Raw genomic sequence first — 70753 nt, 5'->3', positions numbered from 1 at the left:
CAACTTAGATTCTAAAATTCTCTGTTAACTTTGATTTCAGATTTTAATAACTTGCGTAGATTCAATTCTACTACGTTGAAAGTTGTTCTGCAAGGTTTTTAGTTCAAAAGTGGTTGAGTTATTCACTTAGATTTAATTTCTGCATTTAAGCACACTTCATTTCTCTGCCATTATCTTTGTTAGTTGGCACTTCTTCCTTTATCTAGGATTTAGTTCAAAAACATAGATTTGGATCTAAATCAAGCACTCACTTGCTAGGTTCCTTGAGAAATCGACTTGGGCCCTATGCTATGTCATATCTTTGAGTAGTTGAGGGGTTTCACACATTGAATTAATTTGAAGTTCATTTGTGACACTAGTTATGGACTTACCAAATTTTGGCGTCGTTGCCGGGGAACTTAGTAGAGTTTGTTTGTTTTTAGATTGTGCATAGTTTATCTTTTCTTTGTTTTCACTTTCTTGATTTTATTGTCTATCCACTTTTGTTCTAATAATTGATTTTTGGTGGTATGACCAGGTCTTCATGTGATAAGTTACTTGATATTGATCCGGAAATTGAAAGGACCTTCAGAGCTTTGAGAATTCAGGAGAAAATTTCAGAGGACTCAGGAAGTTTTTTATCATCTTCAGATACCCCCATGGCTGATCATAGTAGGACAATGAAGGAGCTTGCAGCTCCTGATGAGGCTTTCAAGTATTCATGTATCACTTACCCAACTTTAGCTGGTGATTTTGAGCTGAGATCAGGGTTGATTCATTTGCTTCCCAAATATCAAGGATTATCTGGAGAAGACCCAAACAGACATTTGCATGAATTCCATGTGGTTTGTTCAACCATGAAGCCACAAGGGATTTCAGAAGAGGATATCAAGCTAAGGGCTTTTCCATTTTCACTTACGGGAGTAGCAAAAGATTGGTTGTATTATTTGCCACCGGGATTTATTACTTCATGGATTGATATGAAGAAGGCTTTCTTGGAGAAATTCTTTCCAGCCTCAAGGACTGCAACTATTAGGAAAAGCATATGTGGGATTCAGCAAGTGGTGGGAGAGACATTATATGACTATTGGGAGAGATTTAAGAAATTATGTTCAAGTTGTCCTCAACACCAAATCAGTGAGCAGTTACTAGTCCAATACTTCTATGAGGGTTTATTACCTATGGACAGAAGTATGATAGATGCAGCAGCCGGAGGAGCTTTAGTGAACAAAACTCCAGAACAAGCACGGGAGCTAATTTCAAACATGGCTGAAAATTCACAGCAATTTGGAAGTAGAGCACTCACTACTAGAGGAGTTGGTGAAGTTCAAATGGTTTCTAATGAACAAAAGGAGATAAAGAATTCATTGATGGAATTAACGACCTTGGTGAAACAATTAGCTTTGAACAATGCTATTCAACCTTCTGTTGTGCCGAATATGCAATTTCCATGTAAACAAAGCATAGTTTGTAGCATTTGTTCGAGTCAAGATCATCTTTCAGAACTTTGTCCAAATCTCCATCAAGATGAATCTTTGGCAGCATTCTCTAGAGCTCAGTTCCAACAAAAACATGACCCATATTCATCTACATATAATCCGGGTTGGAGAGATCATCCAAATTTGAAGTATGGCAATTCATTCTATCAACATCCATCTTCAAATCAGCATTTCAGCCACAATTCCAGTAATTTCCAGCAACCTCAGCAAGGTTTCCAGCAGCATAATCAGAATTTCCAGCAAGGTTTTCAGCATCATTACCAACCTGCAAATCAATATCAGCAATCGTATCAGCCTTATCAGCAATTTCAGAATCAGAATCAGAATCAGAATCAGCATTATCAATCTCAAAATCAGAATTTCCAGCAAGCAATTCCAGCACTTCCAGCACCTACAAGGATGAGTTTAACTCAAGGAGGTTCTAATAATGCTTCAAATTCAGATCCACAGCAAGCTAGATTGGAGGAATTAATGCAGCAAATTCTTCAGCAGCAACAAAATCAGGAAAGGCAGATTGGGCAATTGGCTTCTAGCATTAATCAGATTCAAGCTCAGGGATCGAGTCAATTGCCATCTCAAACAATTCCGAATCCTAAAGGGAACGTTAGTGCATTAACTTTAAGGAGTGGGAGAAAAATTTCAGAATCTTCAAGAGGAAGAGCTGCTGCTGAAAATTTTTCAGAAATCCAGCCATCCAGTTTCAGCAATGAAGAACTTCCAGAAGTGCAGAATGTGCCAGTTTCAAGTTCTAATCCAATTCACATTGATCCATACGGTTTGGAACATTCACAAGGAGGTGGAAATCTGATGCCAGATTTTTCCAGCAACTCTTGTCCAGCTGAACATTTTCCAGCAGCAACTCCAGAAAGCAGCAAATCTGGAAATGCAGGATTTCAGAATTCAGAGCAGAGCATTCCATTGCCTTTCCCTCAACGCAAAGTTCAACCAAGGAAGAATGTAGAGGAGGAAAAAGCAAAGGAATTCCAAGAGCTTGTGGATTTATTCAGCAAGGTGGAAGTAAATGTTCCGTTACTCACAATGATTAAGCAAATTCCAAAATATGCAAAATTTTTGAAGGATCTTTGTGTGCACAAGAAGAAATTGAAGGGGAATGAGTTAATTAGCATGGGAAAGAATGTGTCTGCACTTCTTCAAACAGTTCCTCAGAAATGCGAAGATCCTGGAGTTTTTACGGTTCCTTGTGAGATTGGGAGTAATCTATTTAAAGATGCCATGCTGGATTTGGGAGCTTCAATTAATGTGATGCCAAAATCAGTTTTTCAAACTTTAGGCATTGGACCATTACAACCTACAGGAGTAGTCATTCAGTTAGTTGACCGCAGTCAGACTCACCCAGCTGGAGTTATTGAAGATGTATTGGTGAAAGTGAGAGAACTTATCTTTCCTGCAGACTTTTATATCCTTGACATGGAGGGAGACTATCTGGCCAGTAGATCTCCACTCATTCTAGGACGACCATTTTTGAAGACTGCAAGGACCAAGATTGATGTTCATGCGGGCACACTTTCTATGGAGATAGGAGACACAGTGGTCCAATTCAGTATTTTTGACGCTATGAAACATCCTAGAGAGGATCATTCAATTCTTAGTTTGGATATTTCAGAGGAGCTAGATATTGGAGATTTCTTTTCAGTGATTGATTCAGATTCAGAAGTTGCAGAGGGTGGTATAGGTGATTTTTTGTTTTCAGAAGAGGAGGATATTTCAGCCTTGGGTGTGGATGATGAGTCTTGTGGAGTATATCCGAGTGAGAGAAATAATTTATGCGCAGGGGATTGCTTAGGAGAAGCTCTATCCCTAGGATCGCCCAGAGAAGAGAAATTATGCGTAGGGGATTGCTTAGGAGAAGCATTACCCCTAGGATCGCTTTCAGTTGACCAGACACAAGATGAGTTGAAGCCATTGCCGCCACACTTGAAGTATGCTTATTTAGGAGAGAACCAGCAGCTACCTGTCATCATTGCTCAGAATCTAGAACCAGAACAAGAAAGCAGATTATTAGAGATTTTGAGGCAGCACAAGAAGGCCATTGGATGGACTTTAGCAGATATTCCTGGTATCAGTCCTTCTATTTGCATGCACAGGATTTATTTGGAGGAGGATGTGAAACCAGTGAGACAGCCCCAGAGGAGACTTAACCCACTGATCCTTGATGTAGTAAAGAAAGAGGTGACTAGACTTCTACAGGCAGGTATCATTTACCCTATTTCTGATAGTAAGTGGGTAAGTCCCATCCATGTGGTTCCAAAGAAATCAGGGGTGACAGTTGTGACTAATGAAGAGAATGAGTTAGTGCCCACCAGAGTGAAAAATTCTTGGAGAGTTTGTGTGGATTATAGGAAGTTGAACCAAGCAAGTAGAAAGGACCACTACCCCCTACCTTTTATTGACCAGATGTTGGAAAGACTAGCGGGGAAATCGCATTATTGCTTCCTAGATGGATACACTGGATATTTTCAGATTTGCATCAACCCAGAGGATCAGGAGAAGACCACCTTCACTTGCCCTTTCGGTACATTTGCCTACAGACGGATGCCATTTGGATTATGCAACGCTCCAGGAACTTTTCAGCGATGCATGGTAAGTATTTTTGGTGATTTATTAGAGCACTGCATGGAGGTTTTCATGGATGATTTTTCTGTATATGGTTCATCATTTGATGCATGTCTAGAAAATTTGTCTAGGGTTTTAGATAGATGCATTGAGACTGACTTGGTACTTAATTTTGAAAAATGTCATTTTATGGTTGAGCATGGTATTGTTTTAGGACACATAGTCTCTAAGAGAGGTATTGAGGTAGATCCTGCTAAAGTTAGCGCTATATCTTCTTTATCTTACCCCGCATGCGTGCGGGATGTTCGAGCTTTTCTTGGCCATGCAGGATTCTACAGGAGATTTATTAGGGACTTCAGTAAGATTGCTCTTCCACTGTCTCAGTTGCTTCAAAAAGATGTGGAGTTTCAGTTTGATCAGAGGTGTAAGGAAGCTTTTCAGAGATTGAAGGAGGCTTTAATTTCTGCACCTATCATTAGACCACCAGATTGGGCTTTACCCTTTGAGCTGATGTGTGATGCTTCGAATTTTGCCATTGGGGCGGTACTTGCACAGAGAGTAGAGAGAGCACCACATGTGATCTGTTATGCATCGAAGACCTTAGATTCGGCTCAAGCAAATTACACCACGACAGAAAAAGAGCTTCTTGCCATTGTTTTTGCTTTAGATAAATTTCGATCATATTTACTTTGTTCTCACGTGGTTGTATTTTCTGATCATGCAGCATTGAAGTTTCTCCTCAAGAAGCCAGATGCTAGCCAGATTGATTAGATGGATGCTTCTCCTCCAGGAGTTTGATTTGGAGATTCGTGATAGGAGTGGGAAGGAGAACTTGGTTGCAGATCATTTGAGCAGAATTGAAGGGGATTTGGACCATACGGCTATTGATGATGACTTTAGAGATGAGCAGCTCTTCAGGGTGCATGGTGAGTCTCCATGGTATGCAGATCTGGTTAATTTTTTAGTAGGTAATGTTTTTCCTGCACAATTTTCAAAAGCTCAAAAGGACAAATTGAAAAGTGATTCAAAATATTATGTGTGGGATGATCCTTATCTGTGGAAATTTTGTAGTGATCAGATTATTAGGAGATGCATACCTGATTTTGAGTTCCAGTCTGTACTGGCATATTGTCATTCATTTGAGTGTGGGGGACATTTCGGACCACAGCGGACTGCAAGAAAAGTTTTGGAGTGTGGATTGTACTGGCCCACCCTTTTTCGTGATGCCTATGTTTTTTGTAGATCATGTGATAAGTGTCAACGAACTGGGAACATAGGACCTAGAAATGAAATGTCTCAACATTTTTTGCTATTTTGTGAGGTCTTTGATGTGTGGGGTATTGATTTCATGGGTCCATTTCCTGTCTCTTTTGGATTTTCATATATTTTGTTGGCAGTTGATTATGTTTCCAAATGGGTGGAGGCTATCCCCACCAGGACTGATGATTCTTCAGTTGTTGTTAGTTTTGTCAGGACACATATTTTCTGCAGATTTGGCGTGCCCAGGGCAATAATCAGTGATCAAGGGTCACATTTTTGTAACAGACGCATGAAGGCTATGTTGAGCAGATATGGAGTTTCACATAGAATTTCTACTCCCTATCATCCCCAAACAAATGGACAAGCAGAAGTATCAAATAGAGAAGTGAAGTCAATTTTCGAGAAAACAGTGAGACCTGACAGGAAAGATTGGAGTAAGAGATTAGATGATGCACTTTGGGCTTACAGGACAGCTTTCAAAACACCCATAGGGATGTCTCCATATAGGATGGTGTATGGTAAAGCTTGTCACCTTCTAGTGGAAATTGAACATAGAGCATTTTGGGCAGTGAAAGCTTGTAATTTTGATGCTAGCACAGCTGGAGAAGAGAGGAAATTACAACTCCAAGAACTTGAAGAAATTAGACTAGAGGCATTTGAGAACTCAAGGATCTACAAAGAAAAGACCAAGAATTTTCATGACAAGCACATTATAGGGAAGGAGTTCAAAATTGGTGACAAAGTGCTTTTGTATAAATCCTGGCATAAATTGATGAAAGGCACATTGAAATCTCGTTGGGAAGGGCCCTTTAGTGTGACTAACATTTTCCCCTATGGAGTCTTGGAGATAAAGGAAGAGTCTACTGATCGGAAATTCAAAGTGAATGGACATAGGCTAAAGATATTTCATGAATGAGCAAATGGGATGGTGATGCAAGAAATGAACAGTACCGAGGCCATCTATCCAATGTGAAAGGGAAGTCTTGTTATTTCTCATTATTTCTTGTCTTCGAAGATATAAATGTCTTTACATATTTACATGAATAATTCACTTGTTCGTTTTAGTAGTCTTTATGTTTTCTAATAATGAATTTGGTCATAGTGAATAAGATATCATCATTTGGTGGCCGGTTTAACTTCTTAGTTTTCTTAGTAGTTTTACTTTCACATATAATAATTCAAATTTTAGGAATCATGTCCCTGTAAAAACCATTGAATCAAATTTGGTAGTTTTGGGTTAATAATTGGTACCCCCCTTACACTTCTTTATATCATTTCAGAGGTTTTAAAATAGAGTTACATTTGAACATGAAGTTTCAAGTCTTTGTTGCATAAATGAATTCTAGGCTTGCGTAAGGTTAACATTTAGTGATGGATTCTAATTGATAATTTGAGATAATAACTTTTGCTTGCCTAGTGAGAATTGAGCCTACTTGTGTGATGCGCTGATGGTTTTTGTCACTCTAGAACTTGCTTGAATCTTTTCAATATTCCACTTGATCAGAGATTAAATCATTTGAATGAAGGTTATTCCAATTCCCCACTAGTTTTCACTAATTGTCTTTTCTTATATCATCATATCATTTATCTTTCCCTTTGTTTTATTTTCTTGGATATGGTTACATGGGATGTTGTGTGATGCTTTTATTTTGACCGAGACGCCAAAAATTTAAGTGTGGGGGAGATATTTAGTCTTTGATTCAGCAGAAGTAATCATTTACAGCAAATGAAGGACCTGTTTTAAGGGAAGAAAGTTATGATTTCAATTTATGGAATAATCAGCATCAAGATTTGGATAAAAAGCATAACTCAGATTCTGGAATTTACCATTTTGTGAAGAAGAAATGAAGTGCTGGTACTTAATATGAAAAACATTCTGCTGATACTGAATTGCTAAAGCTGAAAAATGATGTACAGTTTCTGAAATTTTCAGAAACTGAACCTTAATTCCAAATTGCTGCAGAAGCATAATTCGTGTTCAATCTGTGCAGAATTGGAATGGAATTCTCAAGCAAATTGGAATGGAATGTCAACTGTTTAAGACATCAGATTAGAAAATTGAAAAAAAAAATGGTGGAAATGCAGAAATTGGTAGCTGAATTTTGGATTTGGCCAGCTGCATTCAGTGAAGTTGTAATGCATTGGAAGGAAGTTACAGTAGAATTCTATTTCTGAAATTGAAATCTATGGTTGCAGAATTCAGAAATGGCTTCATTTGGTTTAAACTTATGGTTGTAGAAATCTATAGAAGGTTGCTGCTGTTTGTGTTTGCACATCATGTTTTTCAGTAGTCAGAGGTGATATTGATAGTTTCAGACAGAGCTGGAATTTAGTATCAAGGTGTATCGCAAATCTGATGCAGCATTTCAATGACTGAAACGTTCAAGGGAAGCCTTGCAAGATGCAGAAACGAATGGTATTTCAGATTTGTCATGTCCATTTTGATCTCCAGAAACTGAATACATGTGTGTAGGGAACAGTGGCCAGTTGAGAAATTGGATGAAGGCTAATCTGTGCGGAATCGGATATAAAAAAAATTGATCAAGAGGCAGCAATGCAGAAACAAAAACAGAATTGCAGGAACTGAAAAAAAAAACACAGAAATGTATTCAGTTTTGTGCAGAAACATAAAAATGCAGATTTGTGCAGAGTTGCAAAAGCTGAGAGCTGTTAGCTGAAGTTGAAATATATTCAGTTTAATTGATTCTTAAGTGCTGAGGGAATGAAATGGGACAAATAAGATTAGAGAAAAGAGGGCACAGATATTATTCCTCAGATGGAAACATATGCAAGGACTGTTAATCACAGAAATGTGATGTTATTTGCAGGAATGTGCAAGACTGCATACTGAGTTTTAGACATCAATTAGTTGAGCTTGATTGGATCAAATGAGAAGATAGTCTTTTGAAGGTTCAAGTTCAAACAGTTCGGGAAGGTTAAGAGCAATTAAACAGAAACAGAATGTTCAGAATTTCAGCTAATAGTCATTTCTGTGCCAATTTGGGGATTAAGTTGTAACCATCTAGAATTGTTGAAACTTGTAATTCTGTGAAGTATGCATCAATAGGGATCACAAGAAGCTAAATGAAAAGGAGTTGAGATTTTAGGGAAGCTAAATGATGTGTAGTTGGTACAAAGTCAGGGCTGTAGAGGAAATTTAGAAATACACTAAAATCAGCTACATGTTATCAAGCTACTGGATACCTGAAAAGCATGATGCAGCTGTTGTTTGATTGTGGTGAAATAATGATCTTGTTTCTTTATAATTTGCATGGTTTTTAGACTTTAAAATGGTCACAAAACAGAAACGTGAGCTGAAACTGGGAACTAAGATTTTCAGCAAGGAATGCAGAATTTTCCACACTATCTCTGAGCATAATCTGCAAGCTATCAGGAATTTGTTGTTTTTGATATAGAATGGATGGAATCAACAGCATGTAATGGCTGAATCAAATTACAGCTTAACCAAATGAGTGAAAGAAACTTTGGAGCCACCTGCAGAACCAAATCTGTTTTGGCTGAATCAACAGCATGTAAGTTCTGAAAAATTGTTGAATCTGCAGATTTAAAGAGGGAATGAAGGATATAGCAAGGAAATGTGCCAACTTTCGAATTCAAAGCAGAATGCTGGAAACATATGTGAGACCAACAAGGGAAGTGCTAATTGAAGTATCTGCCATGAGTAAAATCTGCAAAAACATTGATCAAGACTAAGAGTACAGAATTGGAAGCCATGGCTGAAAATTAGTATCACATAGCATCCTAACTCCATGTCTTCCACTTCTACTTCAACCTCTGTTCTTTAACTTGCCTTCCTAATTCTAATGCTTCCATTTGCTTTTGCTTTTGTTTTCCTTTATACTTTCAATGAACCTTCATAAGGATGTATTTTAATATCTGTGATGGAGGTGAGAATTAGATGAAGAGCAAGCATATGGTGGTGCTTTTGCCATAAGTAGCTTGAGTGATCTCTACCATTACATGAATTTGAGAATTAGGATGAGAGCCACTTAAAACTACCATGTGAGGACTAGTTGTGTTATTATTTTCATTTTATTCATGATGGATGAAATCATTGAGTGATTAACCGAAGTAAGAATGGAGTTCATGATTGTTTGAGTTTTTGAAACTTCATGATGTTAGGTGACTTCTTTTTACTATCTTCTGAATATGATTAAGAAAGGTAAGGGGGGTGAAACCTCGATCATTACTTTAGTTTGTTTACTTGCCCGGGACGAGCAGAAAGATTAAGTGTGGGGGAGTTGATATCTAGTATTTTTTTTGTGCATAATTAGGCTCTTGAATTGAGTATTTTGCATCTTCTCATATGATTAATTCTTGTTTTATCTTATATCTTATGAGTTGAGAATTATTTAGAGCCTTGTTGCATTTTCTATATATTTCTTGTGGAATCTTATCTAATAATGGTACTTTATTTGTTTTGAAGGAATAGGCTAATTGGACTACAAGAATTTGGATTGGGCCCGGTCCATTAAATGGAGCTTTCCTCTTGAGCTAACCCATGTCAAACCTTATCATCAAATCCCTAATTTTCCTCCTAAACTAAGCCCTAAACCAAATGCAAATCCCGGTTCAAACCTTGGTATAAAACCCAAAAGAATCGCGGATGAACAGTGGCTGCGTCTACTGTTCATCGTGCCAACGGCGATTTCCTCTCCGTGAGCGCGCGCACAAGCCCCCGATTCCAGTGATAATCTCATCTTGAGTTCCAGATCCATAGAGGAAGATGCAAGGAAGCTGCTGATCTATTTCCTGAAGCTGGAGGCTTGCCAAAGAGGTCTCGACGGCAAGCTTTGCTGCGATTCAAATCTTCATTTCCGCCCCTGTTCGAACGGTGTTGACAGCAGGAGATCATCAGCCATCATCGGGAAGAGTTAGAGAGGTCTCTCTAGTGTTTACCGACTTGATTCCAGCCGCAATCATCGATCCATCAGCAAGCAACAGCTGCTCACAGATTTGAATCACAGATCCAGATTTCAACAATTTCGCACAGATCTGAACTTGTGTTCTTCCAGAGAGGTTTCTTTGGCTAGGATCAGTGGGTTTTGGATCTGAACTCGGATCAACTGCGTTCCCTTTTCTGCTTTTCTGGATTTCGCATTTGAGGTTTCAAGTGAGGACTCTTGTGTGACGACAAGAGTTGTGATTCAAGAATTGGTTGTGATTGGAATTGGTTTAGTTTTAATCCTGCATTTCATTACTGTTTTTAGCTACATCTAGATTTCGTTGATAGCACAGTTTATTGCATAGATTAGTTTCTTTCCAGAATTTTGCTTTCGATCCCTGTTCTGTAATGCAGAAATACCATCAAGTTTCTGATAGTGTAATCAGTTTTCAATCTTTGAATTTGATGCAGTAATTTAAAGAATCTGTTTAGTGTACTGAGTTGCTGATTTTATATTTGTTGCAGATTTTAATCCCTGTTCGTTGCTGCAGAATTTCCAGCATGTTTCTTTTAATGAAAGTAGTTTACAATCCTTGTTTTAGATGCAGTAATTTCAGTAGTTTATGTTGGATTAGTTAGTTTCTATTTGAGTTCGTTGATACAGCAATTTCAACATATTTCTTTTAGTGTAATTAGTTTCTAACTTTGTTTCAAAGAAGAATGTTATCGTTTTATCATTAAAGAGTAGTTGTTGTTTGATTGCAATTGTTTTTGCTTGCTTAGAATTACTTGAATCGTTTCAATTTTGAGTAGTTGACAATTTTAGAGTATTGCTTTGTTTTATTTACTTCTCTTCAGATTTAGTCATTAGAATTCTGCAGTTTACTGTTTTTGCATTTTGTTTCCTTAAGAACTTGATAACGAATTCCTTGTTTCTGCAAATTTGGACTGAGTAGTTATAGTGTTGTTACTCTAGATCTAATTTCTGCAATTCAATTTGGTTTAATTTGTTTCTTTAGCTGAGGATCTGAATTTTTGATTCTGCAACTTTTATTTCTAAAGTTACAATTCAGATTTCGAGTTCTGCAATCTAACTTTGTTTCAGAATTTTTGCATGCTTGTTTTGAAATTAATTCCTGCAAATTTCTGTATTAGCATTCAACTTAGATTCTAAAATTCTCTGTTAACTTTGATTTCAGATTTTAATAACTTGCGTAGATTCAATTCTACTACGTTGAAAGTTGTTCTGCAAGGTTTTTAGTTGAAAAGTGGTTGAGTTATTCACTTAGATTTAATTTCTGCATTTAAGCACACTTCATTTCTCTGCCATTATCTTTGTTAGTTGGCACTTCTTCCTTTATCTAGGATTTAGTTCAAAAACATAGATTTGGATCTAAATCAAGCACTCACTTGCTAGGTTCCTTGAGAAATCGACTTGGGCCCTATGCTATGTCATATCTCTGAGTAGTTGAGGGGTTTCACACATTGAATTAATTTGAAGTTCATTTGTGACACTAGTTATGGACTTACCAAATTTTGGCGTCGTTGCCGGGGAACTTAGTAGAGTTTGTTTGTTTTTAGATTGTGCATAGTTTATCTTTTCTTTGTTTTCACTTTCTTGATTTTATTGTCTATCCACTTTTGTTCTAATAATTGATTTTTGGTGGTATGACCAGGTCTTCATGTGATAAGTTACTTGATATTGATCCGGAAATTGAAAGGACCTTCAGAGCTTTGAGAATTCAGGAGAAAATTTCAGAGGACTCAGGAAGTTCTTTATCATCTTCAGATACCCCCATGGCTGATCATAGTAGGACAATGAAGGAGCTTGCAGCTTCGGCTTCTACCCACTTGGAGAAGTAGTCCACAGCCACCAATAGGAATCGCCTTTGACCGGATGTCATGGGAAAGGGTCCGACGATGTTCATACTCCACTGATCGAAGGGGCATGAGACTATAGATGTTTTTAACATGGAGGTAGGCATATGCGTCAGATTCTGATATTTCTGACAGGACATACAAATGTTCACAAGTTGTTGGGCATCCTTCTGTAGAGTAGGCCAGAAATATTCGGCCAACAACACCTTATGAGCTAGCGTTCGGCCTCCGGCATGGCTACCACAGCATCCCAAATGCATCTCTCGCAAGACCTGATCTGCCTCTTCTATGCTTATACATTTGAGTAAAGGTCTGGAGAACCTCCGCTTGTACAATTGATCTCCTATCATGATGTAGGAATGAGCCTTTTTCCTGACCAGCCGTGCCTGCTCCAGGTCTGTCGGCAAAGCGCCTTGTTGAAGATAGCTAATCATTGGTGCTAGCCAGTCGATAACCCCGTCCATGTTATTCTGCAGGTCTATCTGGGATATGAGAAGGTTTGAGCTGTTGACCTGTCCAATACCCATATGGTCAAGGAGCTGGCCATTTTGTCTAGCTCGTCAGCCCTGTCATTCTCTGCTCTAGGAATCTTGTTGACCGTGACCTCCTTGAACCCTTCTTTCATCTTCTCATAAGTCTCCCGTTATACTTGCAACTTGTCACAGTTGGTCTCAAAGTTACCAATTACTTACTGAGTTACTAATTGGAAATCTGAATAAATAATGACCCTAGCAGCTCCTACATGTCGGGCTACTTGTAGGCCTGCCAATAGAGCTTTGTACTTTACTTCATTATTGGTGGCTCTGAAGTTCAGTCGCACAGTCAGCTGCAAGATATCTTCTTGAGGAGATATCAGGAGAACTCCAACACCACTCCCTTGACGTGTAGCTGACCCATCTACATATACTTTCTAGGTTTCTTCTGAGTCAGTCTGACGAACTTCGGTCAGGAAATCCGCCAAGGCCTGCGCCTTAATAGCTGTCCGAGGTTGATAAGTAATGTTGTACTCTCCCAATTCGGCCGCCCACTTGATAAGCTAGTCGGCGACCTCTATATTGGTAAGAGATTTTCCCATAGTGCTATTAGTCAGGACTGTAATGGGATGCGCCAGAAAGTAAGGTCTTAAGCGTCGAGCCATAAGTACCAACCCATAAACCAATTTTTCCAGAGTTGTGTATCGAGACTCAACTCCTTTTAATAAATGACTGAAAAAATACATTGACCTCTGTATATTGTCTTGTTCTTTTACTAATACTGCCCCCACGACCTCGGGGGTAGCTGACAGGTAGACTCAGAGTGGCTCTTCTGCGACAGGTTTGAACAAAGAAGGCAGGGTCTCCAAGTATGTCTTTAACTCTTCAAAGGCCCACATGCATTCTTCATCCCACTGGAACTTAGAAGCTTTTCGGAGAACTTTGAAGAAGGGCGCTGCTTTGTCTGTCGATCGGGAGATAAAACGGAATAGGGTTGTTATCCTACTGACTAGCTTCTGAGCCTCCTTCAGGTTCTGGGGAGCCTTCATATCTCGGAGTACTCGGACCTTCTCTGGGTTGGCTTCGATTTCTCATTCAGTGATGAGATAACCCAAGAACTTCCCTCCCTTAGCTCCAAATAGGCACTTCAAGGGATTTAATTTCAACCCATACTGTCGCAAGGTGTCGCAAGTCTCCTCTACATCGGCTATCAAATTTTCAGCCAGGGCATACTTGATGAGTATGTCATCCACATAGACCTCCATGTTGCGCCCGGCCTGCTCTCGGAATATTTTATCCATCATACGTTGATAGGTGGTGCCAACATTCCTAAGTCCAAAGGGCATGACAGTATAACAGAATATACCATCAGCTATAATGAAACTGACATTTTCTTGATCTTCATCGGCCAAGGAGATTTGATGATACCCCTGATAAGCGTCCAGCATGCAGATTCTTTCGCAGCCAGCAGTTGAGTCTACCAGTTGATCAATCCTGGGCAGGGGGTAGCAATCTTTAGGGTTGGCTTTATTGAGATCCCGGAAGTCTATGCAGACCCTCCATTTGTTATTGGGTTTTGCTACCAAGATGATATTGGAAAGCCAGGACGGTAATTGTACTTCACGAACATGCCCTGCTTTCCTGAGCTGGTCTACTTTAGCTCTGATAATTTTATTCTGGTCGGCCGAGAAATTCCTCTTCTTCTACTTTACAGGCCGGGAATCTAGCAGGAGATGCAACTTGTGCTCCGCCAATTCAGGCTTGACCCCTGGTAGTTCTTCCGTGGACCACATGAAGACATCTCTGTTACAGATCAAACACTGGATCAGTTCTTTTTTGAGATCAGGAGGTAAGTCGCCCGGCACCCAAGTAAGACTTTCTGGACGTTCGGGATATAGTTGGACTTCCTCCCAAGGAATGAGCTCTTCAGCTATAGGTAGGGGTTCTTCTTGGATGGCGTGTACAACCTCATCCTGAGTCCTATGTGCTTTGCGAGCTTCTACTTTGACCATGTCAATGTAGTATCGTCGAGAGACCCGCTGTTCTCCCCTAACTTCCCCGACCTGATCCTTAACCGGAAACTTGATCTTCTAATGGAACGTGGGCACCGCCGCCCAAAATTCATGTAAGGTCGGTCGGCCCGGAATGACATTGTAAGAGGAGGGCGAGTCAACTACGAGGAAGGTGCTCCTCCTGGTTCTGACCAATGGCTCGCTTCCCAAGGATATGGCCAGCTTGATCTGACCTATGGGCCTTACTTCATTACCAGTAAAGCCATGTAGAGAAGTAGCCACCGGCTGGAGTTCACTAGTGTTAATCTGCATTTCTTCGAAAGCTGACCTGAACAGGACATTCACAGAGCTGCCAGTGTCCACGAAGACTCTGGCCACTCGGCTGTTAGCTATAATAGCTTTGATGATGAGGGCATCATCATGGGGCAGCTCCAGTCCTTCCAGGTCTTGTGGTCCAAAGCTGATGACTGGGCCAATAGCTTGCTCCGGGTTGCACCCTACAGCTTGGATCTCCAATCGGCGCTCATGAGACTTGCGCGCCCGGCCTGAATCTCCATCGGTGGGACCTCCAGAGATTATGCATATATCTCTGATGGTCGCGTTGCCCCGATTTTTGGCTTCACGGACTTCTCTTGGTTCTCCAGTACACCCGTGTTGTTGCATGATTGGCCCTTCTTGTTCAGCCCGGGGTTGGCTAGCTTGGCCCGCTGCATTGCGCCGCTCTTCCATCATCCTCTGGACCTGAGGAGCCAACTCAGGGGGTGGTAAACCCAGCTCCGCAGCGCGCCTAGAATCATGGGCAAATTGGAAGCAGTCGTTGGTGGCGTGCGTGTGGGACCGGTGGTATGTGCAATAACGTGGTCCCCAGGGTCCAGGTCGAGGGACCTGAACTGCAGCTACATGTGGGACCGGTCGAGCATCCTGCCCGGGTTGGAAAGTCGGTCGAGCATCCCGAGCACGTGGGAGAGGTTGAGCAGGCGGTTGAGGTGCTCTTCTCTCCGGTTTTTTAGTAGCTGGAGGTGACTTGTTCGCCTTCCTTCGTGTCGCCTGCACTTTCTCTACGTTGATGTAGCTGGCCGCCTTCTCTAGCATCTCATCGAAATTCTTTACGGGATTTCTAATGAGCTCCTGAAAGAACTCTCCCTAAGTGATTTCATGGGAAAAGGCGCTCATAAGTATTTCGGATGTGGCCAAGGGAACATATTGAGTCACTTGATTGAAGCGCTTGATATAGTTTCTCAATGACTCTATAGACCCTTGCTTAAGAGCAAACAAGCAGTGATTAGTCTTTTGATACTTCCTGCTGCTGGCGAAGTGCCGCAGGAATGCAATCTTGAAGTCAGAGAAACACATGATGGATCCGTGTGACGGTCCATCGAACCATTTCTGGGCAGAGCCCGACAGGGTGTTTAGGAAGACCCGACATTTAATGGCGTCACTGTACTGATGCAGCAGCACTGCGTTCCTGAACTTGCGAAGGTGGTCTTCAGGGTCTTTACTGCCATCATATTCCCCTATAGCAGGGGATCGATATCCCTTCGGTAGCTTTTCCTCCAAGATTTTGGAAGAGAAGGGTACTTTCTCTTCCGGTTCTGACCGGTGCTCTTCGCGGGCAATGATAGATTTCCCTCTCCTGGAATCCTTGGGCAAAGAACTCTCAGCCACTGAAACTTATGGCTGCTCCTTGCGACTATAACATCCAGGGTCCGGTTGATAGTACCCCCGACCTGGCTCTCTATAGAAGGCCGGAGGAAAGTCTAGAGGTTGTTTTCGCTTAGAGCCTTGATCAGAGGCATGAGCAGGTTCTTTAGAAACTTCAGGTAGCTTCTTTAGTGGGGAGGCAGTCGTTTGTTGTTTTTCCGAGGTCGCTCGCTTCTTGGCCTCCTTGAAGAGCTCGTATTCTCCTACAGTCATGGTCACGTTGATTCATCCCGAGTCCTCCATCGTCACATTCCGGAACAGGTTGTTGTGTTCCCATAGATGATGCCAAATTTGATCTCGTCCGGAAGCTGAGTCGGACAGAGGCGGGTTGTGCTGGAGTCGGAGTTGATGGAAAGTCGTTGCGGAGCAGGGTCGATCTGGCACCAGCCGAAAGGGCTCGCACAGGCGGATGACGAGAGATGACGACTCGAGGGCCCTGCACACGCTCAGACAAGCACCTGGGTCGTTAGAGACCAGAAACCAGGGAAAAAGTTCCCGGGTCAGGCCCTTCGATGCTCAAGTCAAGTACTTTTTCCCCAGAAACATAGAGAAAGGACAAAAAGGAAGGACGAGTGTGAAATGACGAGTGAGCGTACCCGCGTAAGGGACAAAGAATCCCTTTTTATATTGCAACGGGTGCTTCTGGAGTCTGGCGGGTGTCAGGGAATGTCAGATGTTAGGCTTTGTCTGACGGTGAATGACACGTGGCCTCCTCCCATAGGCTGGCGGAAGAACCGCAGGGGTAATGAGCCCCCAACCTTTGGCATTTTCCCTGACACTCTGATTATTCTCTGATAGGTTGTTACGATTCCCTTGTTTACTTGTCGTGTAGTGCCTGGTCCCCTCAGTCCATGATCCTTAAGCTGGGTCTTTGTACTCGCCAACCCCGATCTGGTATCGCCTCCAGACCTGTGCCTCTGACCTTGTTCTGCGCATCTCATCTTACAGACTCCCGACCTGCCTTACCTTATATCGCTCCCAGACCTGTGCATCTAGCCTTGTTCTGCGCCTCTCATCTTGGAGATTCTCGACCTGCCTTACCTTGTATCACTTCCAGACCTGTGCATCTGTCCTTGTTCTACGCATCTCATCTTACAGACTTCCGACCCGCCTTACCTTGTATCGCTTCTAGACCTGTGCATCTGGCCTTGTTCTGCGCATCTCATATTGCAGACTCCCGATCATCCTTACCTCTTATTGCACTATGTATCGCGACCTGTATGCCTTAGTTCGGTTCTGCTTATCCCACCTCCAAAGCTATATGTCTGTCTGACTCCGTCTGACCTGACCTGTATGCCTTAGCTTGACTCTCCCTCTCCGAGCCCCGTAGCCGACCAGTACGCTGTTGTCCAGATAGTGTGTCGCAAGGCTATTAGTTCTGACCTGTATCCTTGGTTGGCACATCTCGACCTGTACTCTTTGACTATATGGTATGCCGCAAGGCTATAAGTCCTGACCTATATCCTTGGTTGACACATCCCGACCTGTACGCTTTGACTATATGGTGTGCCGCAAGGCTATAAGTCCTGACCTGTATCCTTGGTTAGCACATCCCGACCTGTACACTTTAATCCCTATATCTTGTGCCCCAAGATTATCAGTCCTGACCTGTATCCTTGGTTGGTACATCCCGACCTGTACACTTTGATCCCTGTATCTTGTGCCCCAAGATTATCAGTCCTGACCTGTATCCTTGGTTGGCACATCCGACCTGTACACTTTGATCCCTATATCTTGTGCCCCAAGATTATCAGTCCTGACCTGTATCCTTGGTTGGCACATTTGACCGGACCTATGTTTTCCGACTGGTCCATCCTGACTAGCTCGAACTCATATCTACCAGGCGGACCCAACTTTGACTGCTGCTTCTATCAACCCTGGGTCATTTTGTAATCTAAACCGGGTCCTCTATCCTCCACCTAAGCAGGGTTTTTGACCACCACATGGGTAGACCATTGACTATGACGTGGGCTTGACTTCTGACCGTCACACAAGCTTGACTTTTGACAGCCTTGTAGGCTTGACCCTTGACCTTCTCGCGGATTTAACCCCTGACCACGTCCGCTAACCGACCCCGCACTCATGCACCGTATCATCAGTCATCTCAAACTCCTTAGTCATTGCTTCTTTGAATTCTCCAAACATACTTGGATTGCTTTCTGTGAAGATCAAGTCATTGATATATAGGCATGCAATTAAAACATCTTTATCCTTACTCTGAATGTATAGTGCATGTTCATAAAGACATTTGATGAAGTCTTTCTCTTGTAAGTACTTGTCTATCTGGCTATTCCATGCCCTTGGTGTCTACTTTAGCCTGTAGAGAGCCTTTTTCAATTTAGAACTTTGTCTTCTTGTCCTTTGACTTTAATTTTAGAACTTCTTCTTCGAGAATTCCATTTAAAAAGTAGATTTTACATCCATTTGATGTATTCTTCACTCATTTTGGGTCGCTAAAGCAATGATTAGTCTGACAGTTTCTAATCGACCAACAAGAGCAAATACCTCATCATAGTTAATGTCAGATCTTTGACTGTAGGCTTTTGCCACAAATCTTACTTTGTATCTTTCAATTTCTTCTTTGGTACTTTTCTTTATTTTATACACTCACTTCACATCAATCGCCTCATGTTCTTTAGGAAGTGGAGCTAGCTCCCATGTACCATTCTTCTTGATCGCATTGATTTCTTCATCCATCGCATCTTTCCACTTTTTACTCTTTATAGCTTCTTAGAAATCTATAGGTTCACAATCGACAAAGTGACAAAACAGAGTAATACTATCTTGATTTTCAGTTACCTCATAAATGTCTCGTAAGCTTCTAAAGTGTGGTGCTCTTTCACTTGAAGTTGATGCAGCTGAATTCTCTTGAGTACTTAATGTTGGTGTTACTAGTGGAGCAGTAGGCTCCTCTTTTGTTTGCTCCACCTTTGGTTTCTCTACATCTTCTTTTTCAAAGTATGGAAAGAATTTGTAATCTTCATTTTGAGATTCCCAATTCCATTATTCTTCTTCATTAAATATGACATCCCGGCTGATGATTGTCTTCCCAGTATCTGGATTATATATCTTATACCCTTTTGAGTTAGTATCATAGCCAATAAAAATAAATTTCTTACTCTTATCATCCAATTTGGTTCTTACTTCATCAGGCACATGAACATGGGCTATACTTCCAAAAACTCTTAGATGAGAAATCCCAGGTTTCCTTCCGCTCCATGCTTCTTGTGGTATCTTGCCCCACACACTCCTTGTTGATGATTAGTTAGATAAGTATACTGCACATGCAACCGCTTCTGCCCAAAGTTCCTTTGGTAGCCTCTTGCTTTTCAGAATGTTCCTTATCATGTCAAGGATGGTTCAATTCTTTCTTTCCACCACTCCATTTTATTGAGGAGATCTTGGAACTCTCAAGGGTCGTTGTATTTCGTTGGCTTCACAAAATTCTTGAAACTCCTTTGAAGCAAATTCTCCTCCTTGATCAAAACGCATAACTTTAATCTCAAGATCGCTTTCCTTTTCTACGATAGCTTTAAATTTCTTAAATATGCCGAAGACCTCTGATTTTTTACTTTAAGAAGTATAGCCAAGTTTTTCGAGAAAAGTCATCTATGTAAAAAATGAAATAATTACTCTTACCAAGTGAACTTAGCTTTATTGAACCGCAAACATCTGTGTGCATAAGTTCAAGCGGCTTTTGAGCTCTTGAACTTGACTCCTTTGGAAAACCTCTTCTAAATTGCTTCCCACGTAGACATGTTTCACATAATTGATCAGGATGTTTGATGTAAGGTAGTTCTCTCATCATCTTCTTCTTTGAAAGCAATTCTGGTCCTTCGAAATTGAGATGCCTAAATTGAAGATGTCATAGCCAAGTGCAATGTCTTTATAGCAAGCTTTAAGTCAATTGACAACATCATTTTGAATATTAAGTAAGGGCATTCTATTTTTTGACATAGACACCTTAACAATTAAGCAACCAATATCATCTTTCAAGATAAGAATATTATCTTTTAGATGAATATCATATCCTTTGTCCAAGAGTTGCCCTAAGCTTAAGATGTTGCTCTCCATATTTGGCACAAAGAAAACATTTGAGATAAATTCATGCTTTCCATTCTTCAAATGGATGAGAATGTTAACTTTTCCTTTCACCTTGATCTTTGATTCATTTCCGAAGGATATATTACCACCAACTAATTCATCAAGTTCTACGAACATGTTTATTTCCCCACACATATGATTGATTGCACTAGTGTTGAGATACCAGATTGTATCTTCGCCTCTTTCATTATCTTTATATGCTAGCAGTAGGGTGTCATCTTCTTCTTTCCTTTCTTCCATATAGTTTGCCCTTTCATATACTTTGTTCTTGGGCGATCTACATTCTTTAGCATAATGCCCAAATTTGTCACAATTGTAATATTTAACTCACTACAAAAAAACACTCATATAGGGGCGGTTTTTTTTTACTTTTAAGAGCAGTTTTCAACCACTCCTACACTTTTACCAACGGTTTAAAAACCGCTCCTCTTGTCGTCGTCCCTATATCCTATCGAAGCGATTTTTGTAACCATTGGTAAAAATTAAAAAATCGCTCCTATTATACTTTATAGGTATGGTTTGAAATCGATCTTACACATTATACATATAACAACGATTTCAAACCACTTCTATATCTATATATTCATGAGTGGTTCAAACCGCTCTAAAACTCTTTAAGTGTTAGAATGGTTTTAAACTGCTCTTACACACCATGGATATAGGTGTGATTTTAAAATGCCTAAATGTCATGATTATCTAATTCTACAGGTAGACTCGACGACCTCGGACTCTTAATCGGGTCAATGGGTCAAGTGCCCGTTGACCCTATTTTTATTTTTATTTTCTTTTAAAGTTGAAAAAGAAATTAGTTGTTACTGGGATTCAAACCTAAGTCTCCTAAATTAGAACCTAATATCCTAACCAACTAAACTACAGCTATTAATATTTTTATGTGTTAGTTAATTATTTAATAACTAGTCAATAATTTCTTTTGTTATATTGTTATTCTTAGTAATTAGGAAAATATTAAGAGACACATTTATTCATTTATTTATTAATTTATAATCGCTTACTGATAGATAATTTTAGAATTTCGGAGATAGATAGAGGAAGATGAAGGTGTGGAGGTTGCGTGTGATGTCGAGAATGAAAATTATGTGTTTAGGGAAAAAATATTAAGGAAAAAAATTTAAGGAAAATACATATAAGAAAAGAAAGAAAATTGGTATATATAAAATTAAGATTTTATAAATTATTTAAAGAATAATTTGTTTGACTAATAAATATTTATATTAAATAAATAAATTTAAATTTGAGATGTACAAAATAAAATTATATTAAGTAAATTGTACACTTTAATTGTTATTAAAAAAAATATTGATCAAATTTAACTTCGATAAGAGTGGTTTATAGAATGGTTGTTAAAAGTGTACTGTTTGATAACTGTTATTAGAAATTAGAGCAATAGAAACAATTAGTAGCAGCATTTAACATAGAACCGCTGCTAAATGTTCCCAATATCAGTAGTTTCAAGAAATCATTAAAAGTGGTTTCAGTAGCAGTTTATTCAAATCGGTGTTAGAACTATTCAACAAGAGCGGTTGCAACATTGTTCTAAAAAGGTAGGACATTAGAAACGATTTAGTTCAAACTGTTTCTATTGTTTGATTTTCAAGAGTGATCTTAAAATCGCTCCTAATAAATCGCTCCTATACGAGTATTTTTTTTATAGTGACTTGAGATTTATCGTACCTCGAATTTGTGTATACCCTCTTCCATGTCCTCTTGTTGAATGTTCTCCTCTTTCATTGTTGTTGTTGGAAACTCATCCTTGCTCATTAGGACAACCTCGACCATATCCACAATCTCTTCCACATTGACTTCTATTGTTACTGAAACTTTCATCTTTCTTTGTTGGTTGAAGAGTCATCTTCAGGAGTTGTTGAGTAATTTCTTCATTTATCTTCTTCTTTTCTCCATAGGCTTGTAGTGAACCCAAGAGTTGCTCTATCATCATGGCTTGTAGATCCTTGGTTTCTTCGATGATGGTTATAATACTATCAAATTTTGAATTCAATAATTGAAGAATTTTCTCAATGATAGTTACTTCTTCTAGTTTCTCACCATTTCTCTTTAATTGATTGGAAATGGTAGAAACTCTAGAAAAATAATTTGATACCAACTCATCTTCTTTCATACGAAGAGCATCAAATTGACTTCTTAATGTCAGAAGTCGTACCTTTTTTTCTCCTTGATATGAGCCTTGGAGATTTTCGCATGTTTGCTAGGCCGAAGTAGCACTTGAGATTTTCTCAAAACCATCAACATATATTTTTTCTATAACCTCCCAAACATCATGAGCTCTAAAAAGCACCTTTATATTAATATTCCAATTATTATAATTACTCACCTTGGGTACTGGAACTTGGAAGGGAACCATACCTCTATTAGACATAGCTCTAATATCACTTTGTTGGAAAAAAGAATTATGGGAGAAAGAGAAAAAAGAATTATGGGAGAAAAATTCACACTACGTGGAAGAGAAGAACAAAACAAAAGAACTTAACTTACTTTATTCATTGGAAAAATGTATATATTTATAGGTTTATTGGATAAGTACTAATCTCAGATACATTGAATTTAAACTTTTTTTATTCTATCTCTACGAAACTCTTATTCTTATCATGATTATCACCTCATCAATTCTATCTCTATCACAAACTCTCATCAAGAATTACCACCTCATCATTTTATCTTTACAAACTCTTATCCTTAGCAACAACTTTTATCTCTATTAATAAAAATAAAGTTTAATTTCCAACACTATCTTATTGCTTCTTCCTTTGTGATCTTGATTGAGATGACAACTGGGGCTTGGATTTGGATCCTGATGGGTGTGTGGATTTGAGTAGCGATAGACTGTGGATGAGAGCTTTGGAGGAGGCGGTGATGGCGGTCGGAAGGCATCTCTTGGGAGAGGGAGGTGAGGTTTGAGATGGAGAACACAGTTCATGGCTTGTTGCAGTGCAACATGTAGGAGGAAGAAGGGGAGAGGTTCGATTAGAAATAGCTCAACTCCAAACACACGAACACCTGCTTCCTCCCAATCGCCGATGAGCCTCCTCCTCCTCCTCCTCCTCCTTCTCCTACTCCTCTCGCTGGCCACCACCCAGCTTCCAAGGTACCTTGTGCCGATGCATCTGCAAATGATAGCTTGCCGGAGGCAAATTAAATTTGCCTGACGGAGGATGCTTGCGGAGAAGAAGGGCGAGCTGCGGATAAAGGTGGTGATGACTTGTGGATGGAAGATGTGTGAGGAACATAGAGAGGACTCCCGATTGAGATCCTAATGGATGTGATGTTGGAGCTCCGGATGGAGGTCGCGCATTCACAGGATGGAGGTCGCAAGATTCCTTCATGAGTTGGGAGAGGACTTCTGGATGGATGCATGCGCCTGTGCGAGGGTTGGTGAACCGGATGAAGCTCATTAAGTTGAGCCGACCTCAAATGAACCCTCCAATTGAACCAATCTAAAATGAACTGACTGTCAAATTAAATTGAATCGGTCTTTAAATTGTGAACCCCTGACCTAAGTTATGAACAGTTAATGGCTTGAAGCGGTAAACTGACCTACAGTAAATGAATCATATCTTCTCAATCCTAGCATTTAGGTTCGATTAGTTTGTTAAGCTCAAGCCAAATCCAACTTTGACTTCTAAATCCATTATTGCATCCATGGATCGATTCATATTTATGATGTACTGTAGATCAATTTCCTCAAGTGAATAAGATAACTTGGAACTTTGGTTGCGAAGCGACGAGCCGGTTGTACTTCCCGATTGAACTTGAACTTTAGTTGTGAAGCGATTAGCCATTTGTACTTCCCGATTTAACTTCATAGCCGATGAAAAATTTTCATAGAGCAGAGCCAATGATCTTCTATATTAATTAGTGGTTTAAAAAAGCTAGATACTTAGATCTAAGAATTTGAGTTGGGAGGGGAGACTTAGTAACTAAATTAAAAACAAAAAAAAATGTTACATAGATCCATCTCTAATCCTAACTTATTTTTGTTATCTTAATACCCTTGTTTTTACTTAACCTATATACCTTTTATGGATTATAGTAGCTATAATATATTATTGATCGGTACCTATGAAAATATTTTAATATATGTTATAATATATAATTGACTATATCATAGACAGGACAGATCCGAGAATTAAAAGTGAGCTTAGGTACGGAAGGAATGAATTAAGCATCAAAATAAAATAAACACAAAAGAAAAAGAAAGAAATAACATATCAATTTTCTTTGGTGCTAAATTGTAGATTATAAAATACGTACCTATCTAATTTTGTTTAGAATTAGGACAATCCTATTTTATATTCATCTCTAATCGTAACTAATACTGTGTAGCAATTATAATTTGTAGCTATTAAAATACGGTGTTGATTAATTTGAATAAACTTTTATTTGTTAAACCTAGGGCGATCGATTCGGTTTCACGGAAGTTTCCCACCGATTATTAGGATAAATCAGAAAGTATTTATGGTGGGTGACCTAAAAGTTCAACATCATATAGTTGCACCTTATCTTACTATCTTAGTATTTTATTAAGAATCTATCTCTTTTACTAACTAACTTTAGTGAAACTTAAAATAAAATTATGTTAATGTCATTTTTTCTATTTACACAAAAAATAATTCTAAGATTTATTAGTAATTTCCATAAATGCATCAGTCAGTGATCTAGAGTTCGAGATTCAGCTACGACGTATTATTGAAAATTTTTCTCATTAATCAACCAGGCATTTAGAGTTCGAGAGATTTTTTTCATTAATCAATTAGAAATGTAAAGTTTGACAATACTGTGAGTAGAGAAGTTTTTATAAATATCTTGAGCTGAAGTTAGAAAACATATTTTTCTCAGCTTTTTGGCTAAGATCAAGTATGATATTAAATTGATTTTTTATAAAGGGGAGTTCGTTATTCTCAAGCCATATTGGCTAAGATTAAATATAGTATTTGTTATTATCAATTTAATATTTGATATAAAAAATTAAATTAATTTTTTTTAAGGAGAGTCGGTTGTCCCTAGACCCGACCCCTGGCAGGGTCTGGCCCGGACCCGGCCCGGGCCCGGTTCATTAGATGTAAAAACCGGCGAACCGCCGGTTAACCGGCGGGTTGAACCGGCGGTTCAACCGCAAAATTTTTTTTTTTTTAAACGGCTTGAACCGCCGGTTAACCGGCGGTTCATAGCCGTTGGAACCGCCGGTTAACCGGCGGTTTGTAGCCGTTGGGAGGGTTTTTTAGGTATTTTTTTTCAACGGTTAGGATCATTTGGCCGTTTTTTGATCAATGGCTATGATTTAGTGTCCGTTACCATCAAAACTCTATAAATAGAGAGCTCATTTCATCATTTTTCACACACATCTTCTCTACTCTTAATCTCATTTTCGTATTCTCTAATCTCTACGCGCTTTCGTTTTCAATTACAATGGAAGGAGGCCGCGGAGGTGCATCATCTCGAGCTCGGAAGGGAAAGCAAATAATGAATCCGCGGGAGGAGGACCCCAACATTCAATCTACCGATGATGAGATCGAGCATCTTCCAAATCCGACACCCGAAACACAAGGAAGTACCGATGCAATTACTTCTAAGGTTCGGGAACTTCCTCCTCTAAAGTCTTCTATTTTTACTAAACATTTTGAAAAGGTCACTCTTCCGTCGGGAGAAATGCATGCAAAATGTAAGCACTGCAATGCTTCCTACAAATTCCAAGTCGGCGGCGGCTATGGGTTGTTGAAACGACATGTAGAAACGAAGCACCCGACGGAATATGGACTCGACCGTTCTCAAACACAATTATCAAGATTTTCTTCAACTAGCGGTAGTACCGATTCCGGTTTATTTTTATATTCGGATAATAAATTAAGAGAATCATTAGCTAAATTTGTTTCCGTAGAACATCTTTCTTTTAGTTTTGGATCTAAATGCACATTTGAAGATTTTTGTAAAGAATCTCTTAATCCATGTGCTAAACGTGTTCCTAGGACTACACTTACTCGTACAATTAAAAAATTAGTAAAACAAGGAAAAAAGAATTTAATTGATGAATTTAGTAAATTAGATAATAAAGTTTCTTTATGTTCCGATATTTGGAGTGATCATTGGCAAACACATTCGTATATGGGTGTGACTTGCTATTGGATCGATAACTCTTGGAACCTCCAAAAAAGATTATTAGCTTATAGAGTTTTTGATGAATCACATAATGCTCATAATATCGCACAATTATTATGTTTAATTTTAGAAGAATATGGTTTAACTCATAAAATATTTTCAATATCATTAGATAATGCTAGTTCTAATACCGCTTGTATAGATGATCTAAAATTTGTTTGTCAACCTATTATTGGAGGTTTATTTTTTCATATTCGTTGTGTATGTCATGTTTTAAATTTATGTGTTCAAGATGGTTTAAAAATTTTAGAAAGTTATATTAAACCAATTAGAATTGCAATTTCTTATTTATGGTCTCATCCATCTATAATGAAACAATGGGGTAGGTTTTGTAAAATTAATGGAATGAGACCTAAAAATTTCACGTGATGTACCAACACGTTGGAATTCAACATACCAATTATTACAAGATTCATTTCAATATAAAAATTATTATGTTCATTTTTTGCACAAAACACTAATACTAATATATATTTATTTTCACAACAATGGAATATTTGTAGTAGTATTTGTGAAATTTTAAAAGTATTTAATGATGCAACCGAACAACTTTCCGGTGTTTATTATCCCACTGCTCAATTAGTTTTAGAAATTTTTTTTAATATAGTATTAGTTTTAAATGAACATATTAATAATGAATCTTTATCTCCTTGCATCTTAGCTATGAAAACTAAATGGGAAAAATATTTTTATTTAATTCCTGAAATTTATTTAATTGCATTTGCTTTAGATCCTAGATTTAAATTAGAAGTTTTACAAGAAATGTTAACTTTATATTATGATGCTTTAATTCCAATTAAAGATTCTTCTTCCCCTGATCCAGCTAATATTATATATAATGTTAGAATCTATTTATATGATATTTATAATCAATATTATGTAAAATATGGAACACAAATTAATATTTCTGAAATTCAACAAACTACTAGTAGTAATTTAAAACTTACAAAAGCACAACTCTTATTAAAAGAACGGACAAAACGTCCACGGGGATCCTCAAGTTCCACACTTGAGATTTTACGACTTCTTTTGATTTTAATGAAGCGGATAGCGAAAACTTGATATCTTAAAGTGGTGGTCATAGAAGGCTCAAAGCTTTCTCGTTCTCTCCGTGATCGCAAAAGAAATTTTAGCTTGTCCGATGTCAACTGTTGCTGTGGAGCAGGCCTGTGGCAACATATTAGATGAACGACGATCAACTTTGTCTCCCGACTCCTTGGAAGCCCAAGCATTACTGGACGATTGGACCAGAGCGGAGAAAAGAATCCAAGGAATGCAACTTTCAGATGACGAAGTTGAAGATTTTGATACTGAAGGAACAAATACGACAGGAACAGGAAATGGAAGTGAATGAAAATGTAAAAGGATAAAAAATGTAAAAGAACTACGTGGACTTTGATTCCCCTAAAGGGATACGTAGGCAACTTAAATAAGTGCAAACCCTTTATTTAATAAATTTTAATTTCTAATTTTTAATGTTTAATGTTTAATTTTTAATTTTTAATTTTTTTAACATATTAATCTTGAACCGTGACGAACCGTGAACCGAACCGTGAACCGGCGGTTCTGAACCGTGACCCGTAACCGTCTTGGGCGGTTAAGGTTAAGGGTCGACCTGCCTGGAACCGTCGAACCGGCGGTTCCGAACCGTCGAACCGTCGGTTCCGAACCGTGGTCAGGTCTAGTTGTCCCACCTCAATTTTTACAAGTACCCTTAGAAGATAGAAAATTAGAAAAATATTACAATCTTACCCTACTAAAAAAATAAAAGTTGGGGGCAATCCTCAAGAATTAAAACTATTTTTATAGGTCAATTCTTCTTCTCTCAAATTTCTCCTTGTATCACCTCGCTTGATATAAGGGGTCTAGCTCATGCAATGCATATGCATGATCGCTAGTTTAAAAGAAAAATCTTTATAAATATGTAACTGAATAGAATTTTATTTGTGTACCTATTATATTAGTTATGAATTAAAAGTATTACAAGATTCTAACTAGCTAACAAAAATAATTTGGATAGCGAATGAGTGAGATATTCTTTTAATAATTAATAAAAGAGTGCTTTTTATTATTTTAATAAAAGAGATGATTAAGCACGGTTCGCTATGACTCATGCCACTTATGGGAAGGGTCATCGACGACCATGAATTTGAAAAGAAAAGGATCAAGGAGGGTGGAAAGGGTTAAAAATAATAATAATAAAAGATAGTGTAGCAAACTTATGGACTTGACAGCCGTGAAGAAGAAGACGACGAAGATAAAGACAATTGATGGCAAATAGACAAGGCATAGCTTTTGATTAACCTAATATACATTTGATGACTCAGTAGAGTTGTCGCATCGATTCATCGAACCATTGGATGGCAAGATATCTACCCCATTGTCAGATTGATTGGTCAGATGATCACGATCACGACCCAATCTTCACCAATAAAGCACGGTAATGATAAGTTACGATCAAATGCTACAGTTAAATGCAAAGATTAAAATAGGCGCCAACGCACCCCAGCCATCGGATCTTAGGTTCTGTCAACAGTAAGGTTGTCAATTCAGGTCAGATTGGGTTGAAAAAAAATAAATTTATAAAAAATCTCAACTCAAACCCCACCCGAAACCGAATACAACTCAAAATCCCTAAACCCGAATCCAAACCTGAACCTAAACCCAACCTGAATAACCTAATTAAAAATTACGTTTTTTTTTACTATTTTCTCTATAATTCTTTAATTTTAGTTCAATACTCCATTATCATACTAACATTGATATTATATATATATATATATAAAATTAAATTCGAGTCAACCCGAACCCGACCCAAAAATCTCCAACTCTAAAATCCTCTAACCCAAACCCAAAACCCCCCAATCTTCTCCATATCTCTTAGAGAAGCTACGAAGCTACGAAGCTCTCCACCAAAAATGCGGCCTGAACACCGAGCTCTACCGCGAGAGCATCAGGCAGTTGACCTCCAACCGCAGCGGCGGCAGCCCGACGGAGTGCAACTACGTGGTGTGGTTGCCACAGCATGGCTTGGGCAACAGGATGATCAGCATAACCTCTACTTTCCTCTACGCTCTCCTCAACGACAAAGTCCTACTGCTCTTCTTCCCTGACTGCATGAACGGCCTCTTCTGCGAGCCGTTCCCCAACACCACTTGGCTTCTACCTTCTGACTTCCCTATCACGCATATGACCTCGATCTTCGATAAAGATCCAAATCGATATGGGAATTTGCTCAGAGATAAGATCCTCCGTAATGACATGAACATCACCAATGCTTCCATTCCGCTGCCAGCTTATCTGTACCTTCACCTCGTACATAACAACAATGACTACGACAGAATGCTCTACTGCGAAGATGCTCAGCTGCTGCTTCGACAGTTCCCATGGTTATTGCTGAGATCGAACCAGTATTTTGTCCCAGCTTTGTTTCTCATACCGATGTTCGAGCAGGAGCTCAGCTTGCTCTTCCCTGAGAGGACGACCGTGTTTCATCTCTTGGGAAGGTATCTCTTCCATCCATCCAACGCAGTTTGGGGCCACGTAACAAGGTACTACCAAGCATACTTAGCAAATGCAGAAGAAATATTGGGCGTCCAGATCAGGACATTTGCAGAAGTAGATCTCCATAGGCACTCGAGTTATATAATGAACTGCGCGATCTCAAAGAACTTGCTGCCCAGTCTCGATGCGAAAGACGCCGCTGCTCTTTCAGACACCATCTGAGTCAAATCGAAAGATGTCCTCGTGACCAGTTTGAAGAGTGAGTACTTCGAGAGGATAAGGGACACGTACTATAGGAATGCGACGGCGACAGGAGAGGTGATCGGCGTCTATCAGCCGAGCCATGAAGAGAAACAATTCACAGAGAAGTTGGATCACAACGTGAAGGCTCTGGCGGAGATTTATCTCTTGAGCTTGAGCGACTCGTTGATTACGAGTCAGTATTCTACGTTTGGGTATGTGGCGCAAGGGCTGGGTGGAATTCGACCGTGGTTGCTCGTGAGGCCCGATGACGAGAACCTTTGCCTACAATCCTCGACGATGGAACCCTGCTTCCACTTCCCTCCCTCGTTTGAGTGCAAGTCGAGAAGTGAAATGGACCTCGGCTCCGTGGTTCCATATTTGAGACACTGTTAAGACAAGGTCGATGGTATCAAATTGTTTTACTAGTAAGTTTTGAGTCGACTTACTACTGAGTTTGAAGACTACTGGTAGCGTATAAAGTTGAGTCAGCTGTGTGCAGAACTATACATGAGGAATTCAAGTGGTGATACTCGTGTTTAGATGACACAATTTGTACTTGTGGTTGTTGATCTCGGTGAGGATTAGAGGTCTGATGTATTGATAAAGTATTTTGATCCTGTCCGAAAGCTGAATCGATGGACGCTGGGCACGTGGTGCTCTCCGAGTCGCTGACGTAGATCTCCAACGGGTGGCACGAACTTCCGGTAAACCTGCACAGAAGTCGGGCCGGGAAGGGCTTCCCGGCGGCGACCCTCCGACGCTCAAGTCAGGCAAGCAAGTAGTGAAAAAAGTGGCTCCAAAGGTGTCCTACGCGTACCTCCGGCGAAGTATGAGGCTCTTTATATAGCGCGGTGAAAGAGCTCCTACACGTCCACCGAGGCGCATACATGTCCGTAGCCCATACCTCAGTATGTGTCTGTCAGAAAGCTTACCTGACGCTATACTGCTACAGTCTCAGCACGTCGTCGATGGGACAACAGAACACCCCGTTGTCAGACTTGTAGTACGGCCTAGCCATAGGGCTTGACAACTGTCATAAGATGTTCTTGTCCCTCTCTACTGATCACAGGCCAGGGCGTCTGGCCAGCCGGCTGGACGGGAAGTCCATCCGGATGGCCCTTATCTTAAGTGCTGGCCGGACAGAGCTCACATCCCGTCCGGCCTGCCGTTGGCATCGATATACTGGGGATATTTTCGGTAGGATGCCATGTAGGGACTGTAGCAGTGTCACCTTCTATTAGGCTTTCCGCTCAGCTCTTTGCTACTGTTTAATTGAGCGTCGGAACCCCGACTTCCATAGGGGTGCCTTTTGCCATCGGCTAAACACCGGGCGGCCACCCGGTCGGTTAGACCCCTTTCTCCGGTCGGCCTAGTTGGTCCGACCTTCTTCGATGAACCACCCGGCTCTTTGACTTCCACGTGGCGTTGACCTGGTCCCCTGTTCTTACCGCCGGATCACTTGCCTCCCCTTCAAGTATAGTCGAAGGAGGCGATTAGTCTGATTGACTGGACTACGAGTCTGGCCGGCGATCAGGTGGCACTTCTGGATAACATCCCCAAGACCCTCTACGATTATATCGAGTAACTTTTGTAATTTGGCCACTCGGCTAGATATAATCCCTTTTGTACTTAGGTCGCCCGGCCTAAAGTTTTAATTTTAATGTAATGCTTTCCTTGTATTTGCTGTCTTTTTCCCTAACCAAAATGTGTGCTTATCCGCTGGCCCATTATTACTTCTCGTGCTTCCCAAAAGGGATTTTAACAAAGTAATCGTCGTGATCTCCCCGCTCGGCGAAATATACCGTGTTCTTTGATGATAGAGCTCGTTTACCAAATGCCAAGTACTTTTGGATACTGGGCCAATCGGAGCGTAGAGACGATCGAACGGTATCGAAATCGCGTGCTTCGGGACATTGGCCGTACTTTTTATTGCATTAATCCGCTCGGATCGTTTATAGACGCCGGCTCGTCACTCGATATTTAACGTCGGAGCTCGACGGTCTTCCGCTCGGATGTTTATAGACGCCGGCTCGTCTCTCGATATTTAACGTCGGAGCTCGACGGTCTTCCGCTCGGGCGTTTATAACGCGGCTCGTCTCGATATTTACGTCGGGCTCGGCGGTCTTCCGCTCGGACGTTTAAAGACGCGGCTCGCCTCTCGATATTTAACGTCGGAGCTCGGCGGTCTTCCGCTTCGGGACGTTTATAGACGTCGGCTCGTCTCGATATTTAACGCCGGGCTCGACGGTCTTCCGCCGACGCTTTATAAACGCGGCTCGTCTCTCGATATTTCGCGTCGTCCGCTCGGGCGTTTATAGACGCCGGCTCGTCTCGATATTTAACGTCGGAGCTCGGCGGTCTTCCGCTTGGACGGTTTATAGGCGTCGGCTCGTCTCGATATTTAACGTCGGAGCTCGGCGGTCTTCCGCTCGGACGTTTATAGACGCCTCGTCTCTCGATATTTAACGTCGGAGCTCGACAATCTTCCGCTCGGACGTTTATAGACGCCGGCTCGTCTCTCGATATTTAACGTCGGAGCTCGACGGTCTTCCGCTCGGTTGTTTATAGATGCCGGCTCGTCTCTCGATATTTAACGTCGGAGCTCGACGGTCTTTCGCTTGGACGTTTATAGACACCGGCTCGTCTCTTGATATTTAACGTCGGAGCTCGACGGTCTTACCTTTCGGACATTTATAACGCGGCTCGTCTCGATATTTGCGTCGGGCTCGGCGGTCTTCGCTCGGGCGTTTATAACGCGGCTCGTCTCTCGATATTTAACGTCCGAGCTCGGCGGTCTTCCGCTCGGGCGTTTATAGACGCCGGCTCGTCTCTCTATATTTAACGTCGGCGCGGTCTTCCGCTCGGAGCGTTTATAGACGCCGGCTCGTCTCTCAATTTTTAACGTCGGAGCTCGACGGTCTTCCGCTCGGAGCGTTTATAGACGCCGGCTCGTCTCTCGATTTTTAACGTCGGAGCTCGACGGCCTTTAAGACTACTTTTAACACAGTCGGTCGGCGAAAATATTTGCCATCTTTATAATTTTGCTTCCTGCATTACAAGGACATAGGCGACCGAAATGTATATAAATTTACATTTAGCGCACCTTTCACCCAGCTCGGATAACGTACTCCAGGCCGAACGGCTCGGGGTCTTCTTCGTCGAGCGCTTGGCTCGGATAACATACTCCCGGCCGAACGGCTTGGGGTCTTCTTCGTCGAGCGCTTGGCTCGGATAACATACTCCCGGCCGAACGGCTCGGGGTCTTCTTTGTCGAGCGCTGGGCTCAGATACTGTACTCCTGGCCGAACGGCGCGGGGTCTTCCTCCTCAAGCGTTTGGCTCGAATATTATACCTCCGGCCGAACGACTCGGGGCCTTCGGCATCGAGCGCTTGGCTCGGATACTATACCTCCGGCCGAACGGCTCGGGGCCTTCATTGTTGAGCCTTTGGCTCGGATACTATACCTCCGGTCGAACGGCTCGGAGCCTTGGTTATCGAGCACTTGGCTCGGATATTATACCTCCGGCCGAACGGCTCGGGGCCTTGGTTATCGAGCACTTGGCTCGGATATTATACCTCCGGCCTAATGGCTCGCGGCCTTCTTCGTCGAGCGCTTGGCTCGGATATTATACCTCCGACCGAATGGCTCGGGGCCTTCTTCGTCGAGCGCTTGGCTCGGCTATTATACCTCCGGCCGAATGGCTCGGGGCCTTCTTCGTCGAGCGCTTGGCTCGGTTATTATACCTCCGGCCGAACGGCTCGGGGCCTTCTTCGTCAAGCGCTTGGCTCGGATATTATACCTCCGGCCGAACGGCTCGGGGCCTTGGTTATCGAGCACTTGGCTCGGATATTATACCTCCGGCCGAATGGCTCGCGGCCTTCTTCGTCGAGCGCTTGGCTCGGATATTATACCTCCGGCCGAATGGCTCGAGGCCTTCTTCGTCGAGCGCTTGGCTCGGTTATTATACCTCCGGCCGAATGGCTCGCGGCCTTCTTCATCGAGCACTTGGCTCGGATATTATACCTCCGGCCGAATGGCTCGGGGCCTTCTTCGTCGAGCGCTTGGCTCGGTTATTATACCGGTTATTATACCTCCGGCCGAATGGCTCGGGGCCTTCTTCGTCGAGCGCTTGGCTCGGTTATTATACCTCCGGCCGAACGGCTCGGGGCCTTCTTCGTCGAGCGCTTGGCTCGGTTATTATACCTCCGGCCGAACAACTCGAGGCCTTCTTCGTCGAGCGCTTGGCTCGGTTATTATACCTCTAGCCGAACGGCTCGGGGCCTTCTTCGTCGAGCATTTGGCTCCGATGATATATGCCCGGCCGATCGGCACGGGCCTTCTTTCGTAAAATTACGATGAATTCTATGTCCGAAAGAAACTATATCTGAAAGACTAACCTGCCGATCAGCATAAAATCTGACTCAATTTCTCAACTCTCGAATACCCGTGGAGTGAGGTGGATACAATGTACTCGTCGAAATTTATCAAGGCCAGGAGGATGGCGAAACTTCCAGGTCGGTCTTCCATGGCCGCTCGGCCCCCCAGAGGTGGAGACGGTCTGCTGCGTTATCCTTTTAATTGAGCCCTCTGCTCCTGTTGCTCCACGAGCCTAGCTACTCTTGCCTCTATCAGAGCGTCGAGTTTCTCCACGGAGAGCATCACCATGTGTGGTCGTCCAGCTTCATCCGTCTCTTCCGATCGGATGCAGGAGCGTTCCCACAGACGACGCCAAATTGATCCTGTCCGAAAGCTGAATCGACGGATGCTGGGCACGTGGCGCTCTCCGAGTCGCTGACGTAGATCTCCGACGGGTCGCACGAACTTCCGGCGAACCTGCACAGAAGTCGGGCCGGGAAGGGGTTCCCGGCGGCGACCCTCCGACGCTCAAGTCAGGCAAGCAAGTAGTGAAAAAAGTGGCTCCAAAGGTGTCCTACGCGTATCTCCGGCGAAGTATGAGGCTCTTTATATAGCGCGGTGAAAGAGCTCCTGCACGTCCACCGAGGCGCATACGTGTCCGTAGCCCATACCTCGGTATGTGTCTGTCAGAAAGCTTACCTGACGCCATACTGCTACAGTCCCAGCACGTCGTCGATGGGACAACAGAACACCCCGTTGTCAGACTTGTAGTATGGCCTAGCCATAGGGCTTGACAACTGTCATAAGATGTTCTTGTCCCTCTCTACTGATCACAGGCCAGGGCGTCTGGCCAGCCGGCTGGACGGGAAGTCCATCCGGACGACCCTTATCTTAAGTGCTGGCCGGACGGAGCTCACATCCCGTCCGGCCTACCGTTGGCATCGATATACTGGGGATATTTTCGGTAGGATGCCATGTAGGGACTATAGCAGTGTCACCTTCTATTAGGCTTTCCGCTTGGCTCTTTACTACTGTTTAATTGAGCGTCGGAACCCCGACTTCCATAGGGGTGCCTTTTGCCATCGGCTAAACACCGGGCGGTCGCCCGGTCGGTTAGACCCCTTTCTCCGGTCGGCCTAGTTGGTCCGACCTTCTTCGATGAACCGCCCGGCTCTTTGACTTCCACGTGGCGTTGACCTGGTCCCCTGTTCTTACCGCCGGATCATATTTAATAGAATAAATTAAAAGATTGAAATTTGAATTTTAATAGTGATGAATATTTTAAAGCTATGTATAAGTTATATTTTGGGATTTACTCCATTGGCTAATTAGAGAAGAAGATTGATCCGGTTTGAGAACGTCAATAAATAAGCCATCGGCACAGCCATTTCGATGTATAAGTCTTCAATAGGGGTGGAAGAAGGAGAATGAAGAATTGTAATTAAGATTTGGATCAATGTGTGGATTTATCTGTGTCCACCGGAGCGAGCAACTTTTCATAGAGTAACGGTTGCGTCTCATGTTCTCCACGTATTCTGAGATTTCCGCTGATATTATCCATGTTTTCTGAAATAAATAAAGATGTTACCGTGAGATTTGAGTTAAAACGGCCGCAGTACTCACATTTTTCACAAGCAACGGCTAGCATTCACTCTCAAGTGGGATCTCTTTGAAGTCGGAAAACCCTATAGGAATCGGGGTCCCTTGGGAGTCGAGAATCCTAAAGGAATCGGAGATCTGTGTGCAGCCAGGCGTAGAATCAAGGGCAATCCGCTTCATGCAATCGGATCGGCCTGCTCGCACTCAGCTTGATCTAATATAGCCACCATATCATGAGTCAAGGCTGAATACTTAAAGCCCCTACCGTTTTTGTTAAGATGGTAAGTTAACGGTAGAATCCGTACTGAAAGTGAAGCGTCAAATCTCAAGATTGACAGGGTATAAATCCTTACATATGGTATAATTCATCTTTCATTCATTTTATCATGATTTATCATTCACAATGTTTCTTCGGGACGGTTTAGTGATTAGCGCATGAGGTGTTGTCATCATAAGGTCTAAAGTTCAAATCTCGGCAAAGCCGAGATAAAATGCCTCCCTTATGCGCTAGTCACTATTCTAAAGGCTAGTAGTCCGGCTAGTAGCCGTCTCTGATTTACCTCCTCCGTGTTAGCCCTGGGACAGGTTGGCAGGGGTGCTGGGGTGAGAACGTATTCTCCTTTTATCACCATGATTTATCTCACTCAATAGTCTTGAGGAGGAGTGACGAGGGCATGGAGGCAACCATATTCGCCTTATGCAGTGTGGCTGAATACTTAAAATAAAAATAAATTAAAAAGTAAAAAATTATCTTGAATATTTTATAGGATGTATTTTTATTTTTTTAAAAAATAAATGACTTGTGTTTGACCAACTTAAATACAATTTAGCTCTGCACACCACAAAAATAGGTCAACTGGGTGTCAACTGTCCCTCAAATTTGTTAAGAGCATGAGAAGAATAAAAGATGTTAAATGCAAATTTTTATTTTTAATTTATTTCTGTTAATTTTCTATGTCTAGTTTTAGATTCTAAACTGTAATTTTGAATGAAACATTTGAATTTATAATCAAGTAGAATATTAAAAAATGATGCCACAATATCATTATTTTTCAAAACAATTATTTTGGCAAGTTATACATTGAGACGGCAGGTGATGATACCAACCTTCCGTTGAATCGAGTTGGATGCATACTGTGAGGTCAACTTCTGGAATGCCAATCCAAAATTTCAGATATTATTTTATTTAATGAGTTTTACTGCTACATCAAATTTTCCTTTCCGAAACTGCAACTGCAGACTAAATCACAAAAGCTAACATAATATTTAATGGACAAACTAGCAGAAACAGATCTCTTCTCAAGCACAACTGTCTCTCTATTATCATGATCCTGTCAAGCAAAGCTACAGAAAAACTAAACTTGATCTTTGTCCTTTTGAATCTGAATTACCAGTTGCGCCGACAAACACTTATTAACTGTGGTGATTAAAATCAGAACCCTACTGTCTGAACAGTAGGAAATGTATCAGAAAGATGAAAGACCAGAGATTTGCCGAAGCTTTTCGTAAGACACCCAGAAAACAAACTGCCAAGGCCCTAGCCTTGCCCATGTAGGGAAAAAGCCCTTCCAAAGGGCACTAAGACCTTCGTGCTTGACCGTCTTGTACAAACAATCAAAAGAATTTCTGTATAAAGCTTCCTCTCTACCAGAACCCTGATTCATCAGTCTTGTTTTAACAACATCCGGTGGGCAGCTTAGAAAGGTCGAACAAAGGCCTGAGGCAACTGAAGCCAATGTATGAGCATATGTATTATCGTCACAAAGACCTTTGCGGATGATGAAATGCTTTGCTTGATCATAGCATGTCAGTTCTCCCATATTGACCAAAAATGCTCGTTGAGCGTTAGGAACCACTCCAGTCCAAAGCCCTCGAAAGCCTTCCTTCTGGACAATCTTTCTCAATGCATCGAACCCTCCGGCATACCTTGGTTGCCTAGAGGTGTTTAGAAGTCGCCCATCTGCTTGCATTCTTACCTTGATAAGATCAGCAGGACTTGCCAGAATCTGCAAGTGAACCATAAAGTTAAACATACTGATTATCTCCAACATAAAGCATAAGTCAATGCATATATTAGACAATCCATTGCTATATTCAAGTACATTGTGCATTGTGTTTGCTATTATCCAATGAAACCAGAATAAAATTGCCCACATTGAGATTACAACAGTCTAAACAAGTGTATCTTAATCCAAAACGTTAGCTTTTGTTGTGCACTTCCTAGTCCTACTGTTAGTTTGACTTTGGTTTGATGCGATGGGGGTGGAACAGACGTCTGATCTAGAGAAAGTACAAAATTCAGATTATCTAGGTTGCCCACAAAAGATCATGAAGGTAAGTGAGTAAAAAAAAAACTATATTTACTTTATTCTCGGAGTAGTCAAGATAACAAATAATGAAGATGTTTTGTGATTTCGTGTTTCATCACAAATCAGAATCATTTTGAGTGGGATAGTATAACAGCAGTGAAAATACATACACAATGGAGAATCTAAGCCAGTCTAACTATTAAACTACCAAATATTGCTTCAAGTTACCCCCAGTTGTAGCGAAGTGTCTACAAAGGGAGATCAACTTGAAAACTTGTTCATAAATATTAATTGGTCCTTTTATTTGTTAACTTCGGCACATATAACTTCCAAAGTAGATTAATTTTAAAAAAAAGTGAGAATATGTTTAAGAGTGGATAAGTTGAAAAAATATGAATTAACTCGGCCTTGTCCATACTAGATAGATGTTCAAAATATTTCTTGTTGGAAGCACCATCACCAAGTTGATTTCTCATGCTTAAGATAACTGCAGACTGAGAATAACCAATTTGGATCGTTAGTTATAGGCCATCAAAGTTGGGACAAAAAGGCTTCATGGAACTGATGATAGCCATCAAGAACAAGAAGGCAGCCAGTTTTCTTCAAGAAACACATTTTTTTGAACTATTGGAGTACACAAAAACAGCAAGCAAATAGAGTCTACCAATACCCTCCTGTTATGTCATCAACTATCATGCATTAAAGATAATCTAAAGTTTACAAGTTTCGTTTGATGTCATCAACTATCATGCATTAAAGATAATCTAAAGTTTACAAGTTTAGTTTGATAAGTGCATACTTGTACCAAATAGTTAATTACCTTGAAATGCATCATAAACTCACTTTCTCTCTCACAATCTTGGTTCCAAAAAAATGTAGCACTACAAGAGCTAAGTTAGTTACCTATGAATTGTGAATTAGGAGAGACTAAACGAACTAGACCAACTAATATAACAGGAGTGCTGATGTGATCTATAAATAAGTAAAATAGAGCTTATGCAAATCAGTAACTACAAGTGTACTGATGAGGCAGCAGAATTGAGATTCTGCAGACTACGTATAACTTCACACAGAAACTGAACTAGAAAGCCAACAGATTTGGAAAACAATAGCAATTGCATGATCTTTTCCCCGCATTTGATATGCAAGAAAAAACATTATTTCACAAAATATACGGAAGCATAGTTACACATTTCTCGATCGCTAACTTGGGAAATCTTGCGATTTCTAGCAATAAAAAAATTGCAACGCGTAAAGAAACGATCTTGTTTAGCAAACGAGAGGCTGTGAAATGAATCTTACCTGAGCGATAGCGCCAGAGATCCCTCCTGCGAGCGCCTTTCCAAAGAGAGATCCGTCGAAGGCGGCAGCGCCCCGGAGGTACTCGTACCCGATGATCCTCAGAGGGCTGTAAAAGAGGTGACGGAAGAGGGCAGGGGTAAGGCCGCTGTAGAAGCCCAACACGCCTCCCTTCCTCCAGATCTCGGCCGCAACACTGAAGGAGTTCCCAACTATCGAACGAGGGAGGGAAGTGGGGCGAGGGGACTCGCCGCGGAGCTGAAGGCGCGTCTTTATGATGTCGATAGGAAAGGTGGAGGACTCCGCCGCTGCGGCGGAGACCGAGGCCAGCACGATCTTGGAGGCTGTTCGGAGCTCCGGAGCTTCTTTATGGCCGTCTCCGCCTCCGGCCATTTTGGGGCACAACTCCAAGAGGGGGAATCAAGAAGGAAAAAATTTGAGTTGATGTTTATTTAGTCCCACATCGAAAGAACCGACGGTCGGCGCCAAGCATTGCCCTTATAAAATAAAACCAGATCGAACGCATACAATTATCTTTGCGCTTGGGGCAATGTCGCAGCTAGTGAGGTTATAACCGAGGCGCGACAATTGCTGGTTGAAAACTATTTCCAAACCCCCTCCTTGGCCTGGGTTACGCCCAGAGCTATCGAGAATTTCTGGAAGGGTTCCCTCTAACAAAGGGAAAAGCCCTACAATTTGGTTTTTTAAATATTCTCTAGACATGGAGCTAATTCATTAAACATAAGCTGCGACTACTCAACCGGTTAATACTTATTATAAAAAAGTTATCTCGAGTTTGACAGCGATACAACCTCTTGTTTTCTTTAAAAACAAATAAACTGAAGCACATTAATTGGCGGAAAATAGTGCCACCAAAGAATAGATCTACAACATAACATAAGAAACGGTTTAGTGAAATCATTTTTGACCAACTCCATGCCAATATACACAAATACCCTACAAGCTAAAGTATGACATATACTGATACAATTTTCAGCGGAATACCATGTTCTACCATGGACCTGTTTGTGTCCTCCTCAAGCAGCGTTTCTTTGGTTCATTTTGCTGGTTCATCATCTGCAATATCTGTTATGACGAAATAAATTAGTACACCTGTACAAAAGAGCTAATGCAAACTTTGATGCGCATAACAATGAGTCTCAGTAACGCACTCTAGTTTCTTATGCAAATTTATCATTTCATTATGTTAAATTATAAATTTTTGTTTTACTTCTACTCATACAACTTTGATTCTAATTGCTTACAATGTCAACATGTCAGTAATATTAAAGGATGGAAACATAGATCGGAATAATAAGAAGGATTTACCTGGTTCTTCTGTATCTCCATCATCTCAGCCTGAAAAGGAAGAAAAAACGACAAAACTTAAATAATATCCAATAATCATCTCAAAGGTACATCAGTGCTACAAAATCTGACTTGTGTAAGACGCAATTTTCCACATGCTAAACCCAAATAGGCACTACATCAGTGCCTATGTATATGTGCAATGCAGCACAGCTAAAACAGACGATACAGTTGCCTATCCCCATCAATGTTGGTACGTATTAAGTTATCAGGCTCAATGGGCTATTTATTTCACAAATCTCACCTCAGTTTCACTTTGACTGATAAATGACAAAGATAATAGACATCAACCAGCTAAATTTTCTAGTTTTGCAATCACTAATGAAGATTACATCAAAACAGTATTCAATTTGAGCACCACAATGACCTCAGCAATTCAGATAGTTGCATAAAACTTGTAAATAAGGTTGGGTAAACACACATTTGACAGACAAACGACAAGGGCAATGCTGTTGAAAATTTGAGAACATAGAAGAGAAAATCGTGATAAAAGACAGGAAGAAATGTAAGTCTTGAAGTGGTTCCGTGAAATGCACCTGTTTTTCCTGCAATTCTTGGTTTTGCTCTTTCAGTTTTGCTATTTCTGCTTCCAATTCCATAGTATAAGCCTTAATCCAAAACATAAAGATTAATAAGAATTCGGACGAGAAAATTTAGAGTCAAGCTAAATAAGGGCAACAAATATAAAGAAGAAAGAATATCCAGAGCTTCATTTTTGTTCTCCATTTTTTCAATGGAAAACTGTTGTTGCAGTCCACAAAAGGGCAGATAGCACAAAGCTCTTTAAACACGCTGACAACATGTTCATGATATCAACATAAAAATGTAAAAACTATGAAAAACACGTGTTCTAGATTTACTTTCCTTACCAAAGACCATAGCTGTTGACTAACTTACCAAAAAATTTCTGGAGTACTTCCTACTAAAAGGACTTTCAGTCTCCTCAAGGTATGTGATTAGACATTTTGTTTTTCTACTTTATACTATTGATTATCAAATTGATCTTGATTATCAAATTGATCTTTTTTTTTATTTTTAAAAGGAGATCCTGCGATGTTAAGTATCTATTAATGTATATTGATGCTGCGATGGAGGAAGGCTCACCTGGTACAGGGTCAACTATCAAGGTGGAGATCAAAAATCAAGGTGGTCAACGTTTAGGTGTCAAAGGGCCGAACGAAGGACAATTACAATGACCGGTCGGGTAGTCAGGGCTCGACCGGCGGAAGACATGTCCGAGCATACCTTCAGTCTAGCTCGGAATGATACGTAAGGCAGCCGACGCTCAATACAAAATAGTAAGACGCCGAGGGAGATCGGATAACTTGTCCGAACAGGGGAGGATAAGTTACTACACAGTCATCGCACGAAAGAGCAACTGAGGTCACCAGATCGGAGGGCTCCTGGCCGAGCGGCTACCCCGCTCGACCAAGCAACGGGACATGCCTGTGGACTGAGCGGAGTCACGGCCAAGCGTTTACCCTGCTCGGCCAAGCAACAGGACCACTGTAGTATTGCTCGACATCCTTTTGGGAGATAGTGTCGCTGATACGAAACATGGTTAACAGACGGATCGTACAGCGGAAGCTTCTACTGTCTTGTCAAGGATATGCATGTCTTGTTAAGGTATGTTGTCAGAGGTACTTTCCTGATAAGTCTTTTCGTAGGACATATTGGAGAGCCTGACCATATTTCGAGAAGCACGCACATCGCTCACCAGGGCTCTATATAAAGGGGGGGTCCATTACCAGCGGAGGCACGCGCGATTACTGTGTAGTGCTAGTTCTACTGTTGCTCCTCTACTTCTACAAGTTCCGGTGACTAACTTGAGCGTCGGAGGACCAGCGCCGGGACCCCTTCCCTGGCTTGGCACTGACGTTACTTGTTTTGCAGAACGGAGCGAGGTCCACATCCGATTAGCAAAGCCGCCAAATCCCCAGCTTTCTACCTTCCCGCTTTCGGATATGATCACTTTGGCGCTGCATGTGAGAACGTATCCTGCATCCAAACAAGAAGATGGAGAACGCTGGACGATTCACCACGATGACGCTGAGACAATAGGAGCTCGACATACTGGTACAAGCTGAGCGACCAAGATAGTAGAGCAGCAACAACAAGCGCGGGCCGAACGCCAAGCGCAAGAGCCCACATCATCAGCCGCTGGTTGGCCGGTTGAACACGGTGACCGAGCAAACCATATTCGCTCGGAGTAATAGCAAGAAGCCGGCTGACACGTATAGGAAAGCACCCAATGCCCCTATCCCCTTCCACTGAGCACTGTTCAGGACCCCATCGGAGGAACGGGACCGAGCGGACAAGAACTGAGGGTCTTCTTCAAATGATGCGCCCGTTCGAGACGCGAGGAAAGGGAAGGCACCCAAAGAGAATGATTCACCCGAGCGGATCAATCAGCAATTTTCACAAGAGATTCTAAACGACCCTCTGCCAAGGCACTACACGCCGTTAGCGGTCGGAGAATATAACGGAACTATCGACCTAGACGACCATTTGACCAAATTCGACAACGCGGCCACACTTCATGAGTACACCGATAGAGTGAAGTGTATGGTCTTTCTCATCACTATCTCTGGGTCAGCACAACACTGGTTCAAGAGGTTGCCGGACGGATCAATCCACAACTTCAAGGACTTCCGAGCGACATTCCTACACCACTTGCCAGCAGCTGTCGCCATCAGAAGACGAGCATGCATTTATTCTCGCTGAAGCAGGGCCCAGGGAAGTATTGATGGCCTACATCCAGCGCTTCAATCAAGTGGCTATGGACATCCCAGCGGTCTCTTCAAACGCACCTAGGGGCTCACCGAGGACGAGTTCTTCCGATCGCTCATTCGAAAGCCGCCAAGGGACTTCGGCCACCTACAAAAGAAGGCTACCGAATATATCAACGTGGAAGAAGCCCAGGCGGCGAGGAGGGAAACGCCCGCCGAGTCCGCAGGAGCATTTAAACGGTAGCAGTCGAGCAACCATCAACCCCCTAAGAGGCCTCGACCGGGAGGAGCCCAGCCACACCATGACCCTAGGGCACAGGTCGTGCAGCATGTGGCAGCTGGTCACCCAAAGACTGCAAAAGGCAAAGTATGGATGTTGATATTTTGTTCCTTCCATCAGTCGGTGACACACAACACACAGGACTGTTACGACCTGATGGCAATAGCTAGCCGGCTGGCTCCGCGGGGATATCACCATCGATCCCCATCTTCTGATCGACGATCAGCAGGTCGAAGGGAGGAAGAAAGGACGACAGCTGAGCTGCACCCTCATCAATCTTAGAGGAGGGACAACCAGAGTCCAGCCCGAGCCTCTGTCGAGCGAAGTAGACCTTCGGCTCGAGAGGAGGAGAACCAGAGTAATGCCATCCCGGGAGAGATAGAAATGATTACTGGTGGGCCGACCGGCAGTGATTCCAACCGGGCGAGGAAGTCGCATGCTCGGCGACTCGAGATCCATGTTGTGGGTTGCAGCAAGAAGAAGGCCAAGGGACCCCATATCAACTTCGACCCGAGGGACTTAAAGGGAGTGGAGATCCCTCATGACGCCGCGCTGATCATCCGAGCGGTAATCGCTAACTACGTTATTCACCGAACCTTTGTTGACATAGGGAGCTCGGTGAATATCATATATAAGAAAGCATTATCAGTTGCAAATCGACCGGAGTGATTTGCTACCCATGACTAGGGATGTAAATGAACCAAACGGTTCGCGAACTATTCGGAGCTCGATTTGGTAAAAAGCTTGTTCGAGTTCGTTCATTTATCTTATCGAGCCGAGCTCGAGCTCGATTTCGAGCTCGACAGTTTTATCGAGCCAAGCTCGAGCTTATGAATATTCGGCTCGTGAGCTATCAAACATGTTCGTTTATAGGCTCGCGAGCCAAAAAAAAAATGAGCCTTAAAACGAGCCTTAAACCGAGTAAAAAAACGAACTCTAAAACGAGCAAAAAAAACGAGCTCTAAAACGAGCCTTAAAATGAGCCAAAAAACGAACGAACTCTAAACGAGTTCGAAAACGAGCCCGAGCTCGCTTAACGAGTTAGGCTCGTTAATTTTGATAATCGAACTAATAACGACCCGAGCTCGAACTATTCGCGAGCTTGATAATTCTAAAACGAACCGAGCTCAAACCTCGTGATAAAAGCTCGATTCGGGCTCGAGCTCTCACAAGGCTCGATTCGAGCTCGAGCCCGAATATAACTTAAATGAGCCGAGCTCGAGCCTAATACTGTTCGGCTCGGTTCGGCTCGTTTACATCCCTACCCATGACGACTTCACTCTACTGATTTATAGGCAACGAAGTGTTGTCGATTGGCCAAGTCCACCTGGCCGTCTCGCTCGGGGAGGAGCCGCTAAAGAGGATAAGGACGTCGGCGCCACCTACCAAGGCTAATGATTAAAGTGTTCCGTCGACAAATCGATCGTAGCATGGGGGTATATGTCGATGACATATTAATAAAATCCCTCCGAGCTGCTGATCTTTTGCAGATATCGAAGAAGCATGCTAAACCTTAAGGGCATATGGGATAAACCTAAACCCAAGCAAATATCTGTTCGACGTGAAGAGTGGCCGCTTCCTCGGATACATCATCACCGAATGGGGCATCGAGGCGAATCCAAGCAAGGTTAAGGTGCTACAAGACATGCCCCTCCCCGCAGTTTGAAGGAGGCCCAACAGTTGACCGGACGGATCACCGCGCTATCAAGGTTCATCTCCAAGTCGTCCGACCGGAGTCCTCCGTTCTTCGAGGTGCTGCGCTGAGCGACGAAATTCCAATAAGACACAAATGTGACAAGACGCTGAAAGAGCTTAAGAAATATCTCAACTCCTTGCTTGTATTGGCCAAGCTGAGCACTGGCGAGCCGCTCTGGATCTATCTGTCATCCACCGAGTATGCGGTTGGCTTAACATTGGCAAAGCAGAACCACCACGAACAACCTATGTATTTTTTGAATCATATATTGAAAGACGCAGAGTCCTACTACACTGGTCTTGAAAAATTAGCGTACGCCTTGGTGCTAGCAGCTCAAAGACTCCGCCCATACTTCTTAGTGCACCCGATCGTCGTGATGACCAACAACGCCCAAAGAAGAGTCCTTCTAAACCCTGAGACGTCCGGACATCAAGTGGACGACCGAACTCAGTGAGTTCGACATTCAATACTAGCCTTGAACGACGATTAAAGCCCATTGCTGATTTCGTCACAGAGGTCCTGAACACAGAGCCAGATGCAATTTGAAAGATATACATCGACGGCTCGTCCACTCGGTAAGACAGCGAGATCGACATTCTGTTGATTTCACCTCGGGAGGACCGGATGTAACTGTCCGTTTGGTTGGATTATCAAGCGACAAATAATGAAGCCGAATACGAAGTCTTAATAATTGGTTTACAGGCAGCTTAACACGTCGGAGCTACAAAAATCCTTATCCACTCGGACTCCCAGTTAGCCGCTCAACAGTTATCGGGAACGTTCGAAATAAGTAGTTCCCTACTCGAGCTGTACGCAGAAACCTTCGAAAAGCTCAAGGCTAATTTCCAAGAAGTCAATATACAGAAGATTCCCTGATTAGACAACCAGGCAGCAGGCGACTGACTAAGTTAGTTAGTTCATTATCCCCCGTCGTTAAAAGCCAGCTGATCGAGCAGGTCTCACTGGTGGCACATATCAACTGGATGGAAGGAATTTCCTTTCCAAACGACTAGAGGACGCCGTTGGTCGAATTCCTCCGATCAGGAAGCATACCGTCTGATCAGGAAGCAGCTCGTCTATTGAAAAAGAGGGTTAAACGATTTACGTTGATCGGGGACCAGCTTTATAAGCGGGCTTTCTCGAGGCCACTGCTCAAATGTGTGGGATCAGAAGATACATAGTACATTTTTCAAGAGGTACATGAAGGCTCTTGCGGAAGTCACTCGGGCGACCACTCGCTAGCCCGAAAGATCTTTCTGATCGGATATTTTTAGCCCACAGGACGCCACTTGAACAATACCTACCTACCTGTCCTGCCAAAAATATCAAAGTATACTGTACTGACCGACCGAGAAAATGAAGGCGTCCACGGTATCTTGCTTGTTCGACCAATGGGGCATGGATATCATTGGGTCATTTCCAATGGCGACCGCTCAGCGAAGATTTCTGCTCGTCGTCGTTGATTATTTTTTAAAATGGGTGGAAGTCGAGCCGTTAGCAAAAATAACTGAGCATATGGTCATCAAATTCGTCTGGCAGAATATCTTATGCCAGTTCGGTATCCCCGCTGGCTCGTCTCAGACAATGGGAAGCAGTTCGCCGGTCGAAGGCTCAGGGAGTAGTATGAAGGCTATGACATTTAATAAACTTTCACCTCAGTACCTTACCCACAAAGCAAAGGCCAAGCGGAAATCACCAATCGGGAGATCTTTAGAGGTCTACGAGCTTGACTCGACCACGCAGGAGGCAGCTAGGTCAACGAGCTCCCCAACGTCCTGTGGGCTCTTCGCACAACTCTAAAGGAGGCGACTGACATAACACAATTTCATCTGTATGACGCTGAAGCGTTAGTCTCTGTGGAAGTCGGTGTAGAATCCGATTGAGTGCAGCTCTTCGATAAGGGAAACGTCGAGCGACGACTTATGGAGCTCGATTTGGTGGACGAAGCGCGGGATAAGGCAATCGTTCGGCTGATGGCATACCGACAGCGGATGAAACAGAACTACAACCAGAGGGTGATCCTGAGCTCCTTCCCAGTCGACGATCTGGTGTGGAAAAGAATAAAATCGATCAACGACATCACCAAATTTGAAACCCTATATGTGGGACCCTAAGAGGTCGTGCAGAAGCTTCGCTCGGGAGCCTATTATCTGGAGGATGAAAACGGAAGATAGCTCGAGCGATCGTGGAACGCGAACCATCTCCAACCCTACAGGGTCGAGTGAGAAGTGCGTGAATAAATATAAATGCCTGTATAAGTGCATGTATGACTTCTGAATACAGGACAAATATAAATAAAATTACAAGTGTTCCAGACTCTTAAGTCAATCGACCAAGTTAAAAATCGAACGACGACTATAAACCCTAGACTTCACCGATGGTTGAGCAGTGAACTTAAACTCTCGTTTATGTCAACGATCGAGCGACGACCTTAAACTCTCGTCTACGTCAACGGTTGAGCGGTGATATTAAACTCTCGTCGTCATCAACGGTCGAGCGGCGATCTTAAACCCTCGTCTACGTCAATGGTCGATCGACGACTTATACCCTCGTCTACCTCAACAATTGAGCGATGACCTTAAACCCTAGTTATCATTAACGGTCGAGCGACGACCTTAAACCCTCGTCTACGTTAGCGGTCAAGGGAAGACCTTAAACCCTTGTCTACGTCAATGGTCGAGGGTCGATCTTAAACCCTCATCGTCATTAACGGTCAAACGACAACCTTAAACCCTCGTCTACGTAAGCGGTCGAGTGACGACCTTAAAACCTTCGTCTACGTCAACGGTCGAGCAACGACCTTAAACTCGTGTCTACGCATTTCAACTAGCGAGCAGTGATGTTAAGCCCCGATCTTCATCAACAGTCAAGCGGTGACTCTAAACCCGAGGCTACAACGAAGAACGGCTAATTGATCGCTCTAAAGCTAAGCCTGCTATATATTAAGATGATCGACGAATATAAAGTCGCCGCTCGAAGGGGCGATCTTCCATTAACACTTAGAAAAATTCTGAGTCATACAAAAAGAGGTCGAAGGAGCAATACAGAAAAAGGACTGACACCGCAAGAGCGGGCTCACTCAAGGTAATCCAGCACATCGTCGGGCAGCGAGTCGGTCATCTTGTCCCGACCGATGACCTTGTTTATCAGAGTGGTCAGGATATAGCCGCTGTCCCTCAGTTGGTCGAGTGTTCTGTCGATGGCAAGGTTGAAAAGACGGAGCGCCCGGTCGGTAAGCTGGTCATTGAAGACGTCCGAGCGGAGGTAGTCCCTCTTTATGAGCTCGAACCGGCTGGGCTCTCCACCCTGATAAACTTTGAGGGCCGCTCAGGATGCTTCCAAGTCCGCCTTCAATTTGGCCAGCTCCTCATCCTTTGCATTGAACTGAGCCCTCGCTGCAGACCGCTTGGCCGACCGACCCTCTCGCTCGTCATTCAAGGAGGCCCCCACTTCCTTCAAGTTCTGTGTCAATACCCGAAACTCTTTGTTCTTGATTTCCAGATCCTCTACAGCTCGGAGCTTCCTAGTGTTGGTCGAGTGGGCCTTTGCTTTGAAGGAGGAAGCTTGCTTGTTGAGCCTCGCAAGCTGCGTTGCATGCTCGACACTCTTCCCCTTCTCTGCCTCCAGCAGCTCGGAACTTCCCTGTAGGTTGGCCCTTAATTGGGCCGCTTCAGCACTCATCTGCTCCAAGCGCGCCTGTGAAGTAGACGATTGGCCACTCGGAACAAGCAGCTGCTGGACTTCGTGATCCAAATAGGCGAGTCTATGACACGTGGCCAGATTCTTTACTCAGAACTACAACAACAGGAAAATGATAATCGCCGAACGAATAAAAAGTAAATACAAAAGCAGCGTACATACCCTAGTAGACATCTGGGTGTGACTGTTGGCAAGCTCCCACGGAAAGATGACCACCACACGGGCTCGGACATCGGCGCATATTTGTGCGAGCGACCCTTGGATCCTTATCTTCTGGTGCTCAGGAGTAAGGGACGTTGGGTCGTCTGCACTACGATACTCATCTGTTGGCAAATGGATGATTGTCGTTATTTGCCTCTACTGCTCGGACCAGAGGGGTCTAAAGTCGCCCTGCCCGAAGACCGGGATGTCGGGACTGGTCAGATTCTGGACACTTGTGTCGCCGATAAGGATGGTGGCATGAAGGCGACCAGCGACGCGCAATTATTCCCTGAGGCAACACGGACAACGAGGGTGTCCGATCGGAGGACATGGAAGCCGGAAGCTCTGCGACTCCCTGTTCAAGAGGAGGAATGGAGGTCTCGCCCTGCTCGGAGGAGGGTCGAGAGACGGCCGGTGTTGGTGTCTGCAAGGCAGAAGTCGCAGAACGGGAGGATGATTCCGCAAGGCGTCTCTTGCACTGTCGCAGAGGTTCGCCAGAAGTAGGTGACTCCGAAACGACCGTGATCGGAATCATCAACAACCGTTCGGGCGGAAGGTCCACTGAAGTTGCCGCTCCGCTAGCAGTCATCTGGCTGGCTCCCCCTCTGCTCCCAGCTCTTGTGTTCCCTCCTCATCGTCGAGCGGATCCATATAGGAGCTGATCGGCTACAGGCCACGCCCCTCTAGCTCGGCCACGACCGCAGCGTTGATCTCTGCATCCGCAAACTTGCACTTGCTGGCCAATGTGCTCGCAACATGATTCGAGCTGTAGAATAAGAGGAAAAATCAGTTAGATTCAAAGATTGGGGAAAGGAAGGGCATACTTAGGCTGGACGGAAGCTTCGTGCGGATCAGACTCAAGCCGAACACGTAGAGGACGCCCTTCAGCAACAACTTATGGATATGGGACTTCTGATCGGACAAGCTTGAAGCTGCCTAGAGACAGTCCGATCGACTTTTATAATTCTTGAGTGGTGGTGGGCTCGCCACTTCTAGTTACCAGCTGGTCAGAAACTCTGGCCAATCGGGAAGGCGAATGAAGAAGTAGTGGTCTCTCCAGTGTTAGAGGACGACATCTTATCAAAGAAGACCAAGCCCACTCGGGCTTGGAACAGAAAAATCTCTAGCTCAGACAGTTTCAGATAATAGAAATAATGGAAGAGTCAAGGAGTCAAAGGAATACCGTGCAGGCAGAACAGGTCTACTACCCCGCACAGCAGCTGAAAGGAGTTCGACACTCATTAATTAAGGGAAATACGAAAATATTTATAGACTGCGAAGAAAAAAGGGTGAACAGGGAACCGCAAACCGGTGGTAAACTAGTCCCCAAAGAAACATAAAAAATCCAGTGGTGGTTCATGTGGTCGGTCAAAGGCAGAAGGAATGGCAATTTGGTAGCTAGGGGGAAATTCACAAGCGGATTCAAACTCTCAGCGTTGTCCCAGTCGAACTCGATAGAAGTATACTAGAGTCTATGGACAGAGACGGGGGTTTGCGAGGAACCGACTATCGAAAACAAACTCAGCAAAAAACAACGGACATATTGGAATAATAAAAAAAGAGGGAGCTTACAGGAAAGATTACTGGAGAAGAGAAGGTGAATCATCGCGGAGGAGCTCGAAGACGAAGGCACTCGAAATGAAGAAGATTGCGACGCACGCGAGGTTTATTAACCTCGCGTCCAATCGACCTGAGCCATCCGATCCAGGGTTATGAAAAATTAGGAGAAAATCAAGCCATTGAATTCGAAAAGGCGTCTGTCACGTCAAACGTGCGCGCAGCAGAAATGAGGACATGTGACGCTTAATCACTGGGAGTCATTAATGAGACTTAATTAGATATAGCCGCGTGCTCGGCTATAATGATCAGAGATTTACATAGTCTTTAAGAAATCTGAATGACGTTAGGACATTCAGCCGAAGAGGCGTAAGGAAAGGAGAAAGTTCGCCAAGTGTCGTTGATCATCGTCCCGACCGGGCACAGATAAGGGATTATCACACTACCGAACGGTCGAGGCACAATTTGCTTTCAAAGACGTGGTCCGAGTGGCAGATATGGTCCTAGCCTAGCGACACGAGCCGAACGACGAAACCGTGGGAGCCGCCAGAGACTCTACTGGTCCAACCAGTCGGACTTGCAGCTTCTTTCGACTAGACTTAGGGGGGAAGCTTGTGATGCGACGATGGAGGGAGGCTTACCTGGCACAGGGCCAACTGCCAAGGTGGAGATCAAAGTCAAGGTAGTCAACACCTAGGTGTCAAAGGGATGAACGGATGACAATTGCAATGGCCGGTCGGATAGTTAGGGCCCAACCGGTGGAAGATATGCCCGAGCAAACCTCTAGTCCAGCTCAGGATGATACGTAAGACAGCCGACGCTCAATACGGAATAGTAGGACATCGAGGGAGATCAAATAGCTGGTCCCAACGAGGGAGGATAGGTTACTACAAGTCACCGCACGGAAGAGCAACTAAAGTTGCCAGAGCGGAGGGCTCCTGGCTAAGCGGCTACCTCACTCGGCCGAGCAGCGGGACCTGCCCGTGGACTGAGCGGAGTCCCGTTAGAACGACTATCCCGCTCGGCTAAGCAACGAGACCACTGTAGTATCTCTCGACATCCTTTTGGAAGATAATGTTCCTGACACGAGGCATGGTCGACAGACAAATCATATGACAAAAGCTTCTACTGTCTCGTTATGGATATACATGCCTTGTTAAGATATATTGTTGAGGTACTTTCTTGGCAGGTCCTTTCATGGGACATATTGGAGAGCGTGTCCCTGCCTCAAGAAACACGTACGTCACCCAACATGGCTCTATATAAAGGGGGGTCCATCACCAGCGAAGGTACAGGCGATTATTGTTTAGTGTTAGTTCTATTGTTGCTCCTCTTCTTCTACAAGTTCCGATGACTGACTTGAGCATCAAAGGACAATGCTGGGGACCCTTTTCCTAGCACGATACTGACGTTACTTATTTTGCAGAACAGAGTGAGATCTACATCCGATTAGTGAAGCCGCCACATCCCTAGCTTTCCACCTTTCCGCTTTCGGACGGGATCATATATGTTAAATAGTATTGACTTATTATTGCAATAAGCTAGCATGAAACACCAGCAGAACCAAGAGAAAGCCAACATGCAACCATGCTAAAACAATATGAAGATTCAATTCAAGAAAGGGATATTTTTAAAGAACACAACATTAAGATCACAGTAAAATTACCTGCTTCCGTGCCCGAGATCTAGCAGCTGATTCCCTGTTTTTGATCATCCTCCTTTGTCTCCTCTCCACAACTTTTTCGATAGCCCCACTGGACTTCCTTCCCCTCACCCCGCCACTGAACACATACGGAACAGGTGATACAGAAGACATATCCCCATTTCCCTTATCAATTCCATCAGAGGGCAAAGGATTCATGGGCGATCCTGTTGCCTTTGCGACTCCTGCGGTACCAAGGCCAGCCATCCCGGTCATTCTGTTGCGCAAGCTGGCATGACTAAACCCATCAAGCCCTCCACTTGCCGTCCCCAGTGGGTTCCCCAAGTCCACACCAATTCCCAACGGCATGGTAGGCTCATATAGTCTCGTCATCCCCAAATTGGAAGCTAAACCTTGAGGAATTGGAGCCACCAAGTTTCCATTACTTCGGTTTGAACCCTGATTGAATTCCAGAGTAAGAGCGGAAGAAGCTTTTTGTGCCGACAAATCGCCAAAACATATGTTGGTGCTGGTACTTCCGTTGCCCGCTGGCATCTGCAGCGTCTGCGACGGCGGCAGTTCCTCTCGCACAACTCCAGCCCGCACCAAGAACTCCTCGAGCGTCATCTCCCCCAGGGTGGTTTGTCGTGGGACTTCCGCGCCGCCCGCGGAAGGCCCCTGGGTGGACGAATAAGGTCCGACGACGTCACGCCACACCTCGTCTACAGTCTTCTGACTGAGGGTTCGGGGTAAGGTCAGCGAGCCCTGCCGCTGGATGCCGGACCCCAAGCCGCCGCTTGCCTCACCAAGGGCCGTGGTCATGGCGTATCCCTCCTCGGCCGTCCAGATGTTCTTGAGCAGCTCATCCATGTTCATCGACCCGAACTCCTTCCCGATCCCACCGAGCGTGCTCTGGAACTCGTCGAACGTCAGCGCGTAGATCGATCCCTGTCGCGTCAGAGGCGGCGCCGTCACCTCTCCGCCGGATCCACCCATGGCCCTAAAATTCATCGCTCCACAACACCTACAATCCCACCCAAAAGTTCAAATCAAACAGCAACATATAAAATTCTCGACAAAATCAACCAAAATCCTAGCACAAACTCAAACAATCCGGCAGCGACCACACTCCCTGCCCCCAATATTTTACACGAATCATCATCATAAACTAACCCCGATCAAATCGCGCTTGCCAAAAATAGCAAATCCCTATCCAAACTTTTATAATCTCCCAAGAAAAGCGCGATCAAACGAGATGAGAAGAGAGAGAGAGAGACCGGAGAGGAGAGGGGACCTGCTTTTTCTTGGTACGTGTCTCCGCTCCTCGCTCGCTACGGCGGAGGTGACCCGCGGCGTGGTGGACGGCCAGGTGTCGGATAGCAACGGTGCGCCGGCATATAAAAAAGAGGGGGCGTCACGTTTGCCGTTGGTGGCCTCTCGAGACGTGGCGCGCTCTGGCGGACGGGGAGATGGCCGTGGGGTCACTCGAGCCACCCAACGTGCCGCGTTTCTCAGCCGTCCATTTCCACTCCCCTGGACGAGAGGACCATTTGTACGGCCAGATAAGCACGCGGAGTTTTTAATTGTGAGGGCGATGATTGCCGCGGATGAAGCGGAATAAGTCTGCGTGACTGACTTTTTTTAATCTTTTTTCTGCGCCCTAAGATTTTGATCGGACGGTCGAAAAATGGGAGGGAGAATTTGCACGTGATTAATTTAGTAAAATATTACTCACACTTAGATTTCATGTACCATCTATAGGAGTCCAAGATTATTTTTTTATATATAATTTAGGGTAGGGTCGGCCATCAAACAAATTCGGAAGCGTGAATGATGTTTTTCCATTACACCACGATCCAAAGGCAAGTCAAAGATTTACTTTTAGTTTGAGAATTTAAGATTGCTGATTCATTTAGTTCTTGTATTTTAGACATTAAAATGAAAAATATAATGATCCATCGAAAATAACCTATAGAATTAACAATGACTACCATCCTATTTTTTTTTAGAGAAATTGCATTATTTTTTTATTTATTGTAAATCTTTATGTTATATCCATTTCATTTTGACTTTTTATGACTTTTTTTTCTAATTATTGATAAAATATATATTATAAAAAGATATTGTAAGAGACAATCTATTTTTCAAATAATGAAGTTCAATTTTTATATAGGATGGTTTTTTTTTTCATGCATCATGTATTTTTTTGTCATTGCGAATACGAAAGGGCATTACTAAATGGTAAGAATTTGACCGGCTAAAATATCTATATGCAGGTATATACATGAGTATTTTAAAATATCATATGTAAATATTAATTATATATATATATATTATAATTAAGAATAACTATCCAATAAAATTTACTGAATATGAAATATTACGGTTGGTTTCTCAATCCCTCGTTATATGTGCTTGGACGAAGTCCATTAATTTATCTTCTTTTCAGACGGTAGAAAATCATCCGGAGGGGCGCTGAGGTGCTGCCAGTAATATGCCTCTGCCAATCAAGGCGGGAAAAGAGAGGTGTTTGTTGGATTCTGGAAATTAGAATCAAATCTTCTCCTTGCTGACGTGGACGGCAACGCTTCAACGCTCTGCTCAGTTTTTTTTTTTTTTTTTGCTACTGTGCTATTCACTGGAGACAAGGTGAAATTGTCCACTCAAAATAATGGCTCTGTTTCGGTTTCTTCGTGCATGGCCATCGCCCCGTTTGATCCGTGGATGTGCAGTGTTCATTCATACGCCAAGGTCTGTTGGTGCCGTGCAATTAATATTTGAGAAGGTCGAAAGATATAAAAAAAAAAAAAAAAAAAAAAAAAAGATAATTTTATTTCATGTCTGTTTGCCAACGGAAGCCACGTTCTGGTCCTCATGTCATTCTGCTATAGTCAAATGCCGAAACTGGGATGTCAGATTCTTAAATGCATGAGCTTGTTGCAGCAGTGACGCAGTGACAGTGGAGGAGGAAGACGAGCGACGAAGAAGAGATAGATAGCAAGACGAGAAGTAACTCTTTTTTTTTAATCATTATTATCTCTCTCGAATCCTGACCTTGGAATATAAACAGGCATCTCATCGATAGGGTACCGGAGAGGAATCAATAGCAGGCATCCCTCGGGACCTGCAATTACTGCTGGCTGCCTATTGCATGCTTTCTCCTCCAGAACTCGCCTTCCTTACATGTTCCGCTGCTCTGCAACCATGCATCTCGCTATCCTCCAAAGTGAGGTTTAAAAAATTGAAACTGGTGTTAGAAAGTGGCAGAGATGCGTCCGTAGGCTTGTCCTCTCCCATCGGTCTCGTCGAACTCCGTGTTACTTTTGAAACGAGTCGAGTCAATTAGAGACTCAGGGAAAGATATCTGCATCGCAGATTTGAGGTACAGAAGAAAATACGAATACATTAGATTCCATGGCTGATGTGTGTCTTCTGCCACATCGATCATAGCCAGCCTTTAAGCATACAGGAATCTAAAGACCAATGATAATGGTGGACTGGTGGCACAAATTTATGAGCTTTGGAAATGTAATAAATTTAGTAAGCTTGTAGCGAAGATGGCAGAGTTGGAAGCGGAAGAAAGAAAAACAGGGGAGGAAGCGATTGTCACGGGTTCATATCGAAAGTTGAAGCTAAAACCTCGCCCCCTTTCTTCAACTGTCTCTCATCCTTCTCTTTCCCCGACGCCGGACCGACACATATTCCTCCCGCCTTCTTCCTTCCTCGACACAAGGATCGAGGCGCCTCGGAGCCGGAAGCATTGATAATACGGCAAAGCCATGGCGCACTCTGTTGTGTCCAGCGCGATGGAGGGGTGTTGGGAAGGCGCGTCGGGAGGGGAAGTGGCGGAGGCGCACAAGCCGGTGCCTGCGCCGTTCCTGACGAAGACGTATCAGCTGGTGGACGACCCCGCGACTGACCACATCGTGTCGTGGGGCGACGTCCAGCCTTCCACCTTCGTGGTGTGGCGGCCGCCGGAGTTCGCCCGCGACATTCTTCCCACCTACTTCAAGCATAATAACTTTTCTAGCTTCGTCCGGCAGCTCAACACCTACGTACGCGATCGCATTATTAATGCTCGGTTGATGTTAAATTTTATGATTTTTTTTGGATAGCTGATGAGATTATTTATGCGGCAGGGGTTTCGCAAGGTGGTGCCGGAGAGGTGGGAGTTTGCGAATGAGTTCTTTAGGAAGGGGGAAAAGCACTTGCTCTGTGAGATCCACCGCCGCAAGCCCTCTGCTACATCGCCGTCTCTGTTCCCGCTCTACGGCAGCCACCACTTCGACGAGTACGGGCTTGACTGCTCACCCGTCTGGCAGCAGGACGTCGCCGTCACCGCTCCACCATCGCGGATACTCCTCATCAGAGGCAACGACGTCGGCGCCGGCGCTGCTAATGCTGGCGGCGGGCATTCGACGGCAGCGTTCGCGTTGGCAGAGGAGAATGAGAGATTGCGACGGAGCAACGCGACGATGACGTCGGAGCTGGCGCACATGCGGAAGCTCTATAACGACATCATCTACTTCCTGCAGAACCACGTCCTCCCCGTGGCGCCCAGCTTCGCGCGGTCACCGGCGGCCGCTCCCCTCCATGGATGCGGGAGCCCCACGTCGAGCAGCTCCCTCACCATCGCAGAGGGCCTCTCGTCGCCTCAGCCACCCTTCCAACTCGAGGAAAACTGCGTCGGCCAACCCAAGCTGTTTGGAGTCAGGCTCGGCGGATCGTATTCTAGTAATAAAAGAGTGCTCCATCTCCATGATCCACAGCCATCGACGTCGCCCACCACAAGACCGCGACTGTTCGACTTAAGCCTCAATCTCACATCGTCGAAGTCTTCGCCCTGAACACGATGCCAATATAATTCATCTCCGATCGCGTAGGAAGTTTTGTCGCATTGATCTCAAGTTCAAATTGATGTTCTCTTTTGTGGATCACCATGTTTAGCCTTCAGTTTTTCTCACGATCTATTTGCATTTGAGAGATTCTGTAAATTATCGACCTCAACATTCAACAACCTAATTATCGACCTTAATAATGAGCTTAATTAGTACTTAGAACAGGAGAAAGTGGTCAAAATCCATCGTCTCCAATTCGTGGGAAGAACGTGATAGTTCTGAGAGATTCCCGGTCCTCTTGCTGTTGCGTCTGCAGTGTGGACCACGTGAAATGATAACAAATAAACCTTGTCGGATGGGTTCATGAAACGGCAGCGAGGGAGCTAGCAACCGGCTCCTCCTGCACTAGCTGCACGAGGATCTGTCGCCGGCAGCTGCAAGCAGCGAGAGCAATCAATGACCGTGACTCCGAGGACGTACACAACGTCGACATGTTCCTTTTCCTCTCCTTTTTAGTTGGTGCCTCGCCTTGCTAGCTGATTAATGAGCTTTCCTGACCTTTGCACCGTATTGCTTGTTGCGTGCAACATGCATGCCAATATTGCTTCCTTTAAGGATTTGTCTTAGGCTCTCATCATTTGGGGTAGCTTTTTCACCGATCTCTTTCATTTGGCTTTCTCATGCGCCGAGAAGAGCGCGCCATGGACAAAAGAAGGGCTAGCTAAGCTTTAAGAAGGCTGCTGTGCATGAATGGACTCTCGTGGGCGTGGCAAGGCTGATCCAGAGACTCAATGATGCGGTTGTGAAAGGAAAAGAGAGTGTAATGATCAGTGTATTCTAAAAAGCAATCCGCCACATCGCCAAAAGTAGATTGGATTTGAATGATAGTAATTAAACTAATTTGTTGAGTATTTAATTCGAACGAAATACAAACCAGAATGATAATTAATTCTCACCTATTAATAGAATAAATTGATTAAAATAATCAGCAGAAACTCCAGAGGCTGAGGTGATCGCCTTCCTCACACCAATCCCCAGAATCCAAAAAGTGCGATGGTTGGAGCATGCAATCCATGCACGTAGGTGAGGGGAAGAAGGCTCCAAGCTCCTCGTCGTGGAATCGAACCTCTTTTACTTGGGCTGGTGCCGAAGTTGTGACATCAGCCGCGGCTGGAATTGCAGCGGCATTAGCAGCCGCAGCAGCGGCCACTCTCTGTATGGCTTTTGGGGATAAATTAGTGTTGCGTGGGAGAGAGAAGACATTGTGAAAAGAAGAAAATAGGGAAAAAAAATTAATAATATGAAAACAATAAAATTTATTATTGATTAATATTTATCATATATAATATTTAAAAATACGTAATCAATTGATCAATTAATAAATAATAAAATTATTCTAGGAATAATTCTGAGAATTATTCTAATAATTATAATAGAATTATTAGAATAATATAAATACTAATTTGATTTGATTTGGTGATTTGATTCGGTAAATTTTGATAATTCTCTTTTATCTATTTTATCCCTGATAAATTTAACGGAAGATCTTTGACGTTGAGTTTACTTACTAATTTGTTGAAACATTGTTAGATATCAGCGATTTGATCTTCAACAGAAATATAAGAGACGGATAACTGTTGAATTGTCACACGTTCACGAACAAAATGAAAATCGATTTCCATATGTTTTGTACGAGTATGAAAGATTGTATTTACTTTGATATATGTTGCTCCAATATTGTCGCACCAAATTTTTGGTGTAATATTTGATGCAAGATGAAGTTCAGAAAGAAGTGATAAGTCAAATAATTTCTGACGTTGTATTTGCTATAACTTTATATTCTGCCTTAGTGTTTGAACGAGATACTGTAGATTGCTTTTTTGAATTCTATGAGATAAGATTTCGTTCAAGAAATATTGCATATCCACTATTAGAGCGTCTATCTTCAGGAGAACTTGCTCAATCCGCATCACTATATGCATGTAAATCTTGAGACGATTGGCGATATAAAAAAAGATCATGTAGAATAGTACCTTTAAGATATTGAAGTATTCTTTTTACATTATCCCAATTTTGTTCAATTGGAGCATGCATGAATTGACAAGCGCAATTTACCGCAAAAGTTGTAACGACCCAACTCCTGGGTACTAGGCTGTGAGCCAGATCGCTACATTAACTACTGAAAATGCTGTGCGGAAAACTGAGCAAATTTGAAATTTGCTAAACTAATTACTGTAAAGTCTCAACTTGACATTCTAAGAGTACCTAAGTGCTGTACACATACTAGGAGAGACAATCTATGCCTCTTGAAGGTCCTGCTAGCTGTAATCAGACATTTCAACCGATCCGTAAGTCGGTTGAGCCTTCGGAACGATTCACAGATCGTTCCAGCTGATACTGGCACCGCTGATCGGTCGGAGACCGATCGGTGAGCCTCCGTTCGCCGCTCGTTTATTAATCGATCGGTCTCGACGATCGAAGCACCGATCGGTCGGTAGACCGATCGCACTTATGTTTCGTCGCCTGCGGGTGGGTCGACCGATCAGTTGCTCACCGATCGGTCGGCCGACCGATCGGCTGCAGATTTCGTCCCGAACTCTCTGTTGGCTTTGGATCGATCGGACGATCGATCGGATAGCATGAGTATATCAGATGATCGATCGGTACCGACCGATCTGGATCTGATATCAGAACGGATCGGTCGGGCATCGATCCACTCGATATGAAATCGAGTTTCGATTTCAGACTTCCGGCACTAAAACGTGCCACAACTCACAGATATGAATTTTAAATACATGAAAACATTCTAACATGAACCTACATGCATTCTAAACTTGACAAACTGAATAGTGCATAGTTTTATTGGATTAAAACATTTAACGAGCTCAAAAGTGAACATTAAGCAAACTGAAACCTAAATGCTGAAATTTAAGCTGTTTAGATCCCTAGGATCTTTATTCCAACCCCTTGCACGCACACACCATCGTAGCATCGCCCTCCAGCTTCCGCTAGACCACTTTTCCTTTACCTGTATCTGCAGTATAAGAAAAAGTAGTACCTGTAAGCTATAAAGCTTAGTAAGAAACCATCTACCTCACTAAATCATGCATACGATGCAAATATGATTTTAAATCATGTTGTTTGAAAACATACTGAACATGCAAGCATGGCATGGCATATCAAACAAAGCATAAACTGCAACTGCAACATGGCATAACATATCAACTGAGCATGAAACCGAACTAGTCATGCATATGTCTAAATCAGTACATGAACTCAAATCATGTAAACTGAACCTAAACTGAACTGAAGCTAAATTAGTGTTTTCATCATTGGTTTCAAATTTGAAAACTATACATATAATAGATGAAAATACTAAACATCTTCATTGGCCTGCACACCTGTTCGCGCATCCCTACGAGACCCGGATTGCAAGTTCAATCCGTAGGTTACTAGGTTATCTCGAACCTAGGGACGATGGGAGTCCCCATGGATATCTGATCCAAGCACGATGCCAACTGAATCAAAGTAAAATCCTGAAAACTGTTTAATTTTACTTTGCTGTTCTAGGTTATCTGAACCTAGAGCTAGGTTATCTGAACCTAGAGGCTACTGTGGGAGCCCACCCAATGGATATCTGATCCATATAGCTGTAATAACTAATAATAAACTGAATAAAATGTTTCTATTACATTTTATATGTTGTTAGGACGCCTATTGGTACATCCTTCTGAACTGGGCATTCTACCGAATGCTTGGCGTGCACTAAAAGCATGCCCTAAAACTGAAAACTATAAAATTACTGAACTAACGCCAAAACTAACAAGCGAGAGCAATTATACTGCAGGTGAGGGGTTTCTTACCTCAATCGTAAGGTTTTCTTACGATTCTATTCGCTAGGGGTTTCCGGAAAACTGTCCGCTCGACGAACCGCTTACGTCTTCGCGTTCCTCTCGCGGAGAAGAACCCCTTTCGTGTTGGAGTCGTCGCCGGAAGATGATCCTATGGACCCTTGCCTTGGTGTGCCGTGCGTGAGGAAGAGGAGAAGAAGGGAGAGGCGGCGGTGAGGTTTTGGAAGAGAAAGTGTCGTGAGGTGAAGAGGTGCCGAACCAAAATAAACCAAACCCCACTTAAGTTTATTATTTATATTAAGTGGTTTAATGAACCCAACTCTAATATAAATATATTTGGTTCTCCTTCCTTTCAGCACGGCCCTGCTGGGTTCAACTGGTTACTAACATTATCCCTTACACCATAGGTCTCGGGTTCAATTCCCGCCTAAGCTATTTTGCGACCTATTTGTTTTTGCTACTCCCGCTACTCGGAAAATTCCGGAAAAATATCTAATAATTCCAGAAAAATCATAGAATAATTCTAAAATAAATTTGGGAATTTTTCGGCTTTACAATCCCCATACCTTATAAAAGTTCGTCCCGAACTTAAAACAATTCTGGGCTCATGCTGGCCTCTGTCTCCCAAGTCGCCTCTGCTGGTGTGATTTTGCCAATGACTTTAACTAATGGTACTTCCTTGTTCCGTAATTTCTTTATTGCTCGGTCTATTATCCGAATAGGCCGATTGTCATAGCTGAGATCATCACGGACTGTACCAACTGGGGCTCAATCACCGGGTGGCGTCTGGAATATGCTTCTTCAGCATGGAAACATGAAATACGTTGTGGACTGCTGACATCTCCTGAGGTAGCTCTAGCTCATATGCTACCTTGCCCACTCTCTTCGTGATAAGGTATGGTCCCACATATCTGGGAGCTAGTTTGCCCTTCTTTCCGAAACGCATGACTCCCTTCATGGGAGCTACTCTGAGGAAAACTGTATCCCCAACTGAAAACTCTAGGGGTCTGCGTCGTGTATCAGCATAGCTCTTCTGACGGCTCTGTGCTGTCTCTATCCTCTGGCGAATCTGCTGTATGGCGGCTGTGGTATCTGCCACTAGATCTGTCTGAAGCTCTAGTTCCTTCTGTTCACCACTCTCATACCAGCAGATTGGTGATCTGCACCTCCGCCCATAGAGTGCCTCATAAGGAGCCATGCCGATAGTGGCCTGATAACTGTTGTTGTATGCAAATTCTGCTAGACTCAGATATTTGCACCAACTTCCCTTGAAATCTAGGGCACAAGCTCGGAGCATATCTTCGAGTACCTGATTCACTCGCTCCGTCTGACCATCTGTCTGAGGATGGAAGGCTGTGCTGAATTTTAACTGGGTGCCCATAGCTGACTGTACACACTTCCAGAAGTGTGATGTAAACCTGCTGTCTCTATCTGATATAATGGTTCGTGGGACTCCATGCAATCTGACAATCTCCTGGAGATACAACTGAGCTAGCTTCTCCATAGAGTAGGATATCTTGATAGCTAAAAGTGGGCTGATTTAGTCAACCCGTCGACTATTACCCAGATGGCATCAAAACCATTCGTGGTTCCGGTAGTCCCACTATGAAATCCATGGAGATATCCTCCCACTTCCATTCCGGAATCTGAATAGGTTGCAGAACTCCTCCTGGTCGCCGATGTTCTGCCTTGACCCTCAGGAGAGGCGATGCTAACATATCTGGCGATGTCTCGCTTCATCCCGGCCCACCAAAAGCGTTTCTTCAGTCTTGATACATTTTGGTGGAGCACGGATGCATAGTAAGGAGTCCTGTGAGCCTCGCCTAAAATCTGCCTCCGTAGCTCCTCCCGATCTGGAACATAGTCTGTCGCCAAAATACAACACCCCACTGTCGACACTCGAATTCTCCACTTTCCGATTCGCTAGCCCTTGCTTGATTTTCTGAATTTCAGGGTCCCGATCCCGAGCTGATCGAATATCACCAAGCAAGGTAGACTCTAAGGTCATAGTGGAAAGTTGTCCACTATAAGCTCGAGACTAAAGGCCGTAATCTCCTTCCTTAGGGGTGGTGACATAGTCGCTAAAGATAATAAGGTAGCACTGGACTTCCGGCTAAGTGCATCTTTAGCTTTTCCTGGATGGTAAAGGATATCTATGTCATAATCTTTGACTAGTTCTAACCATCTACGCTGTCGCATATTCGGATCCTTCGAGTAAAGAAATACTTCAGACTTTGATGATCTGTATACACTCTGCACCGAGCTCCGGACAAATAATGTCTCCAAATCTTGAGAGCGAACACCACTGCAAGCTCAAGGTCGTGAGTAGGATAGTTCCTCTCATAATCCTTGAGTTGTCCGGAGGCATAGGCGATCACCTTGCCCTGCTGGTACTGCTCCTAATCCCAATTTAGAGGCGCCACTGTAGATGTCGAAGTTATCTGTGTTTTCTGGTAAATAGGAGCACTGGTCAATCTCCGCTTTAGTTCGCTAAAGCTGTTCTCAGTCCTCCGTCCACCGAAATTTCTTGTTCTTCCGGTGAGAGCTGGGGAGGCTATCTGGAGAAGTCCTCACGATTTCTGAGTAGCCGCTAATCCCGTAAAGCTTCGATTTCACCTTTGGCGCCTCGGTCTCTTCCAGCCATTTACCGCTTCTATCTTGTCGATCTACCATAACACCATCTTTGGAGATGATGTGACCGAGAAAGGCTACCTGGTCTCAGCCGAAATTCACATTTCGTGAATTTGGCGTACAACTGATTCTGTTGAAGGATCTGCAAAACTGTTTTGGTGCTCGCATGGTCCTCTGAGTGCTCGAATAGATAAGAATGTCATCGATGAACACGATGACAAACTTGTCTAAGTATTCTCTGAATACCCTGCTCATGAGGTCCATGAAAGTAGTCGGAGCATTTGTCACGCCAAAGGCATGACTACGAACTCATAGTGTCCGTATCCGGTCCTGAAGTCGTTTTAGGTATATCACCTTCCTTGACTCTAACCGGGTGATATCCTGATCCGAGGTCAATTTTAGAGAACACCGTGGCTCCCTTTAGCTGGTCAAACAGTCATCTATCCCGGGAAGAGGGTATCTGTTTTTAATTGTGACTGGTTCAAGGCACGGTAGTCTATGACAGTAGCATGCTTCCATCCTTCTTCTTCACAAACAACACGTGCTCCCATGGTGAGTGACTAGGACGTATGAAACCCTTGTCAAGAAGCTCCTGTAATTGCTCAAGTTCCTTCAGTCATGGAGCCATGCGATATGGTGCCTTGGAAATTGGATTTGTGCCGGAATGAGCTCTATCTCGAATTCAATCTCACATCGTGCTAAGCTGTAGCTCTTCAGGAAGACCTGGTAGTCACAAACGACTCGAACCTCGATAGGCTGGTTCTTGTCCCGCCGGTGTTGACTACATTTGCTAAAAATCCCACGCATCCTGAATCCAATAGCTGCTTTGCTTTCAGAGAAACTTCGGCTTTCCTCTTTGGCTTCCCTGTACTCAAACTGCTTCAGGTTGGAATATGACCTTCATTTACGGCACTCTATAAAAGCGCCATATCGATCGGAAAATCCATTCCAAAGATGACATCGAGTCGATCATTTCTAGCACTATCGGATCACCAAAAAGCTCCCTGTCTGCTATAATGACTGGCACCGCTCGAGCCATGCGTAGATGCCATAATGTCTCCGAGGGTAGCGTTGTCGAAACCGACTATTGAGTACTCGAGGTGTTGCTAGTTTCTCGCAAATGCCTCGATACATAAGAGTGGGTTGCCCAAGATTCGAATAAGACAGTTGCATTATGTCGAAAATACCGATCCGACTGTGACAACCGCCGAGGCATTTGCTACGCCCTCTGGTCGAGAAAATCCTCGCATTTGTGGTAGCCGGGGCTTCTAATCTGCCTCGATCGATCATGGACCATCTAAGACAGATACATCCGTGTAGCTGGGTCGGCCGAGCTCCATCGATCGGTCCGAGGCGGAGGAAGATCGTTTTGTTCGGCATCGCTAGCCATGTGCCCTTCCCCGCCCACATTCAAAACAACTCGCGTCTTGCGGCAAACTCTGGATGATGTTTCCCACAAGTAGCACACTTGGGATGTCCGAATGTTTTCCACCGGTCCTCCTTTTGGATCACCGCTGCCTATGCGTTTCCCCTTCCATTGGAGCTATGTCCTGTTGTTTCTGAGTACCGAGCTAGTTTGTCCCTTGGGCTCTGTGGAAACCGTCACCGGGTGATATCAGGTCGATAGTGCTCGGTGATCGAGCACTACTCACCAGCCTCCTCGTGGTTTGTGGCCTATGAACACCACCACCACATTCATTGCGATCTCGGTCCGAGCATCTTCAAGATCAAGCGTACTCGTTCCTTCTCCGAGCCGACTAGTTCGGACACGACGGCCAACTGTTGAATTTCTTCACGCCTTCCTAACTGATAGGTTGCCTCGACGAAACTCGTGAACTCGTCATAGTGTCGGTTCGTGACTTGCATGTGAAAGAATTCCTCAAGAATTCTTTCTCAAAGTTGGCCCATGTCATCTGGTTTATCGCCGCTTTAATTCGCTCCCACCACATGCGTGCGTCTCCTGTTAAGCGAAGGAGGCACACTTCACCTTTTCGTGCTCGCCAATCTAGAAGCTCCATCGTGCTCTCCAAAGTGTTTTAAACCATGCCCGAGCATCCCATGGTTCACCGGTGCCCGAGAAGTTCTCGGGCAATTCTCTGCCACTGGATAAGGTAAGCTTCTCTCTTAGCCCCTGCTACTGGGGCGACTGGTACTGCAGGCTGAGCTGGTACTACCTCCGTGATTACCGGAGTCGTGAGGTTCAGTACTGGAGTGACTGGGGAGTAGTCTGCTGGTTAGCCTTTAAGGAGGCTATCTCCTGCTGCTGTAGCTGAGCCACTAATGCTGTAAGGTCCGGGAGGCTGGGGCTCAGCCGCTGCTGCTTTCTTAGCTGGACGTCCTCGTACCATTTTCTAAATAGCAGAGAACACATATATATAACTAAGCTATCATGTTATAGTTAACTACTGGTAACATGTTAAATACTATCACTGTAAACATAAATTAATTAACTACCAACATGAGAGCAAACATGGAAGCACACATAACTGATATGAAAGCTGAAAACAAACTGAGTGAGAGATGTTCTTACTTGGAAGCTGTAGGCACAATGCTGATGTGTGTGTAGGAAGTAAGGAACCTCGCTCTGATACCACTCTGTAACGACCCAACTCCTGGGTACTAGGCTGTGAGCCAGATCGCTACATTAACTACTGAAAATGCTGTGCGGAAAACTGAGCAAATTTGAAATTTGCTAAACTAATTACTGTAAAGTCTCAACTTGACATTCTAAGAGTACCTAAGTGTTGTACACATACTAGGAGAGACAATCTATGCCTCTTGAAGGTCCTGCTAGCTGTAATCAGACATTTCAACCGATCCGTAAGTCGATTGAGCCTTCGGAACGATTCACAGATCGTTCCAGCTGATACTGGCACGGAGGCACCCTCTGGATCGGTCGGGAGACCGATCAGTGAGCCTCCGTGCTTCTGCTGCGTTCTGTTCACAACTGGATCGGTCTACCGACCGATCCAGAAGCACCCTGATCGGTCGGTAGACCGATCAGTGCACTTCTTATGTTTCTGTTCGCCTCTGGGTCGGTCTGTCGACCGATCCAGCTGCTCACCGATCGGTCGGCCGACCGATCAGCGACCGCAGATTTCGTCCCGAACTCTCTGTTCGGTGCTGGATCGATCGATCGGTCGGCAGACCGATCCAGGTGCGGCTGGATCGGTCGGCCGACCGATCCTGGATCCGATATGGAATGCTCTGTATCGGCGGATCGATCGACTGACCATCGGAGTTTCTGATTTCAGGACTTTCCGGCACTAAAACGTGCCACAACTCACAGATATGAATTTTAAATACATGAAAAACATTCTAACATGAACCTACATGCATTCTAAACTTGACAAACTGAATAGTGCATAGTTTTATTGGATTAAAACATTTAACGAGCTCAAAAGTGAACATTAAGCAAACTGAAACCTAAATGCTGAAATTTAAGCTGTTTAGATCCCTAGGATCTTTATTCCAACCCCTTGCACACACACACCATCGTAGCATCGCCCTCCAGCTTCCGCTAGACCACTTTTCCTTTACCTGTATCTGCAGTATAAGAAAAAGTAGTACCTGTAAGCTATAAAGCTTAGTAAGAAACCATCTACCTCACTAAATCATGCATACGATGCAAATATGATTTTAAATCATGTTGTTTGAAAAACATACTGAACATGCAAGCATGGCATGGCATATCAAACAAAGCATAAACTGAAACTGCAACATGGCATAACATATAACTGAGCATGAAACTGAACTAGTCATGCATATGTCTAAATCTGTACATGAACTCAAATCATGTAAACTGAACCTAAACTGAACTGGAAGCTAAATTAGTGTTTTCATCACTGGTTTCAAATTTGAAAACTATACATATAATAGATGAAAATACTAAACATGCTGCTGGGGCCCTGGCATCTGTACTTACTGTGCGCGCATCCCTACGAGACCCGGGATTGCAAGTTCCGAATCCAGCAGGGTTACTAGGTTAAGCACAGTGCCAACTGAATAAAAGTAAAATACTGAATACTGTTTAATTTTACTTTGCTGTTCTAGGTTATCTGAACCTAGAGCTAGGTTATCTGAACCTAGAGGCTACTGTGGGAGCCCACCCAATGGATATCTGATCCATATAGCTGTAATAACTAATAATAAACTGAATAAAATGTTTCTATTACATTTTATATGCTGTTAGGACGCCTATTGGTACATCCTTCTGAACTGGGCATTCTACCGAATGCTTGGCGTGCACTAAAAGCATGCCCTAAAACTGAAAACTATAAAATTACTGAACTAACGCCAAAACTAACAAGCGAGAGCAATTATACTGCAGGTGAGGGGTTTCTTACCTCAATCGTAAGGTTTTCTTACGATTCTATTCGCTAGGGGTTTCCGGAAAACTGTCCGCTCGACGAACCGCTTACGTCTTCGCGTTCCTCTCGCGGAGAAGAGCCCCTTTCGTGTTGGAGTCGTCGCCGGAAGATGATCCTATGGACCCTTGCCTTGGTGTGCCGTGCGTGAGGAAGAGGAGAAGAAGGGAGAGGCGGCGGTGAGGTTTTGGAAGAGAAAGTGTCGTGAGGTGAAGAGGTGCCGAACCAAAATAAACCAAACCCCACTTAAGTTTATTATTTATATTAAGTGGTTTAATGAACCCAACTCTAATATAAATATATTTGGTTCTCCTTCCTTTCAGCACGGCCCTGCTGGGTTCAACTGGTTACTAACATTATCCCTTACACCATAGGTCTCGGGTTCGATTCCCGCCTAAGCTATTTTGCGACCTATTTGTTTTTGCTACTCCCGCTACTCGGAAAATTCCGGAAAAATATCTAATAATTCCAGAAAAATCATAGAATAATTCTAAAATAAATTTGGGAATTTTTCGGGCTTTACAAAAGTAATATCAGGGCATGTGATAGTGACATATTGTAAGGCTCTGACAATACTTCGATAAATCTATGGATCAGACAGAGTAGGAGAGGATGAAGTTGGATAATTGTTTATGGTAATTGGTGTAGAGATCGGACGCGCTCTATCCATTTTGGCTCTTTGAAGAAGTCCAGTAACGTATTTACTTTGAGAGAGAAGATAGTCATCCTTATGTGAAATAACCTCAATACCAAGAAAAAAAATAAGCAATACCCAAATATCGAGTAGGAAATTCTTGATTGAGAATACTTAATAAAGTTGTGATATCCTTGTAATCATTGCCTGTTATCAGAATGTCGTCCTCATAAATAAGAAAAAAATATCATAGATCCATCATTGTATTTATGAAATAGAGACGAGTCAGTCTTTGATCCAGGAAATTCTTGAGTTTATAACCAATTAGATAGTCGATGAAACCATGCACGAAGAGCTTGCCGAAGACCATATAAGGATTTCTTAAGTTGACAAACATGAGATATAAATTGTGGATCAATGAACCCTGGTGGTTGTTCCATAAATACAGTTTCCTCAAGATGACCATGGGAGAAACGCATTTGAAATGTCCAATTATCGTATAGGTCAATTAGAACTAACAGCTATTGATAATAATATTCTGACGGATGTAATTTTGATGACTAGGCTAAAAGTGTCATTAAAGTCAATAGCTGGTTGTTGACTAAATCCTTTAGCTACAAGTTGAGTTTTGTACCGTTCAAGAGAACCATAAGCTCGATGCTTAAGACGGAATACTCATTTAGAGCCCACAACATTCATTGAGGGAGTGCGCGGAACTAAATTCCATGTTTCATTTCGAAGAAGTGTATCAAATTATGTAGCCATTGCACTATGCCAGTTTAGATCCTTCCTTGCTTGTGTAAAACAAGTTGGTTCAATAGATTTTGAAGAGACCACTAGAGCTCGTGGAAGGGGATATCGAGTTGCATTTAGTGGGAAACGCTCATAAATGTCACTAATGGGAAGCATACGACGAGGAGCATTATCATCTGAATCACTTGTTGATGGCGACGAGAAAGTAGGCTGACATGGTGATGTAGATGATGGACTTGTCTTATCCAAGGATTCAAAACTAGAGAGAATATTATCTTCGATCTGCGAACCTTCCAAGATTGGAGCAGCAACCTGAGGTGATTCTGATGGTATAGGAGAGTTATTAGAGAGTTCCGGAGTAGGACCTAGAATACCATCACTTCTGATAATATTAGGTGGCATCAAGAAGGTGCCACTTGTATCTGGAGGAGAGATCGAAGAAGCTATCGAAAAAGGGAATAGAGACTCATCAAAAGTAACATGTCATGAAATATAAATTCATCCTTTTGGTATATGTAAGCAACGATAACCATAGTGCAAATTGCTATAATCAAGAAAAATACATTATAGTGAACGAGAGTCAAGTTTGTGTTTAGAATAGGGGTGTAACCATGGATAACA

The 70753-nt window shown here is 43.2% G+C and overlaps 5 protein-coding genes, 1 non-coding gene and 1 pseudogene across 9 annotated transcripts; 4 read left to right on the top strand and 3 right to left on the bottom strand.

Annotated features, from left to right (window-relative positions):
• Positions 1-14659: 14659 nt before the first annotated feature.
• LOC121972571 lies at positions 14660-16495 on the bottom strand. Its single transcript, XM_042524223.1, has 3 exons — positions 16302-16495; positions 15794-16214; positions 14660-15724 (listed from the first exon to the last, which is right to left on the bottom strand). Exons 1-3 carry the CDS (start codon positions 16493-16495, stop codon positions 14660-14662), a joined length of 1680 nt encoding a protein of 559 aa, XP_042380157.1.
• Positions 16496-16861: 366 nt separating this feature from the next.
• LOC121972570 (galactoside 2-alpha-L-fucosyltransferase-like) lies at positions 16862-30715 on the top strand. The gene is made up of 3 exons (XM_042524222.1): positions 16862-17024; positions 29460-30126; positions 30331-30715. The coding sequence occupies exons 1-3, from the start codon at positions 16862-16864 to the stop codon at positions 30713-30715; spliced, it is 1215 nt and encodes a 404-aa protein (XP_042380156.1).
• On the top strand, positions 25315-25479 carry LOC121974100 (annotated as a pseudogene).
• A 6718-nt stretch (positions 30716-37433) lies between the features above and the next one.
• Positions 37434-40380, bottom strand: LOC121970423 (mitochondrial uncoupling protein 3-like). Its single transcript, XM_042521148.1, has 2 exons — positions 39890-40380; positions 37434-38284 (listed from the first exon to the last, which is right to left on the bottom strand). The coding sequence occupies exons 1-2, from the start codon at positions 40277-40279 to the stop codon at positions 37745-37747; spliced, it is 930 nt and encodes a 309-aa protein (XP_042377082.1). The 5' UTR covers positions 40280-40380; the 3' UTR covers positions 37434-37744.
• A 38-nt stretch (positions 40381-40418) lies between these two features.
• LOC121974119 lies at positions 40419-40575 on the top strand. Its single transcript, XR_006109965.1, has one exon. It is a non-coding gene; the product is annotated as a U4 spliceosomal RNA (small nuclear RNA).
• A 106-nt stretch (positions 40576-40681) lies between these two features.
• Positions 40682-54503, bottom strand: LOC121970421 (ABSCISIC ACID-INSENSITIVE 5-like protein 5). Of its 4 annotated transcripts, none has more exons than XM_042521144.1 (5): positions 54353-54503; positions 53083-54082; positions 41791-41862; positions 41216-41245; positions 40682-40972 (listed from the first exon to the last, which is right to left on the bottom strand). In XM_042521144.1, exons 2-5 carry the CDS (start codon positions 54067-54069, stop codon positions 40898-40900), a joined length of 1164 nt encoding a protein of 387 aa, XP_042377078.1. In that variant the 5' UTR covers positions 54070-54082; positions 54353-54503; the 3' UTR covers positions 40682-40897. The 4 variants fall into 4 exon arrangements, with proteins under 4 accessions (XP_042377078.1, XP_042377081.1, XP_042377079.1 ...); XM_042521147.1 differs by having other exon boundaries at positions 54336-54437; XM_042521145.1 differs by having other exon boundaries at positions 54232-54399.
• Positions 54504-56325: 1822 nt separating this feature from the next.
• LOC121973512 (heat stress transcription factor B-4c-like) lies at positions 56326-58080 on the top strand. The gene is made up of 2 exons (XM_042524929.1): positions 56326-57113; positions 57198-58080. The coding sequence occupies exons 1-2, from the start codon at positions 56838-56840 to the stop codon at positions 57903-57905; spliced, it is 984 nt and encodes a 327-aa protein (XP_042380863.1). The 5' UTR covers positions 56326-56837; the 3' UTR covers positions 57906-58080.
• The last annotated feature ends 12673 nt before the right edge of the window (positions 58081-70753 follow it).

This window comes from Zingiber officinale, chromosome 4A, assembly GCF_018446385.1.
Source record: "Zingiber officinale cultivar Zhangliang chromosome 4A, Zo_v1.1, whole genome shotgun sequence".
Taxonomy (NCBI): Eukaryota; Viridiplantae; Streptophyta; class Magnoliopsida; order Zingiberales; family Zingiberaceae; genus Zingiber; species Zingiber officinale.
The sequence above is the reverse complement of the archived record's forward strand: the minus strand, read 5'-3'. Positions and strand labels throughout refer to the sequence as shown.

Bases quoted from the DNA above. Each gene is read 5' to 3' on its own strand.
- LOC121972571 (XM_042524223.1), bottom strand. From the start codon at position 16,495: ATGACTGTAGGAGAATACGAGCTCTTCAAGGAGGCCAAGAAGCGAGCG. The intron at 16,215-16,301 runs GTACTATCAACC...CAAGGATTCCAG, and splicing joins TATAGAGAGCCAGGTCGGGG to GAGAGGGAAATCTATCATTG. The intron at 15,725-15,793 runs GTGACTCAATAT...GAAATCACTTAG, and splicing joins ATATCAAGCGCTTCAATCAA to GGAGAGTTCTTTCAGGAGCT.
- LOC121972570 (XM_042524222.1), top strand. From the start codon at position 16,862: ATGACGAGTGAGCGTACCCGCGTAAGGGACAAAGAATCCCTTTTTATA. The intron at 17,025-29,459 runs GTAATGAGCCCC...CATATCTCTTAG, and splicing joins CTGGCGGAAGAACCGCAGGG to AGAAGCTACGAAGCTACGAA. The intron at 30,127-30,330 runs GTACTACCAAGC...CCTCGTGACCAG, and splicing joins GTTTGGGGCCACGTAACAAG to TTTGAAGAGTGAGTACTTCG.
- LOC121970423 (XM_042521148.1), bottom strand. From the start codon at position 40,279: ATGGCCGGAGGCGGAGACGGCCATAAAGAAGCTCCGGAGCTCCGAACA. The intron at 38,285-39,889 runs GTAAGATTCATT...GTTCACTTGCAG, and splicing joins TCTCTGGCGCTATCGCTCAG to ATTCTGGCAAGTCCTGCTGA.
- LOC121970421 (XM_042521144.1), bottom strand. From the start codon at position 54,069: ATGAATTTTAGGGCCATGGGTGGATCCGGCGGAGAGGTGACGGCGCCG. The intron at 41,246-41,790 runs GTGCATTTCACG...CTTCCTTTTCAG, and splicing joins AAGAATTGCAGGAAAAACAG to GCTGAGATGATGGAGATACA. The intron at 40,973-41,215 runs GTAAATCCTTCT...TCGTCATAACAG, and splicing joins TGGAGATACAGAAGAACCAG to ATATTGCAGATGATGAACCA.
- LOC121973512 (XM_042524929.1), top strand. From the start codon at position 56,838: ATGGCGCACTCTGTTGTGTCCAGCGCGATGGAGGGGTGTTGGGAAGGC. The intron at 57,114-57,197 runs GTACGCGATCGC...TTTATGCGGCAG, and splicing joins TCCGGCAGCTCAACACCTAC to GGGTTTCGCAAGGTGGTGCC.